The sequence below is a fragment of the Lactuca serriola genome, chromosome 6 (assembly GCF_051521515.1).
Source record: "Lactuca serriola cultivar US96UC23 chromosome 6, Lser_US96UC23_V15, whole genome shotgun sequence".
NCBI classification, from domain to species: Eukaryota; Viridiplantae; Streptophyta; class Magnoliopsida; order Asterales; family Asteraceae; genus Lactuca; species Lactuca serriola.
The window spans coordinates 57,580,512-57,652,600 of NC_136413.1; the positions used below are offsets into that span (position 1 = coordinate 57,580,512).

General features: G+C 37.1%; 2 protein-coding genes and 1 pseudogene across 2 annotated transcripts in view; 1 reads left to right on the forward strand and 2 right to left on the reverse strand.

Annotated features, from left to right (window-relative positions):
* Positions 1 to 21,693: 21,693 nt before the first annotated feature.
* LOC145059791 (DNA polymerase epsilon catalytic subunit A-like) lies at positions 21,694 to 32,109 on the reverse strand (the record flags this gene model as incomplete). The annotated part of the gene is made up of 41 exons (XM_079007576.1): positions 21,694 to 21,989; positions 22,077 to 22,684; positions 22,770 to 22,876; positions 22,960 to 23,142; positions 23,229 to 23,402; positions 23,490 to 23,597; positions 23,718 to 23,784; positions 23,917 to 24,077; positions 24,161 to 24,209; positions 24,281 to 24,543; positions 24,624 to 24,683; positions 24,786 to 24,860; positions 25,015 to 25,098; positions 25,188 to 25,422; positions 25,508 to 25,572; positions 25,675 to 25,858; positions 25,941 to 26,131; positions 26,226 to 26,300; positions 26,392 to 26,589; positions 26,664 to 27,194; positions 27,310 to 27,452; positions 27,542 to 27,596; positions 27,773 to 27,973; positions 28,158 to 28,253; positions 28,367 to 28,510; positions 28,590 to 28,670; positions 28,769 to 28,856; positions 28,951 to 29,127; positions 29,215 to 29,400; positions 29,488 to 29,582; positions 29,674 to 29,812; positions 29,894 to 30,012; positions 30,115 to 30,219; positions 30,314 to 30,427; positions 30,528 to 30,704; positions 30,816 to 30,980; positions 31,087 to 31,170; positions 31,260 to 31,382; positions 31,471 to 31,605; positions 31,693 to 31,779; positions 31,888 to 32,109. Coding segments are annotated over 40 exons (5,913 nt in total), but the record flags the coding sequence as incomplete, so codon positions are not given.
* Positions 32,110 to 44,539: 12,430 nt separating this feature from the next.
* On the reverse strand, positions 44,540 to 48,304 carry LOC145059792 (uncharacterized; annotated as a pseudogene).
* A 23,071-nt stretch (positions 48,305 to 71,375) lies between these two features.
* LOC145058555 (large ribosomal subunit protein P2B-like) overlaps positions 71,376 to 72,089 on the forward strand; it is a 1,272-nt gene continuing 558 nt past the window's right edge. The window contains exons 1-2 of the mRNA XM_079006447.1: positions 71,376 to 71,512; positions 71,791 to 71,879. Of these exons, the coding sequence (XP_078862573.1) occupies positions 71,792 to 71,879 (88 nt within the window). The 5' untranslated portion in view covers positions 71,376 to 71,512; position 71,791. The remainder of the gene's footprint in view (positions 71,513 to 71,790; positions 71,880 to 72,089) is intronic.

The window sequence follows — 72,089 nt, forward strand, 5'->3', positions numbered from 1 at the left end:
AATCAAAATTACACGATAATCATTTAAAAATCCAAATAAAATATCGATTAAGTTGTTTTTTTTCAAGTTGATTTTACGTTGTTATTATTTATAACAATTTTAATTTATTTTATAACTCAACATGTGATTCTTGACTCGGTTTGTCTGATAATGGTGGGATTGATGAATTTTTAAAAAATATATTAGGATCATGGTGGTGTTGTCCAAAAAAATAAGAATTAATCCAATAAAAATGAATTAAAAATTTAACTAAAAGAAACAAAAATCCAATAAAGTAATATTTATTAATATATAAATATTATATATTTATAAATAATATTTTTTTAATATATAATAATCCAATAAAAAGAATTAATCCATTAAAAAGAAATTTAAAAAAATAATTATTTAAAAGAAATTAATAATCCAATAAAATAATATTAATTAATAGATAAATATTATATATTAAAAATAATATTTATTAATATATAATAATCCAATAAAAAAGAAATTAAAAAATTATTTAAAAGAAATTAATATTCCAAGAAAGAAAGAAACAAAGTTTGGAGCACAATTGTCTTCCCAGCCTATTATGCCAAAAATATGGTTTTTGAGCTTTTTGTGAAAGACATATCTTACCGAGAAAGATCTATTTTTTGTGCATATCAAACAGTCTTTCTGGTTCATTCAGCCAGAAAGATCTATATGAACCTGAAAAAATGTCTATCAAACGGGACATAAACCAAAGTTTTTTTTTACATATTATTTGGTTTTGGATCTTTCTAGTTTGTGTATATAATTCACAAAATTTTTGTGTAAACGAACTTATCCGTTTTGAGCCATATTCAAGTTGAAATTCATAACTCTAATTTTACCCGTTTAATTTTTATGTCGTGTCGTATCAATCTGTTTAATTAAATGAATTAAAAAATCTTACCCCAAACTCTTCTATTTTGTGTGAACGCTACCTCTAAAATACATTATTATTATTAATAATAATAATAATAATAATAATAATAATAATAATAATAATAGGAAAAAATAAAGTCAATCAATATTGGATCGGTCCATTACTCATGAAGCCCAAAAAACAAAGAATAGAAATGATATATATGTAGAAGCCCAAGATACAAAGAAAAGAATCGATAATATATTCATTCATACCTGATAATATATTCATTCATACCTAATAAAAGAAGGCCTAATGTCAAAAAAAATCCATAAAAAAGACTTGTTCATTCATAAACATGTTTATATAAGTATATACATATATTTTTAGAAGTGTAAATATGTATTTATATTTCTAAAAACTATATCTATAAAACACATATTCATAATTCTAAAAATATTATTTATCTTTTTAAATGGTATAACCATGCAAAAACACACACACAAACAAACAAACAAATACACACACACACACACACATATATATATATATATATATATATATATATATATATAACATTAAAAAAATATAAATAAAATATTTAATTAAATATTTTTTCGTATATAAATACGATTTTTCTGCATGAATATGTATATTATGAAAAAAAATATATTTAGGGTAAAAGTGTAAAAAAAATTATAAAGTTAAGGGTAAAAACGCAAAAAAAAAATGGTAAACTTAAGGTTTTTTTTTTGCGAATTTAATATAATGGTAACCTGAAAAACCTGTTATCACCGGTAAAATGGTGAAACTGAACATTTATTCGAAAATATTTAGGTAAAAACGGACACAAATTTCAATTTTTGGCAAAATCGACAAAATCCTAAAAACTTGATGGTTTTTATGACAATAACCCTTAAAAAAGTCATTATTAATATATTATGATTATGACATGTGGGATCTTTCCGACCCATAATTTTATCGATTTTACCCTTCTATTCTTTTAAATTCACAGAGCATAAAAACCCGGATGATTCGTCTTTCTTAATATATCGTCTTTCCTTTTGGTGTTAATAAAAAAATAAGCTATAACCACCATATACAAGTATATTAACCTATAATATTTTCAATGCATTCCATCGTCAACATATTTCCATATATTTATAATTACTTTAAGCTTTAACTTTTAAAAATAATGATTTTTATATTATTTGATATGGAATACTTCTAATATTAATCAAACAAATTTTGAAGCAAGTAAAAAAATCTAAATTAATTTGATTACGATTACACAATATAATGCATTATATTACATTTATTCTCCTATAAAATAACAAATTTTGAGCAGCTTTTTACAACCAACATATATTCATGAAACGATATGGGTCTCCGATCTATTCAACTCTTAAATAATTTGATCAACTTTTAGAGCTCGAAATGTTGATCGGTCATGTGATTCAAGCAATTAATTGCATGTTGACATGTTTTATGGTGTACTTGAAGTCATTTACTGTAAGTTGTGATAAATAATGATAGGTGACTTCCCTGTACCGTCAAGACGAAAGGAGTAAGGCTTAAAATGGTAAGAGGACTTGAGAATATAAAAGATCGTGTGATTGTTAAAGATGAACTCATTATGACTAATGTTGTTATGAACTTGTTTTCTTTAATTTGCTTTATTTAAGAGTTTCGACACATATGTATCTCACTAGGTTTCTCAGCCTAACATAGTATTTTGATGTATGTTTCTGGTGTATGTTAGTAGGGATGCTCTAGAGTTGCCGTGTAGTTTTTAGCATTTATCCATTATGTGTGATTGGCTTAGTCGGGTAAGCTTTTACTTATGAGTTGGTATACATGAGTTGACATCCTGTAAGTTTTTAATTATAAACATTAAAAAAACAAATGCTTTAAAATTTGGGAATTATCGACTTTAAATAAGCGATTTGTTTAAATTTGATTTTAAATGATTTTGAAAATAACCAAAAAAACGATGAATGCCATAATATAAGGGAGTGTCCCTTTGAGATTTTTTTTTAATAGAGATCTTGAGATTTTTTTATTCATATATGATTACTCGACAACCATATGTGGAATATCTAAGGGAAATAGACATATTTGAATAATAATATATCATTCAATCAAAACATGATAGAGATATAAATATATATAAATCATATATGATTACTCCTTTTCTTTTGTGATTATCGAGTAATTGACTGTAGATGGCCTTTTGTATCTCTTTTTTTTCTTTAGAAATCCCATTGCTGAAGACCCCAATTTGATTGTTATTTATATGTGACTAAATATCAAGAGTTAATTGCTATTTTAGGTGGCGATGTATTTAGGTTTGGAGCCCGTCATGGCATTCATATGGGCTTGATTTTGTCTCATCTCGTCCTGATTTCCAAATTCAACTAGTAGGCTGCAATTTGAAGATGTTCTGGTCCATGCTTTTGTCATACTTCCAACACCTCCTCATCTAAAGCTCTTTTTACCAACGCGTAACACCTCAGATTTTAAACCAAAATTTTCATTTTTAAATTACCAAAATAATGTTCATAAAGCAAGTCATCAGAAACATAAGTGTCAGATACAAATCATCATCACAAAATATTAAGGTGACAAATCTTCCAATGAGTGTGTACAATCAGACATTCGCCTTCTCGCGATCCTCACAAGTACCTAAAACACATATATCAACAACCGTAACCAACGGCAAGCCACGAACCTTTAATGGCACAGGGGGAATGATAGCCCTAAAGAAATGGATTGAAAAGGTGGAATTGACGTTCGAGATATGTGAATGCCCCGAAGAGGTGAAAGTGAAGTTTACAACATGCACATTTGTCGATCAAGCTCTCACCTGGTGGAATGGACATGTGGAGGTCATGACTTTTCCCGTAGACAATGTCATGCCGTGGGCGGAATTGAAAGAAATGTTGATGGCAGAGTACTGCCCACATGGCGAAATTCAAAAAATGGAGCAAGATTAGGAATCTCACCGTCCGAAACTCTGACATCGATGCTTACATATCAAGGTTTAGCGAACTGTCTCTATTGTGCCCTGGCATGATTACTTCGGAAGGAAAGAAAATCGAACGATTCATCTGGGGGCTAACCTCCCCAGTTCAAGGAAATGTGATAAATGCAAATCCCAAAACCTTTGACGGTGCCAAGAGGTTGGCCAAGAAGTTGTACGACCATAACAACAAGAAGGGCGAGAAGTCAGGGGAAACTGAAGGCAAGAAGGAGAGTGACAACAAGAAAGGAAATAATAACAAGAGAAAGGGACGACAGGGCTCAAAGTCATCAAAGAAACAACAAACAACGACATTTCATGCAGTAACCACCCAAGTTCCCTCCACACCACATGCTCCAGTTTCATCCACTCCAAGTGCCCCTAAGCAGTATTTTGAGAACCTCCCAGAGTGCAACAAGTGCAATCTCCATCACAATGGCAAATGCAGGGAGATGCATTGTACTAGTTGTAATCGAAAAAGTCACATGACAAAATACTGCAGGACCTATCCTCCCCAGAACCAACAGCAGGGAAACAACAACAACAACAACCGCAACTACAACACCAACAACAATGGCAACAACGCTGGGGCAAGCCACACATGTTATGTATATGGAAAGACTAGGCATTTCCGTCGAAGCTGTCCCAATGCCAACAACCATGGGAATGAAGGAGCAGGGAGAGTGCTGACCATGGGTCAAGGAGAAGCGGTTCAGGATCCCGCTGTTGTCACTTGTACGTTTCTCCTAAACCACACATATACATGCCTCATGTTTGATACTGGAGCAGAGCGAAGCTTTGTGAGTAATAAATTCAAACACTTGCTAAAACAACAACCCTAGAAGCTTAATGAAACCTTTACAATGGAAATGACTGACGGGAAAACAGAATCAACTGAGGAAATCTACGTATGATGTACCCTGACCTTAAATCATCACGTCTTTCAAATACTTTCAAATAAACTTGATGTCTGTAACTATTAGGAGTTTTGATGTGATTATCGGCATGGACTAGTTGAGCCCCCACCATGCTGAAATTATGTGTCATGAAAAGGTCGCTCGCCTTCACCTCCCTAATCACAAAACCCTAATTATATACGGAGACAAGCCCAGTATGAACCTTCGTCTAATATCGTGTATTAAGGCACAAAAGTATCTACAAAAGAAGGAGTTGGCATTTCTGGCTCACATAGTGGATAAGTCAAAGGAAGAGGTCAACATTCGAGACATCCTAGTGGCTTGCGATTTCCCGGATGTTTTTCCTGAAGATCTCCCGGGGATACCCCCAGAAAGGCAAGTCGAGTTCCGAATTGACCTTGTGTCGGGAGCTACACCCATTGCCAAATCACTCTATAGGTTGGCTCCTGCGAAGATGCAAGAACTGTCCAGCCAACTCAATAAACTCTTGAACAAAGGATTCATCCGACCCAACTTCTCACCTTGGGGGGCTCCGGTCCTCTTTGTTAAGAAAAAGGGCGGATCCTTTAGGATGTGTATTGACTACAGTGAATTGAATAAGCTCACTATCAAAAATCGTTATCCACTCCCACGAATCGACGATCTATTCGACCAACTTCAAGGAGCAAGTTACTTCTCTAAGATAGATCTGCAATCCGGATACCACCAACTCAAAGTACGGGAAGAGGATATCCCCAAAACCGCTTTCCGAACTCGCTATGGACATTATGAATTTGTTCTAATGCCCTTCGGTCTAACGAATGCCCCTGTCGCATTCATGGACCTGATGAATCGGATCTACCGACCATTCCTCGACAACTTTGTCATCGTTTTCATCGACGATGTCCTAGTCTATTCTCGAGGCAAAGAGGAGCATAGCCGACATCTCCGACAAATCTTGGAAACCCTACGAACCGAAAAGGTTATACGCAAAACTCTCTAAGTGTGAGTTTTGGCTCCATAGCGTGAACATTTTAGGTCATGTTGTCAGTCAAGAAGGGATACATGTGGACTCTTATAAGGTCAAAGCCATTGAAGGATGGGCAATTCCGATGACACCCACTAAAATACGTCAGTTTCTAGGTCTCGCAGGCTATTACAGGAGATTCATTCAGAACTTCTCCAAAATAGCCAAGCCGTTTACCATACTTACACAGAAGGGCATACCCTTTGAATGGACAGAGAAGCAAGAAGTTGTCTTCCGAACTCTGAAGCGAGCTCTATGTAGTGCACCAGTACTATCATTACCAGAGGGAACAGAGGACTTCGTGGTTTACTGTGACGATTCAAATCAAGGGTTAGGTCGTGTACTCATGCACCAGTACTATCATTACCCTTTGACCATGAAGTTTGTGTCCTTTTGGTCCCATTAGTTTGGTATTTTGAGTATGAGCTACTCCAATCCATTTAAGATTTCCTTTCAGACATTTTGAGGTGTTTATAAACAAAAAAATACAGGCTTGATCATTTCTTCCCTTCATACATGAGTTAAAAGGTCATAATGGGTTAATTGGTTAAGGTTTTTAATGCTAATTACTTATTGGCCATGCAAGACCATAAAGTTGGAAACTTTACGGTCAAATACGACATTTGGGGCTTGGATCTAGTTTTGGACGTAAGGACTTGATGTATTAAGATCTTAATGAGGGAAGGGGTTGACTAGGTGTGTACGTTGGATATACCAAATGGTACGTTACACGTACGCGGTCAAAGCCCCGATTTTTTGGGTCAAGCAGAGTACACCCCATATACAGATGAGTACGCTCAGCGTACTCTGTTAGGTTAACTAGGATGGTTTGTTGACTTTGACCTCGACTAAGTTTGACCTAAGGGTATTGTAGGTAATTTTGAGTGGTATTTGAGATCGGTCATTATTTGGTGTTTAGGTGACTAGTTGAGTTGTCATTCGGAGTTGTGTTATGTCAAATATCTTTTTAGATCGAGAGGTGAGTTTTCCTTACTGTACTCGTGGGTCGAAGGCACCAATGTCAGCCCGCTAAATTATTTATACTGGTTAGGATAATGTTATGTTGCTATATGGCTTATTAGTAGATATGTATTTGTTGGTTTTGTGTATATGTTAATATGTTACATATGTCGACATATCTTTGTTGGGTTGAGGCGATCCTACTTTGTGTAGAAGGCCAAGACACCCGGGGTGGTCCGGATAGGCTGTAAGCCCTATGAGGTGGTCCAGTCATGCCGAAGGCCTGGAGAGCGGTTTGGATAGGCTGTAGGCCCTGTAAGGCGGTACAGTCATGCCGAAGGCTCATATAGTGGTCCAAATATGTTGTAGGTCCTATGAGGTTGTAACGCCCAGTTCTTGGTATGTATTTTAATAAAGAATTATTCATTTTGCAAAGGGACTCAACGAATGAATGGACGCGGGACTTAAAGTCTACTCGACGAGTAGGGCTGCTAGAGTGAAACCCTAATTTTCAGGGTTTGCACCCTATTTAAAGACCTTACCCCCTCCCCCCAATTGTGGCCTCCCTCATCGCCTCCCATAGTCCCAAAACCCTTAATTCGTGATCTTGAGCTTTTTGAGTGCGTGTGAGTGAAAAAGAAGTGATTTCTTGGTGTTTTCTTGAATGAGGGAAAGCTAGAAGCGCTTGGTTGAAGGAATGAGCTTTAGATCCAGAAGAAGATGTGACATCCCCAAAATCTCGGCCAGAAAAGACCGATTTTCATTTATGCTTTTAAAATAATTTCAGAGTAAATCCTTTTGATTTGAAAGAGTTGCGGAATTTGTTCCCAAAAACAAAACATGATAAAACAATGTTTACCAAAGCATTTCATAAAAGAAATGTATTTTCATTATATAATCAAAACTCGGGGTGTCATGTTCCGATACAGACGAATAAGCATAAACGATAACATTACAAGTCATTCAACAAATATATACATATACAGAATTGTAAACAAAACAACTTGATGGTTCGTCCATCTTATGCCCTCGCGCCACTTCCTGTAATACAAATAAAACTGAGTGGGTCAGACTTGGGAGCCTGGTGAGCATATAGGGCTTTCAACCCACAATAAATAATTATATTTAATTTCCACCAACCAACAATAACCCAATTACCCATTCCCGTTATTCTCACTTTATGTCCCTAAAATAAATAAGACAAGGGACCTAGTCTAAGAATATTTCATCGGGGCGACAACACATGCTTCGGGGGTTCCTCAGCAATATAAGTCAAATAAGGCAACCATGAGGGATGGAGTACAGCGAATGAACACCCGAGTTCATTAACACCTACAGGTGGCGACCCTGCTAATGTTTCCACAAGACTATCTAGAAAAGTCCGTGGTCGTCATCTAAACTCCGCTATATGACTAAATCAAACAACAACGAGGCCTCTCATCTGTTTATTACACACCAACTATCTACCAATGTTCTACCCAACATATTAGTAGATAAAATATACATTTTTATACATAGTTTAAAAACCTGTATAGCATGCTTTAATCAATACATATTCCACATAACAGATGAGGCACACACACATAACACGTATTTCATAGAGAATATAATCAGATCTATAAGATAGAAGAAAGTGAATACACATTCACACATATAAACAACAATATACTTAATACACTCAAACCATACTTGTATTATTATTGTGTTTATGAAAGGTAGTATACACTCATCTAATCAGAAGATGATTGGACAGCACTACGACTTGCAGAAGTAGTAATCCTCAGCAGATCTGGAAGATCTTCAAAAAAAATCGAACTTCTCGCGGACAGAGCTTCGGCTCGGGAATCGCACTTCTCGGGATCTTCGGGATCTCGGGACTTGCTTCGGGGCTCGAGAATATTACCGGGGCTTCGGGGTACTTCTAGCACGCAAATCGAGGTAAAACGGGAGAGAGAAGAGAGAAAAATAGCAAATGAGCCGGCTGCCCTCGCATCCTATTTATAGGAGGCTGGAGCCTCGGAGTACGCGGGGCGTACTGCTCCGAAATCGTCACTGCTAACGTATCCGAAGTGCTCGAGTGCGAGTGTTGACATTCCTCGGTGTACGCGGGGCGTACTTCGGATGAGTCCGATGACTCCTCTTCGGATAATGCCGGATTTTCCAATTAAATTTAAATACAAAATATTTAATAAAATTCGGAAATTCATATCTCCTTCATACGAACTCCGTTTTCGACGTTCTTTATATCAACGCGAAGGTGAGACTATGCTCTACAACTTTCGTTTAGAATCCGTCGGCTAATTTTAACTTTATTTTTATTATTTATTTTTAATAGGTCGGGACAGAAAAACTTCGTTATAAATTCATAACTTCTTCGTTTGACGTCCGTTCTCGCCTAACTTTTTATCGCTTCGATACCAACAACGAGACCTTCGATCCTCGTTTAGATTGCTTCGGCTAAAAACCGCTCGATCTCAAATCGAGTATTTCAGGCTGCATACCGCTAAGCCGAAACTTCGATAAATCATAACTTCCTCATACGAAGTCAGATTTGGGCGTTCTATATAAATTCGGAAACCTCGTTTCAACTACTACAACATTATCCAAAGATATCAAGTTTATTTTACACTTTAATTTTGACGCTTATTTTTATTCTTAATTAATCAAACCACATAATTAAACAATTAAGCACAAAACACATAATACTCAAATAATACACTCTTATTATTTCAAAACGAGTTACAAAGGTTAACCTAGACTATTACATTGCTAAAAATGGCAAGCCCGGAAACACATGCGTTACAGAAGAACTCCATTTCCAGCTCATTTGAGGTATAAAGTCTATACCTTGTCTATTCATCTACTAGATCCCTTCATGGAGTAGTTTAGGGCTTTAAGGAACCATTTTTGGAAGCATTCATGGATGAAGCATGTTTGGGGTCAAGACTTAAGATCTATAGTCTTTGAGGGACTCCATGGCATAAAGGTGCCAACTTTATGGCCATGGGAGTCCCATGCATCATATGAACCACTTTTTAGGGCTATTTGAGCTAAATAGCCCATGTATGAACGTAAATTTTGTAACTTTACGTGTTATATCGACCCTAGGTGGCCAGATCTATGTTTTGGATGCATCAAGCCCGACTAAAATCGGTTGTATGGAATTAGACTTTGGGGGACTCGACGATTCGTTCTTAGGACTCCTCGAGTTGGGTCGTGGTTACCCAAAACTTTATATTATTAAGCAAACTCGTCGAGTTTAGAAGATGACTCAGCGAGTTGGATGTGTTTATGGACTTGATGATCAAAGAACTCGATGAGTCCAAGGATGAACTCGGCAAGTTGAGAGAAAAATGTCCCAACTGATATGAAGAGGAAATCGACGAGTTCAAGGATGAACTTGACACGTTTTGAGTGAAATATCTCGACTCTGTATGAAGGAGAACTCGACGAGTCCAAGGAAGGACTCGACGAGTTCAAACGGAAAGTCCCGATGTAACATCCGAATTTCCAGGTATTATATTTTATCATTTATTTTTGGAGTTAATAGAGGGACTCGACGAGTTGACGCCTAGACTCGTCGAGTAGGATCGCGATTCGCTAACTGGTTAATGAAGGGACTCGACGAGTTGGTAAGGGTGGACTCGACGAGTCCGTGCTGACGACTAAAGCCCTAAATCCCCGGGCATTTGCCCTATTTAAAGGACCTTATAGCCCTCATTTGCGGCTACCAGTCCAGAGAGAGATACCCTATTGATCTTAAGCGAGTTGTGAGAGAGTTTGAGCCTCTTTGATCATTTTTTGTGTGATTTTCCAAAGGAGAAAGTGTTTCCAGCAAGGGGAGGTCAAGAGGATTGCATTTCAGTGGGTTTTCAACCTGGATCTTCAGTTTTGAGGTAGCTATTCGATCCTATTCTTCTATTTTGATTAAGGGCATTGAATCTAGGGTTTTCTATACCCTTTTATGGCTTGTTTAGTTGAGTATAGTGTCCCATTGGGTGCCAAACTCTAGATCTGGACCTTTTGAGGTCCAAAGAGCCTGAACCATTATGCTTTTTGTGGTTTAATGGAGGAAATGGACATAGGTTTCCATGTTAGAAGGGATTTCACCAAAATAAGCCTTGTGTGCAATGCATGTGTAGCAAGATTCGACCTTTACGTGGTTATTGGTCATAGGGAAGTCAGATCTATGGATTAGAGAAGCAGATCTGTCCTCATGAGGTCAGATGAGTGTTGTCATGGGAGCAACTCGTCGAGTTCATAAGTGGACTCGACGAGTCGAGTCGGGGTTACCCCGCGATTCATTGCTGAGTAGCCCGACAAGTGGAGAGGGAACTCATCATGCCAAGTGAGGCTTAGAAGGATTTAGAGGACCAGTGTGGACTCGCCGAGTCGCCCGAGTGCACTCGACGAGTCTGGTCAAAGTTTGACCGTTGACTTCATTGACTTTTAGGGATTAGTCAATGCTTGGACTCTTGAGCCATTATAGGGGTAGAATGGTCTTTTACCCTTCTTAGAGAACTTAGAGGGGAATTAGTCTAGCCTTTGAAAGTCATAATGATTAGAGTAATTATTTATGTGATTAGGCGGAGACTAGTTTAATATTTCCGAGTTCGAGATTCTTCGAGATTTCCTGAGGTGAGTCTTCTCACCATACTTTACATTGAGTGATAATTAGAGTTATGTGATAGAGTATCTTGTATGCTATTTATGTGATGTGTTGCACCACATTATTTCTATGTGAATTATGTTGTGTGTATATCAGAGTTAGGACCGGAAGGTCCACAAAGTTAGGACCAGAGGGTCCACGAAGTTAGGGCCAGAGGGCCCACAGAGTTATAGGCTCGAGTGGCTATTATGTGTTATATGTGGTATTTTGGGGAACTCACTAAGCATTTATGCTTACAGTGTTGTGTTATGTGTTTCAGGTACCAATGAGGATCGCGGGAAGGCGCCGACATGATCAGTACACACATGAGGAGTCTTTTTTTAACATTATGATCTTGGGTTGTGTTTCTATGGATTGATATGTGATACAATGAGATTTTTATAGTATTTATGAATGAAAATATGTTTTTGAAAATGTGAAAAATTGTTTGAAAAATTACGGTGTTACACCCGATTATGTCATGAGGAGAAACTCGACGAGTTAGAGGGTAACTCGATGAGTTGGATCGCAAGTTAGAGATTCTATGAATCATGGAACTCGGCGAGTTGATGGACCAACTCAGCGAGTTGAGTCAACCGGAATGTTGACTTGGACAAGAAGGTTGACTTTGACCAGAGTGTTGACCTTTGACTTGACCATTTACTAGAGTTGACCCTTAAAGGGGCTATAAGTTTGAAAGAGTAATTAAAAGAGATGTTATTTGTAGGAGTTTGAGGAGATTTGATGCGAGCACCGATGACAGTTCAACTACTTTGCGCATTGAGGTGAGTTACCTTCTAGTAGAAGTGGGTCTAAGGCACCAAGGTCGGCCCACTAGTAAGAGTTATAGTAGAGATGTTTGTCTTTGTGATAATTATCTGGTATGTCGCTATCTATTATGTTTATGTGCTAGTATTCTTTGATGTTATGTGATATGAGGGGTAGGATAGACCCCAATACCGGTCGATAGGGCCGAAGGGGTATGCCAGCACCCGGATAAGCTAGGCAGTATATGATTATATGTTTATGCACTAGGATGCTATGTGGTAGAGTAGGGGGTGAAATAGTCCCCGATACCGGTCGAAAGGACCGAAGGGGTAGGCCAACACCCTGATATGCTAGGCAGTATATGATGGGTTTTATACAAACAATCCTATGTGTGCATGCAACCCTAATTGGGATCTATGTTTTCATTATTAAATACACAACATTATGAACACAAGAATAAAACCCTAATGTGCAATGCTATTTTCGAAATTCACATATAAAGTTAGATCACATACCTCTTGTTGTTATATTGTAATAACAACTTAGATCTCCAAACCCTAAGTCTTGAAAGCAAGCACCACAAGTGTAATGCCTCTAATGGCTCACAAACACCACAAGCAAATGGAGAAGCTATAGAGAGAGAGGAGGAGGAGGTAGAAATCGGCCTTGCGATCTATTAGAAGCAAGTGGCCGATTTCTTAAGGCCAAGGGGTCTTTATATAGGGTTGTGATTAGGGTTTCAGTCCTTATCTTTATCCAGTTGCTTGCCCACCAAGCAATCATAAGATAAGCCTTGAATAATCCATATCCTTTTATCTCTTGGACGATTTCAAGGATATCTTATCCCTTGATTTCCTCCAACCCATAATAAGGATAACCATTGCCCTAATTTGTAACTATCACATAATTACAATTCAGCCCCTTTAGTTTAATTAATTACACTTGATCACAAAATTAATTCCTAATTAATTATTGACCAATATTAATTAAACAAATATGATTTTTCCTTTAATATATTATTCTTATAACATATTAATAAATCATAATAACCTCTCTCTTTATTTATTTCTCCAGTCAAGTTGATTTGGTGAAGGCAACCCAAAAGGACCATGCACAATCGGGTCAAGTACTTGACAAATATGGTTACGGACTTAGACACTAATCCAACAGTCTCCCACTTGGATAAGTCTAGTAACCACAAATGTAACATACAACTCGATTAGCAATCGTAGCTCTCAAAGACGCTGCTGAACTCTGATCTTATCAGTAACCTGTCATTTAGATAAGGGATCGTACAGTCCTCTGTTTGGATATTGTGCTAACAATTTTATGGAACTAATTGTCCAGCAGTTGGTTTCTCGATCTCATATTTATTCGACATATAACTTGATTGAACACATCAATTCAGTCCTGACCGGGACCGACACATAAGTCAAATCAAATCATCGAGCGGCCGTGATATCGCTTTTATCCTCTTAGGATAGAGGTAACAAATAAACTTCGACTTATATGCATTTACTTATTCACCAATCAATTATACACAACAATGTGTTTTATGACATCAATTTACTGATGGGGTTTCACATTATCAATGCACAACCAATTAGCAAATAATAAACCATATATCTAGGTTTTAAGACCATATGATATTATCATCTTGCGATCACCTTTGTCACATTCCATAAAGTGATTCCAGCAAGTGCGGGTTTATTCCAATGCTCAAAACCTTTTCATAAGCACTCATGAACGTTGTAGCAAACATTTTCCATGTCTAATACCATTTAGACAATCTATACACAAATTCATGACAATCTTCATTCATACCTACTTCCAACATATGAATGATTGTGGACTGTTTGAATAATTCGATTATTCTTAATAAACTCAATTATTCTGAAAGTCAAAACATGCAAAGTGAAACAATAGTTAAACAATTAACATAAGACAGTAACTTTACTTATAAATAATACTCCTTTATTTAATCATCAAATGTCAATTACATTTATCTATTACATGTTTCTAAAATTATCTAATCTAAACTAATATCATCCTTCAGCCCAATGCTCCTAGCATGCTGCAAGTGCTTAACCCTACTCAGTCCTTTCGTAAGCGGATCTGTTGGGTTATCTTCTGATGATATCCTCTTAACCACGTGGTGTCCTTCTTCTACTCGATGTCTAATAAAGTGATACTTTCTGTCGATATGTCGAGATCTACCATGATCCCTCGGTTCCTTAGTCAAGGCAACTGCTCCTTCATTATCATAGAAAATTTTCATAGGCTCCTTTATGGAAGGCACAACTCCAAGGTCACCAATGAAGTTCTTCAACCATATCGCCTCCTTCGACGCTTCGCTTGCTGTAATGTACTCTGATTCTCACGTTAAATCAGCTACAGTTTCCTGCTTGGAACTTTTCCAAGTCACTGCTCCACCATTTAGAGTAAAGACCCAGCCCGACTGCGAACGGTAGTTGTCTCTGTCGGTTTGGAAGCTGGCGTCACTATACCCTCGTACCTTTAAGTCATCACTCCCTCCGAGGACTAAGAACCATTCCTTGGTCCTCCGAAGGTACTTAAGTATATTCTTGACCACAATCCAATGCGCTTTTCCCAGGTTCCCTTGATATCTACTGACCATGCTCAAAGCAAATGACACATCAGGACGAGTACAAGTCATAGCATACACGATTGAGCCAACTGTGGAAGCGTAAGGTAATCGACTCATCTCTACTATCTCGGCTTCGGTACTCGGACTTTGAGTGTTACTCAACTTGGCCTTACTCTGTATCGGTAGTTCTCCCTTCTTCGAATTTTCCATACTAAAACGTTTTAGTACCTCATCCAAGTAAGTATTCTGACTAAGTCCTATTAGTCTCTTACTTCGTTCTCTCACTATCCTTATTCCCAAAATATAGGAAGCCTCTCCGAGGTCCTTCATAGCAAAGCACTTCCCGAGCCAGGACTTAATCTCATGCAAAGTCGGGATGTCGTTTCCTATAAGCAGTATGTCATCGACATACAAAACGAGGAAGCTAACTATACTCCCACTGGCCTTGACATATACACATGATTCATCTTCGCTTCGTACAAATCCAAACTCTTTGAATTTCTCATCAAAGCAAAGATTCCATCTGCGAGATGCTTGCTTAAGTCCATAAATGGACTTCTCAAGCTTGCACACTCTATTGGGATGCTTTTGATCGACAAAACCCTCTGGCTGAGCCATGTAAACATCCTCTGCCAACTTCCCATTGAGGAAAGCGGTCCTGACATCCATTTGCCATATCTCATAATCATGAAATGCAACAATGGCCAGCATCACCCTAATAGACTTTATTTTCGCAACTGGTGAGAAGGTCTCATCATAGTCAACTCCGGGAGTTTGAGTAAAGCCCTTCGCCACCAATCGCGCCTTATATGTGTGTACATTCCCATCCACGTCAGTATTCTTCTTGAAGATCCATTTGCACCCAACCGTCTTACGTCCGGGCACATTGTCAACCAAATTCCAGACTTGGTTGTCATACATGGACTGAATCTCGCTGTCCATCGCCTCTTTCCATTTCGCAAACTCTGGGCCTGCCATGGCTTCCTTATAGGTATTAGGTTCATCTAGATTTATTAGTGTACCATCACTAATATACGTGTCCTCTTCGGTAGTAATATGAAAACCATAAAACTGGGGTTAAACTCTAACTCTTTCGAAACATCTAAGAGGTAAGGACTCGTCAATTGGTTCAACCGGAGTTTCCTCCTCGGGTTGATTGCCAGCGGTAGAGGTTCCTTCATCACTCGATTCTTGAATCTCTTCAAGATCGATTTGCCTCCCACTGTCTCCTTGGCTTATGAGTTCTCGCTCTCGGAAAACCCCTCTCCTCGCAACGAAGACAACATTGTCATTCGGTCTATAGAAGAGATATCCAAAGGATCTCTGCGGGTAGCCGATGAAAATACATCGCTCACTATGAGGTTCTAACTTGTCATGAGTTCTCGTCTTACGAAAACCTCACAGCCCCAAACCTTGATATGTGCCAGCGAGGGAGCCTTCCCTGTCCACATTTCGTGAGGTGTTTTGGCAACCTTCTTTGTAGGGACTCGGTTAAGGACATGGGCGGCAGTCTCTAAGGCATACCCCAAGAATGAGATAGGTAGTGAAGCACGACTCATCATAGAACGGACCATGTCTAACAAGGTTCGATTACGCCTTTCTGCCACACCATTTAACTGCGGTGTCCTAAGTGGCATCAATTGCGAAACTATTCCGCATTCCTTGAGATATTCGTGGAATTCAAGACTAAGGTACTCTCCTCCTCGATCGAATCGAAGCATCTTGATTTTCCTGCCCAATTGATTCTCCACTTCATGCTTGAACTCTTTGAACTTTTCAAACGTTTCTGACTTGTGCTTGATTAAGTAAATATACCTATATCTACTATAATCATCGGTAAAAGTCACATAGAAGTGGTTTCCATCCTTTGTGGTGGATTTAAAGGGCCCACATACATCGGTATGTATGAGATCCAATAAACCCTCACCCCTCGCACAAGTGCCAGTGAAGGGTGACTTGGTCATCTTTCTAAGCAAACAAGATTCACACGTGTCATCTTCCCTAAGGTCGAATGACTCCAACACTCCATCCTTTTGGAGCTGGGCTATGCGCTTCTTGTTAACATGTCCAAGACGACAATGCCACAAGGATGCTTTATCCATACTATTGGAAGAATCCATACACAACACATCATTTCCTAGGTTATCTACAACCATAACAGTTTCATAAATTCCATTACAAGGTATTGCTTCAAAGTATAAGACACCATTTAGATAAGCATAAATAGAACCATTCTCATTATTAAACGAATATCTAAACCCTTGTCTAAATAAACCATGAAATGAAATAATGTTTCTTGCCATATCTGGCGAGTAGCAAAAATTACTCAAATCTAAATTTAATCCATTACTAAGCACTAAAGAATACACTCCAATCTTGGTGACAGCTGACGTTCTTATGTTCCCTATGATTAGATTTATTCTTCCATGCTCCACATCCTTATTTCTTCATAGTCTCTGCAAATCAGAACAAATGTGGTAACCACATCCTGTGTCAAGAACCCACGAAATAGCATGAAATGAATCATTAGATTTAATTGTGTATATACCTACATAAGATGGCTTGATCTTTCCATCCTTGATGGCTTGCAAATATTCTGGGCAGCTTCTCTTCCAATGCCCTATTTTATGGCAATAGTGGCACTCTGCCTCCTTTGGGTTATAGTTGGGCTTAGCAGGGCCATCTTTGGTTCCACTAGAAGAGGATCCATCTTGAGACTTTCCCTTGTTGTGGCTCTTTAACGGAGCATTCCTCTTCTTCCCCCTTCTTTGTCCAATTGCCAAAACAGGAGTAGCGGGTGGTGCGGGAGTAGGTGCAACAGACTTTTCCTTGAGGTTGCTCTCAACAGTCCTTAGGAGTCCTTGGAGTTTGCTTAGGGTGACCTCTTCCTTGTTCATGTGGTAGGTCATCCTAAATTGGTTGTAGCATGAGGGCAAGGAGTGAAGAACAATGTCGATAGCCAAATCCTCCCCAAAGTTAACATTTAACTTGCGAAGACAATCAACATATCTTTGCATCTTTTGTAAGTGTACGTTTAACGATTCTCCACTTCCCATCTTAGCAGTGATCATGTTGGTGATGATCTCATAACGCTCTTGCCTCGCGCTTTGGTGGTACCTCTCCATCAAGTCTTTATGCATTTCATACGGATACATGTCCTCATAGAACTTTTGGAATTCTTGGTTCATAGTGGCTATCATGATGCAATGTACTTTCGTTGTATCACGTTCGTGGGTCTCAAAGACAGCCATTTCACCGGGAGTGGCGACTTCTGGATTGATCTCCTCGAGCTTTTCATTGAGGACATACTCTTTGTCCTCATAGCGTGCAATTGTGTGAATGTATCTTATCCATTCGCTAAAGTTCGTTCCATCGAAAGTCACCTTTGGCAAAAACTCATTAACGTGAATGAGTTAGCAGCAGCATTGTTCGCGTTCAACATCTACAAATAGAAAGGACAAGGTTGATTAGAACTGAATCCCTAATTAAACACGCAAAATGAAAAATTAGGGCTAGGACCCAACAACATTATTCACATATTAGAAAAGGGATGCCGTAATCTAACACGCAAATAATTTGGAGGTAAGTGAATGACGATTCACTAATTCTTCACCATGAAAAACATAACATTAAGTTTTAAATGCATTGAGAATTCCTAAATTTTCTTGGAGATTCATTGAACTTTTCAATTGCATGTTTAAATCTCGATATGCCCATCTCGTTTGTGACTGGGATGCCAAGGATCACAAAGTGGGTGTGAATAACCATGCAAATCTACATGGTGCCTTCATTGTTACAATCACCCATTCGATGTGCCGGTAAACCACACACGCTCCATCGAACTATGACAAACAATGAATCACCCTTTGCCACCTTTGCTTAGAACCAATTAGTGTGCCGGTAAACCACACATGCTCCACTAACTTCTTAGCAAGGGTGAAAAGTGTAATTTCATGGGATTGCATCAATTCACTTTTCCTAAAGTAACTAGGATTGAGAATTTGTAAAATTGTTTAGTTACTTTATATAAGTTCATTATACTTATTAATGAAGAGAGGATTGCCCTATCCTACCCGTTCAGCTAACGACCCTCCACCAGTCAAGCAGGCGGTGGGTGTAAGTGTACACCCATTAAGCGCCATTTTATAGGCAGCAACCTTATACTCACCTTATAGACCGGCTTCGTGAATGAGGCATACTAATGGTAAGACTAGCATTTTAATTATACATATATATTTATTAAGCTTGTAATAATATAATAGTATAGGGTGTATTTTAAACATTTCAAAATACTAGGGTTTTAATCTTCAATTTAAAATTTTTGAAATTTAATACCATTTAAATTAAAATTTTAAATATTAAAACTCTTGATTTAATAATTACCATAAATTAAACAATTAATGTAAATTATTAAATCACAAGGGATTATTTAGATCATGAGGATAATTACCATTTATACATTTAAAATATCCTAATCCCTTGAATCCCTCTCTAAATCTCGAAAATAAGGGATGGGATAATTCAAGATCTTTAATTACCATATTTAACAATTAAAAGATAATTACAAGATATGGGATTATCCAAATCCCTAAAATTTAGGATCTTATCTTGGGGAAGGAGGCTAATCTCGAAAACTAAGGGTTTGCAAACCCTAGATTTCGAAATCTTGGACTAATGGAAAGGATTCATAAAACATTTTCATGATATTTTCGCAAATTAGGGTTAGGAAACCATAATCTCGAAATCTATAGCCTCCTAGGGTTTATTGGCTATAAACCCTAATATGTCAAGTTCATACAATTGAATAAACTAATTGAAAACAAGTTAACCAATGACTCTGATACCACTGATGGGTTTTATACAAACAATCCTATGTGTGCATGCAACCCTAATTAGGATCTATGTTTTCACTATTAAATACACAACATTATGAGCACAAGAATAAAACCCTAATGTGCAATGCTATTTTTGAAATTCACATATAAGGTTAGATCACATACCTCTTGTTGTTATATTGCTATAACAACTTAGATCTCCAAACCCTAAGTCTTGAAAGCAAGCAACACAAGTGTAATGCCTCTAATGGCTCACAAACACCACAAGCAAATGGAGAAGCTATAGAGAGAGAGAGAGAGAGGAGGAGGAGGAGGTAGAAATCGGCCTTGGGATCTCTTAGAAGCAAGTGGCCGATTTCTTAAGGCCAAGGGGTCTTTATATAGGGTTGTGATTAGGGTTTTAGTCCTTATCTTTATCCAATTGCTTGCCCACCAAGCAATCATAAGATAAGCCTTGAATAATCCATATCCTTTTATCTCTTGGACGATTTCAAGGATATCTTATCCCTTGATTTTGTCCAACCCATAATAAGGATAACCATTGCCCTAATCTGTAACTATCACATAATTACAATTCAGCCCCTTTAGTTTAATTAATTACACTTGATCACAAAATTAATTCCTAATTAATTATTGACCAATATTAATTAAACAAATATGATTTCTCCTTTAATATATTATTCTTATAACATATTAATAAATCATAATAACCTCTCTCTTTATTTATTTCTCCAGTCAAGTTGTTTTGGTGAAGGCAACCTAAAAGGACCATGCACAATCGGGTCAAGTACTTGACAAATATGGTTACGGACTTAGACATTAATTCAACAATATATGATTATATGTTTATGCACTAGGATGCTATGTGGTAGAGTAGGGGGTGAAATAGTCCCTGATACCGGTCGAAAGAACCGAAGGGGTAGGCCAACACCCTAATATGCTACGCAAGGTACCGGTCGAAAGGACCGAAAGGGTATGCTAACACCCTGATATGCTAGGCTAGGTACCGATCGATAGGACCAAAGGGGTAGGCCAACACCCTGATATGCTAGGCTAGGTACCGGTCAATAGGACCGAAGGGGTAGCCCAACACCCTGATATGCTAGGCAGTTACCGGTTGAAAGAGATCGAAGGGGTAGTCCAATATCCTAATATGTTAGACAATATGTATGTTATGTGGTATGATGGGGGGGATTTATTAAGCTTTGTGCTTACGGTTTTTAGTTTTTGTTTCAGGTCCTTTTTCTTCGAAGGGAAACGAGCCGATGCGGTAGTGGCGCATCACACACATAATTTTTCGCACATGAGATTCTTGAGATCTATACTCTGACATTGTTACTATTTTATGATATGGTTTTGAGACATGTGATCTTTGGTTGTTATGAAATGAATTAAATCGATAATGTTTTCTTATAAATTGTTTTATAAATCGCTATATCAAAAATGAAATTTTGGTCTTGAATTTTGAGATGTTACAGAGACAGTCCAGTCAGGTTGAAGATTCATATTTACATGCTTTGTTTGTCTTGTTGTGTGTTGGTACTTTGGGGAACCCACTAAGTTTTGTCTTATAGTTGTAGTTTATTATTTCAGGTACTTTTGAGGATCGTGAGAAAGCGAAAACCTGATCGTGCACATGTTTTTATTTTCATGATATGGATTTTTAGGACACTCTGATATGTCTTTACTTTTGAAACAATGACTCTTTCTGTAAACAATAATGGTTAATGATTGATTTTAAAATTTTAAAAATTTAACGATTTTTGGAATGTAACATATACATCCAAGTATGTAGAAAAGTCAAGACCATAAAGCGGAAGTGTAAGGTTTTTCTGACAAACATAGAGGAAAGCATTAAACAATTAAACACATCAAGCACACATCCTCTTAGGTGGCTACGGTTCTAAGTGCAAGCATGCACATACTTGTGTAAGCTTTACTCAATCATATAACTAGTTAGTTACAACTTGCTAAAACAAAAACATACATAAATAACAACAAACTTTTATTACATTATAACCATCATACTTGCCCATTGCGAGAAGGCGGGAAACCCTATACTTATATTTCAATCGTGTAAACACATCTTATTAAAATTCAAAAGTGAGTAATTTACAGAAATAATCCCTATGATTTGGTCAAATTCACAATTTCAATCCAACTTTTAAAAAGTTGATATAAATCTTGAAGTCTTGGTCCCATGGTCCAATGACTTGTTTACCCTCTCCAATATTGTTTTTTGGTTATCTTTTACTCATTTACAATTTTTACTAATATAAAACACCAATCCCACTAGCCTTCCGTTTCTTCTCCTTCTTCGGCAAGACTGTTGTCTCCTTCCATTTCCCTTTCTTCTTCTACAAATAAAAACAAGTATCATCTTTCATGTGTTTGTGTGCAAGTGAACGTCAAAGGAAAATAAAAGAAGCTTAACACATGCATACATGTTCGTATTCAGCTGGCATCAAAACCGAGGGAAAAAAAAAGTTAAACACATAGTCGCCATCAGAAAAAAACCAGTCAGCTTCTCTCTCCTCTCCTCGCCAATGAGAGAGAGAGAGAGAGAGAGAGAGATGGCTGTACTCTTTTAAGAGATGTAGTCCTCACCACATCACATGCAAACATTTCCTAAATTCGGCATTGTCAAAATATGGTTTAATTCTTGTTCTTGTTGAAGCCCAACAACTAAACCTGTTTTAGCTCCAAAATCCATGACACGCATTCGACAAGCAGCTCAAACTTTTGGTGTATGCCAATGTTGAAGAAGACTTCCATCTTCTCCATGAAAACAGTGACTTCCTCTTTGAGACAAAAGGAGCCCGCACACCCACAATATTCTGCCAGGTGTGCAGCTTTGATTTGCTTGCATTTTAAACAAACCAAGTCTTGAAGATGATAAAGTCGTTCTCTCTGTCGAACTATCTGAAGAAGAGCATTTTCCATGACTTCACGGTTGTAGGGTTGACCACACTGTGGGACCCCACATCTCCATTCTTGAGTTAGCAAGCCTCTGTCACGACACAAGTCTAGGTCTCTACAGTCGTTGCAGTAGCTGTAAATATTATATTTGTGGGCCCATGTCAGAAATATGATTAGAGTTTAGAAATTTTGTATACTATTTTTATTTTTATTTTTACCTGCAAATGACATTTGGCAAGGTGAAGGAAAAGGAACAGTCTTGAAACTGTGCCTCTGGAGCAAACTCCCTTACACGTACATATCTCAACAGATTCTTCCTCATTATCTGCATTTTTTATTTCAATAACAAAAAAATCAAAATCAAAAAACATAAAGTAAATAAATAAAGACAAAAGAATTAGTTATTACCAGAATATCATGTTGCACATTCTGGTCAAGGACAAGAACAGCACAGACATGCTTAATAAACTCAAGTGCAGGATCTCCTTTATAAACATTGTCTTCATCTTCTTTAGATTTCCCTTTCCCTTTCGTGTGAAGAACAAGATCACGAACTATTTTCAATAGTCTATCTGTGAAGTAAGAATTAACCTGTAACAAAAAAAAAAATGATTTCACAATTAAACCAAAACAAAATATTTCTAAATAAATAATTGATCATAATTTGTAATTCGAACCTGGTCCCTAAGATGTTCAGTGACACATGACTCGAATGATTCAGCAGCAGCAGCTGTGATGGATGGAGTGCATAAGTCATCATCATTTCTTGAAGTTGCTCTTTTCATGGCTTCATCTTGTGTAAACTTCCATGGGAGGTGCATGAACTCAGTGACTATTAAAATGAAATGATCCTGTAAAATAAAAAAGAATCTAACTGGTATCAAATGAAAGTTATGTATAATAATACATGGAAGGGGTAAAATCGTAAATTAAATGACCTGAGTCTCCTTGGGGAGGTTTTCTGCTATATTCCAGCTGGAGACTAATTCCACTTGGGGATCACCATTTTTCTCATCTAATTTAGCCTGAATTCCACCATAGTTATACTGTCATTAAAAAAAAGCATCAGATGCAAACCTTGGTTAAAATAACTATAAACAGATATGAAATTAATAATATGAGATAAAGACATGATAAACAGTCTAAATAAATACAAATTAACTTACTTGATCCATGAAGAGCAATGAGTGCCAAAACTGCATGGGTTCAAGCTCAATCCACTCAAATAAGTCTCTAAAAACAAGAAACTTATAAATTAGAGAAGAAACAAAATACTCAAACCACTTAAACTAAACTTGGAATTTCTTTTAGATAATTAGAGATCTGCTTTTAGAATTTGGAATAAACTGTGATAGCAAGACTAACCTTGTTTGTAGAGCTTTGAGTAAACTATCACAGTAAGCTTGGGCTGCAGATAAGTCTGACTTTCCAGTGTCAAGTATGACTTTTGAGAAATTAGCAAATATAATATTGGCGCCCAATTTTCTAAATTCATATAGCAGTAGTGCAAACACCTTTTGCATCACCTGTATGTTCATAATCAATAATCATACCCTTGTCAAATATAGAATATTTTGTTTCAGACTAATTAGGTAAATAATTTAATTACCTTGTGAAGCATTCGATGAATAGCTGGATCATGGAGTTTTGACCTTGGACTAGGATTGTAAATCAAAAAATAAAGTCAAAATACAAAATACAAGCATTTAAAAAAATAATAAAAAAGTACCTGCAGAGCCATCTGTATAAATGTTGCAACATCGCATCAGCAAATATATTTCCTGATGAAACAGCATCAGCAAGGCATCTTTGAATCAATTGTTTGAGGACACGAAATGCAGATGAACATGAAGTGGCCTCATCTAACCCTAATTGTTCATTGGGAAGATGTGATCCAGAGGTCAAATCATGGTCAAACACAAATAAGGTACCTCCCTCCATTTCATTTATTTGGTTGCTTTTTAACAGAGCATTTACAGCCAGGTGATGAATCTGTATCCATTAGAAATATGAATTACAACATTTGGAGTTTAGTAGTTTAAATTAAGGGTGAAAAACAGGAAATTGCATACCTTTAGCTCAACTGTGACTTTCCGATAAGCACCAGGGTAAGTCAGAACAGGTTGAATAACCTGTTTTTAGAAAATAAGTTAATTAGATCATTAAAAACCATAACAAAAAATTGGAACATCAAGTAAATCCAGTTAATAGTTTATGTAATTCTTGATACAGACCTCATCGGTGAAACAAGTTTCTTCTTCATAATCCCCTCCAAGATCTGGAATTCCATTATCCGATACCCAAAGTATCTGCATATGTTACAAAGAAAATGTAAGCACTAAGCAGGTTGTTATTATCAGTAAAAAGAATGTGCATTTCTATTACAGATAAAGAAATGAAAGTGAATTGCTATTATAGTAGATTGTCTAAATTGGTAATATATATTAGTAAACCAAAGACAACCTGTTGGTGATCACGTAAAGCTCTTGCAAAGAAGATATCTGCTGTGTGTATAAGCCAATCCAGTTCAAAGTTGCCTAATGGAATCTGTCCGAAATTGAAAAATTATATAAACTTATAATTAAATGAGAAAAAAGGAAATGAAAATTAAATCAGATATATATAAATAATGTTACATGGGAATATCTGGAAAGAGAGATTCTTTCATTCAGCCAGCGAGGTGATGCAGCACAACGTTGCATCCCAATTTTTGAAGCAAAAGATTGCCAGGAAAGAGTGGGATAGTGAGAATCGCGAGCATTTGAAGGAATGGAAACACATGGAAAATCATCCAAAGCTCTTATATTCAACTTCATTAACTTAACATCTGGGCATTCGATTACACCAATTGCAGGTCCATGAAGCTCATCTCTGTAAAAAAAGTTAAAAGTTTATGTTACTCTTTCTTTATTTATGTTTAGTATAATTTTTATAATCTCAAAAGACGATGTAATACCTAAATTCACTTATTGTTCTTTGTAACAACTTTTCAGCGTCTTTGGGGCTTCCAACATATTCCACCTGAATTGGAATTGTTCCATATGGGTCATTTAAGAATAAAAATTACTTCAAGAAAAAAAAAACATTTTTACATTTTTGTATATTAACAAAGTCAAACCCCACCTTAAAGCTGGAAGCATCTCTAGACATGGAAGATTTAACTGATAAAGCTTGGCAAGCTTCACGAAACTGTTTCTCTAAAATATATGGCGATAAATCTTTATTCTGAAAAGGGTTCACCAATACCACATGGATGGTTGAAGATGAAGGAAAATATACAAGATAAATTCCCTTTACTTCAGATATGCTGAAATTTTAAAAAGAAAATACAAACATGTTTTTTAGTTTTTACGCTTTTGTATAGTAACTGGAAGAAGAATGCAACTTACCTATGATATAAATAGAAGAAAGGAATAGATGATTCCAAGTATGAGCATTCTGTAGTGGTTTTCATATGCAACTCACTCAGATTCCAACCTTCTTTCACATTTCGTTTTTTAGCTGATTTATCCACTTCGCAAACACATCCGATTTGGAGAATTAAACTGAAATCCAGACCGATTTTTGTTTCGTAAATTCCCTGAAAAAGTATATCCGATAGATTCAGCTTGAAATGTAATTAAATAATGCGATAAAAGAAACATTTTTTTATGAATCTCTAAAAATAAACTGACCTCCACTTCAGGATCTGCTAGGTGAGCAGCAAGTTTCCTGCTTTCTCCCCTAAACTGATCTTCATCAACAATGATCTAAAAAATGTATTTATGGTTTAGAATTTAGACTAGTAAACTAATTCTATAAAAAAAAAATTGTTTCTAAATGTAATTACAATGGACCTACCTCAATGAGGTTATGAGAATGGTGTCCATGAGGGAGAATTTTGTTGACACGTCTTCCAGGAAAGTCATCAGTTACAGGAGCTTTAGAATTAAGGTAAAATACTCTTGGAACTTTTATAGGGATCTTATGCATCATTCCATCCACAACAACCCAACCAAAAAACTGTCCAAGTTCAGAACTTGTAACAAGTTGAATTATCTGGTAAAAAAGACATGAGTTGAGGGGTATAATAGTCAAAATGCATAAGAATAACTGAATAAGATATACATTACCTGCCAGTGGCTACGTGTAAGGGCTAGTTCGTGTCTTTCAAAGTACGAATTTACCCCTGTTCTACCCTGAGCTTGTCTTTTATCTGACACGCCACTATGGATCTCAGCAACTCCATTCCTTTGGGTATTTTTGTCCAAATTGTCTAACTTCTGTTTCTTTCTTTTTTCACGAACTTGTTTCCACTTTCTTTTTCTTTGATCAAGCCATCCTGGATAATCCAGATGTCTGTTTATATTATCCTCCAAATCTGGATTCATGCTTTGACCATGGTCAACTTTTTCCTTGGAAGAACTTGTTTTACCATTAGTTTCATAAGAACAAACAATAGATCTAGGGGTATAATTGGAAGATTTTCTATTGCTTCCGAAATCTTCCACATCCACAATTTTATGTTCGTGTACATGATCTTTTCCATTTGCATCATTTACTTTTTTAAAAGGTAATTTTGTTTGCCTCATTTTGTCATCTCTCTCAGAAATCTTCTTGTGCAACCATGCAGGATGAGCTACTCCTGGAACAGGATTTGAAACCTGAAATAAATTATTATATTCCACTGTGAATAGAAAACTATAAAAGTATTTCGCTATTGGTCTCTAGTTGTAGAGAATAAAAATCTAGAAAAAAGGATCATAAAAAACATTGCACCTTCTGCAATGCTGCAGGAATTGTAATGATTTTTTGAATAGCAAATCTGAGACGTTTTTTGTAATATTCCCAGTCAATAATGGATCGAATGCCAATATCTGATGAGGTCTTGCACCATTTTTTCACATAGAACTTCATAATTTCTGCAAACAAACATGTAATAATTGTTTGTAACTTTGTATATTTTACAAATTTTTTCAGGTTTTATAAGAATAAATGTCTAGAGTTTCACCTGGATCAGCTTCAAATATTGCAACAGGAACTGCTCGTTCACTCACGTCTTTCCCCTGTTTAATATTATATCAGTAGTGGATTTTTAAAGCAATATAATAATAAGAAAAGAAAATCAACTTTACACAATGCTAAAACCTCTAAACATTATTTATGAAATAAACTTTAACCATGAATACACAAATGAAGATACTTAAAGGTAAGTTTTTGAAAGATAAAATTACACAATTACCCTTGGTTCACATGCAACGACATATTGACAAAGAAGCCCTTTGTCTTTAACCATGGTATCACCAAGAAAATCAGCCAAACGTTTTGCTGTGGTTACAGCACATGATTTCTGCACTCCATAGTCTGCTAAAGACTTGCTCATTGTGCTTGATTCTGATATGTAATCAAGCAATTCACTATCTGCAATATCATTCCCTTGATTCTGAAAATATTTACTAATCAGTCACAATATCCAAAAAAAACATATTCTTGTTTTCTTTTTTTGGTTAACAAACAAAAATGAAAGAGATAACAAAACTGTAGTAGAAAATTTAATACAAAAGAGATTAAGGAAACATTAAAAATGGAAAAAAAAAAAAATGAAGTTTGGCTTACAATTTACATACATCAAGAAGATCAAGCCAGCGATTTGCAACAGAAGCAACTATTGAATAACATTCCTCTAAAGTTGACCCATGAAGAAATTTGTCAAATAGCTCAGCCTGAAAACAGATATACATCAACATGTATAAGAAAAATACATAAAAGTAAATGGTCAAAGATAATTGAAAAAAAAAATTAAGTCAAACAGGTTTGTTAGAGAAGGAGAGTATACTTGGAAAACTTTAATGAGTTTTAGTTCACCCCTTCTCTTTATCTCAAAACCTTTAAGCTCAGCAAGGGTACCATCGTCATTAAAAACAGCATACCTTTTTTTAATCAATTTATCCTCTTCTTTAGAAGCAGGAAGAATCATTGCCTACATTCACAATAAATATAATGATTAATAACTAATAACTGAAAAAATATGAGGTCACTTTTGGGATTTAACTAATTACCTTATATGGTCCATCCACTTCAAATTCAATTGAACATTCACTGTGTGTTGTGTATGTTCTGTTGATAGGATCTTTGAGAGTCTAATGAAAAAATAGAAATAAGATGTTTGTAGTTTGTACAATATATATTTCTAACAAGCTATACAAAATATAAAAAGAGGATTTATATTTTATCCAACCTGGTATTGGTCATTTGTGTTGTTTCTTGCCACGTCAACGTTGAGCATAACACATGGATATGAGATTGTAAACTTCTTCTTTGAGTCTCTGTGATCAAATTTTCACAAAAGGGCATAACTGTCAACATCAAATCATGATGATCATTTTCCAAATGAATAACTAGGCAGGAAAAAGAGGGTACCTAAATTTGAAGGTAAAGTTTTCCGGAAATGACCCTGGCAAAGCACACCATATACCATCTGTGTCTAATTCTAGTGGTTTTCCAATTTTTTCAACAAGTTTATTGGCTTTTTTTATTATTTTTGCACCAGTGTATGTAACAACTCCAGCCATTTCCATTGAATACCATCTTGCACCTCTGTAACAATATCATTTTATTTTTATATTAAATAATAAAATACAAAATCCATATGTACAAGATGAAACTTAGTGTAAAAAAACATACTTGCGCATGACATATCCATAGAAGGAATTCAGAATACATTTATGGGCCAGCTGTAGTGAATCATAAAGAACCACCATATCCTGTGCTTCCTGAATCTTAATAGGATTTCCATTAGCTTTTGCTTCTGACAACTTCCCTTTCCATTCTTTATTCAGCCCTTTGTATTCATATCTTCTATCACGAAAACTATAAAGCACAAAAATAACATGTTATAAAAACAAATACAGACAATTATATTATCAGTCTAATTTGCAAAATTGGTTAAATGCTTGCCTTCTGACAGTATCAACATAAAATGCATTTTCACGCATGCAAATCCCTGCGTTGCTTCTTTCAGTAACTGGCTTATCAAGCACCCGTTTATACGCCTGTAACATTACAATATGTTATTATAAATGCTGACATGTCATGTCATGTCACATAAAATTTAAAGTTTATAATGTGGAAAATTATATATACCTTTTGGCAGTATTTCTTTAAACGATCTTTCAGCTTCAGTTGTTGGTCCACTTTAGGCAGCTCAAGGAACGACTTTGATTTGAATCCATCAACAGCAACAACCTCAGATTCAATTTGCCTCTTCAAATGATAGTAATCACTAATACCCAAATTTTAAAATCAATAAAGAGCTGTTGGTAAATTATGTTACAATAGAGGGGTAAATCCGTAAATAAGGTACCTTCTCTTTGCTGTGTATGTCTCCCCACGCCATTTCCATTCAAGTTTCCTAAGACAAGTTTTCCCAGGGCGATTGAAATCACATGCGGTGCACACTTCCTCTGTAACTATTGATGGTGGCTGACATGGCAGGTTGTTATTATTTATAAAAAAAAATGAAGTATGGGTAAGAAAATTATCTGTTTTTTTAATTTCTAAAAAAATGGTTAACATGCAATATACCTGAAGTCTGTTTGTTAATATAATGTTGGGATACATTGCAGCAACATCTAGATGATAAATAAGGGGGCATTCTTCTCGTATAGGTTTATCTCTTAATGATATAAGCTGCACAAATAAATACTTACAATGAATGTTCCCATAGAGACTTTGATTGACCAATAAAATACAAAAGAAATTGTCAATTAACTATCAACACAACCTTTTCCATAATAGCATCCTTTACTTCTTCGTAATTTGAGACAGTTTCAATGTCCATTTTACCCTCCACTGTAATAGCATATTGAAGATCCCGATCTAGGTTTTCGATAAGTTGCTGTGGAAAAAAGATATACATTTTAATTTTTTTAGTTGTCAACCAAAGTGATTAATAACTGTAAAAAAAATAAAAATACAACAAATGAGTTGTAAATTACAGTGAAAGCAGATGGATCAAGTTTGAAAGAAGTTGGAAGGTCTGATCTGAAAACACCAGTTTCCAAACACTCCACATGGCCACCAATGTATGTCTCACTCTCTAAAAGGCGCCCATTATGAAACTTTTCTGCTTCAGATTGGTGCTTGTTTGGACATACAACATTTGCCACGTATGCCTGCATGTACATTAACACCAAAATTATGTATAAAAAAAGTGTTCTTTGATGTATAGAGCTCATATAAGGTGATATTTACCCTTATATGTAATATGTCTATAAACCACATACCTCAACCATGAGAAGCATTTCACAGAGGGTCCCACTTCCTTTACGCAAGACTTCATCAGGAGGCATTGGTATTATAGTTGCAAGGGAGAAAATGAAGGGGTGAACATATGTCATATACAAGTAGTAAGTTGACACAGCATCAGATACTGAATATGAAGCCATCATCTGAAATAAACCAAGTTTTTATTTTTCCAAAAATGGAACATATAAGAAATTGTTCTAGAAAACTTAAAATGTACAATAAAATAAGATTATTTCTACAAATGTATACCTGTGGTTTTTCCATTGCAAAACGAACCATATCTTCAGGATTTACTTCCAACGGATCATAGCCCAATTTGGCTTTAGTGACAGCCTGAAATCATAGTAGAGGATAAATTCAGTTGTAAATTTGAGCAATATTTGAATATTGAAATGAATTATAATAACGATAATAATAATTACCTTCAAACCATGGCTTCCTTGAGGTAGATAACTATCACGTTTGACCCATGCAAAACAATCCAGATGACATGCAAATTTAGCGCGACATTCACCTTGCACTGTGTCACATTGAAACCCTAGCTCCTTCACCCCCCAAAAAAATTGAGCAATAAATAATAATAACAATCATTATTCTAGTATATTATAACGTAAAAATTTAACATTGGCATACATCCTTCATTATCAAGCCATGATGAGCTGCCCTTCTTTCCATGAATGGCCAATCAAACATGTCACCATTGTATGTGACATAAATACCAGGTTTCACCTCTTTCATATGAGCAAACCATAATTTGATAAGTTCTTCCTGTAAAAAGAAATTAAATTGTTGAATCAAAGCATGCATATTAGATACCATATAAATAAATTTTGAAGGGATATTAAGAAATCACACCTCATTCTTCACGTTTGTCACTTTAAAGTATCCTTCAAATTCAGCTTTTGGAGTATATTCCAAATCTTCTACATCTTCACCAACACACTGAAAATAATTGCAAAAGAAACCAACTTAGACCAACTTAAACTAAGTCAAATTGCAATGATCATACTTATTTGAATTTAAAGATAATGATGCATTTAATGTATCTACCTCTCTGTTAATAATAAGATATCCTCGCCCATCAACCATGTATGAGATCATCATAACTGAATCATACTCAGCATCTGGAAACTTTAGTGGAAGCTTTGTGGTCTCTATGTCAAATGCACAAACATGAACTTCAGCACGCTGCAGAAGATCATGCCTCCTTTCTAACTTAACTCCATCACTCGACACACTAACATCATACCACAATCCACATCTTACATCTGAAAATTATGATTGGAGTAAAATAAAGTGAGAAATATACATTTTAATAAGTGAAATGATATACAAGAACTTTATTAAAAAAACAAATTATCACCTTTATCAATGGCAAAACGGATATGGTAAGGAACATCATACTCCCGTAGATCGGAAATACAATATACAAAATCTTGGATTTGCTCTTTTCTGTGAAGTCAAGAACAGAAATCAGGTTAAAGGTTTTGAAATTGCTACAAGCTCCTTTCTAAAGAAGTACTTATAAAAACTTTCAAGATTCAATCAGGAAATGCATACTGTTTGCCTGCTATTATGGACTCATATGCCTCTGAAGCATTAGACTTTTTTTGATTTCTTTCAACCACGTGCATCAGGTCACGCTTTACTTCCATCAATTGTTGTACAGTGTCAAATGATATCTTTAAGTAAGTTTTCCTCAATCCAGAAAGATGGTTTTTCTGTAAGTAGCATCGAAGAAATCATTGGTATAGCTTTTGCAATATGATTATAGTTTGACATGTTAAACCTGATCATTTGTAAAGCATAATATAATGGCTTACAAGATCAAGGTCCTCCTTCTCCACTATTTGGATATCAGCAATTTTCCCTTCATATCTTCTTCTTAAATATGCATCAACATCCCTTTCCATCTTATCCTATAAGTTTAGAATACTCAAATTAAATGGTGTAACAACATGGCTGGCTTAGTGATCTACTAGAATCATTTCCATATAGGCATACCTTCGAAGCAGCATAAAAATAAGGTCTGAACTTGTCTTTGGCTTTAAAAGTCGAACCATCCTGTTATCCAAATCAAGTGGAGATTAGATATCACTTCGATGAGACAAGGGTTAAAATCAATTATAGAAAAATCACCTGACAAACGAAATAAAGATCGACACAGCTATACACTTTGTGAGTGTATTGGTCCTCCCACGATGACTACAGAAAAATGAAATCGAGTCAATGAGTTCCAACCATGCTTCAATTCGAAAACTGGTTTCATGGAAACAGAACTGTATGAACTTACGGAAGCAAATGTGAGTAGCCAGCCGAGGCGTTTTTCTCCTTCAGTGAATAGATCAAAGCCGAGCTTGGTCTCAAGCTTTTCTTCGGCTGAGAGAATAAGTTTCTGTTTCTTGGAAATCATTATGTCTTTGCGATCTACTCTTCTTCTTCGGTTATCGCCGACCATTTTTGGAAAAATGTAACAGAGATCTGGATTGATGACGCCGAGGATAGATGACAAGAACCCTTGGTAAAGGGGGATTTGGGCCGGGGGTTAGAAAATCCCGGGAGAATCGGAGAAGGGGATACGTATGTTTTCCCGCTATTTTGTCAAATACATTATGAAGTTGCATTTTTTAAATTTAAACTTGTAGCGTGTTATATACTTTTTAGATAAATTTACACAAATAGTACATGTGATTTATGGTTTCAATTTTTTGGGTAAATTACACCAATCGTCCCTCGTGGATATGTCAGAAAGCGTGTTTAGTCCCTATTATCAAAATTGAACTCGGACCGTCCCTCGAGTTGTTTTTTCTTGAACGCTTAGTCCCTCCGTATATAAAAAGACCATTTTGCCCTTATTTATTTATTTTTTGATTTTTTTTCTATTTATTTGTTGTTTATTAATTATTTATTAATTTGTTTATTATAAAAAATAAAGAAATACTCTTACAACTCTTTCTCTTCTCTATTACTCTTTTAGGAACCTCCCAGTAACCAACATTCATCGCCATTGGGAACCACCGTTCACCGCCATTGGAGACCACCATCCAACGTCGATTACCACCGGTTCTCTCCATATCTCTCTCTCTGACCTTTCTCACTCGTCATTATCCCCTCTCAAAACCTCTGGTACCTTCACCTATGACCGACAATACCTCCTGAACAACCATCATTTGACTACCACTAAAAAACACCATTCACCACCACCTAACAAAACCAAAACAAACCTGTGATCAACACCAAAAAGACAATGGAGCTCGATCTGAGACCCTAGGCTGTTTTTGAAAACCTAAGCGGCGTTTGTTCGAAACTTAGGCAATAGGGATCTGGAGAGACGAAGATGTTCCTGAGACGGTGAAGGTTCAAAACAACTCACCTCTGAGACAAACGGTGTACATCACACTTCCAGATTTGTGAGCTTTGACGAACTACCATCTCCGTCTCCAGATTTCAGCTCCAGTGAACCACTGATAAACCCCAATCTAGCACCACCATTTTCGAAATGATGGCTAACAAACCCGATTCTATGAACGTTCATCGGCAGATCTTAGTGATTCATAGACGTTTTTCCACAGATAAACTATCTGATTATCACCGTAAATTGGTTCTACAGAGGCAACAATTAAAAGGTTTAACTGATAATGTTAATCCGTTCATTTTTTTTATTGTTGATTGCGATGATATCAAGGTTTACATAGAGTCGATTAGGATTAGGTTGATGTATTATAACGATTTAAGGAGGAATCTGATGAAGGATGATGTTCCTAGGGTTCTTGGTATCTTGAAGGTAAAAGAAGTAGTGGAATGTAATGGAACTGAGAGAGAAAAAAGAAATAAGAGTAAATTAAAAGTGAATTATAATTAACAAGGGATTGGAATTACTTTTTTTATTTTTTATTTCTTTTAAATACAAAATCAATTATAATTAAAATAAAAATAAGACAAAAGGGCATAATAGTCATTTTATGTCGCATAAGGGATGAAACGTGCAAATTAAAACTAACGAGGGATGAAACGTGCAAGTTTTAACCAAAAGATGGACGGTCCAAGTTAAATTTTAAAAATAGGGACTAAACACGCTTTTTGGCATGTGCACGAGGGAGATTGGTGTAATTTACTCCAATTTTTTTGTGATCGATCATAATGACATTCTACCTTTTTTAATTTATTTTGTCTTTTTCTTAACTAACTAAAGAAAGAAAAACATAAAGGACCCCACCACCCCTCCCCTTTGCCCCCTCGTCTTCTTCCCAACAGACCTCAACATCTACTCTCTCCCCTATAAAAATACAAATTGAACCCCTATTTCTTTCTAAAGCTCATCATAAAACACCAAGGCAATCGATATGCATGCATTTGTTGGTGATAATGACATTAAAAGCAATCGGTTTACTTTCCGGTATGTATTTTCCATCTTTTCAATTACCTAAGCAATTCATCAATTATAATGACAATGTTCCACTATGTTCTATCTTTTTTGTTTCTTAAGTGACATTATACACTATTTTTTAAAAGCATATATCTCTTATGTACTATAAACTCATGAAAACCCAATAGCCAATGAAAAACTCATATTGTGAAGCATAAACCCAATAGTTAATGAAAAACTCATATTTAATAGACGAGTCACTTACTCACCATTTCATGTGATCTCTCCATAATAGAGGATGATTATGCAATGCTTTAATGTCGACTTAAACTCTTTAATTACATGTTTGGTGAAGATTTCAATATCATTTTGGGCATTAAAGTTTTAACACGTGTGAGATTTAACAAATCAAGCAATATGTAGAAAGATGCAATCTTGGTGTATCAACCCATTATTGTTGTTCTTTGGTGTTACCTTAGGTGTTGTTCTAGTTGTATGGATATTTGTAGGATTGCAGCGAAGTAGAACAAGCAACGGAAAATAATAATAACAACGATTTTTTCACAAAATCGAAAAGAGATTTCAATTAAGTGTTTCCAATAAGAAAACTTTATCACAAAGGAAAAGATGCACAAAGGGTCTATCAAGGCTTTTAATAAGATGAAAACATATACATGATTATATACTATACTAGGCGAATGCCCGCGCGTTGCGCAAAAGCATCTATATAGCTGAAATATTTACCAATATATGTTTTTTTAAATATAACAATAATGTGGTTATTAAATTTGATATAATAATTTGTATACTCAGTTGATATAATATATTGATTAATTTGAATTATATGATAATATATACATCTATTAAAACCGCATAATCTCAATCTTTGGAATGACCTCTACCCGTGGGTTATTCATGAATAAAATTAAATATAATATATGGTTTAATGTTATTTATATTTTTTGTTATTGTAAATTATTTTTTTTAAATTTATTTGCTTAACGTTTTAATTTCTATCATTGTAATTATTTAAAACATCAAACAAAATTTTTTTATTTTAAAGCTAACAATATAATCATTTATATAATGTTATTTTTAACTATTGTTATTGTAAGTTATTTTAAGCTACTTATTTGAAAACTTTTAACGATTATACGAATATCTTTAGGAAATATTTTAGTTAAATTGATACTACAATTTATTTTATGTATTTAGCACTATAATTTTTCGTTTTTAACTATTCACAAAATATTCTTTGAGTTGTAAGTAGAACTGAAATTTACATTGAAGTTGACTTTGTAATGGTATATTTAAATTAACCATTTAAGTATTTTGTCCAAATTGTTTAAAAGTTGTAGCTTTAAATTTAGAATGGTTTACATACAACAACGTATTAAATCTAATAAATTAAGTATAATATATTAAAAGTTAAAGACAAAACTTTCTAAGTGGAAGTAAAAATATTATTTTAATATTGAAATTTAGTTTATTTATGATTACACTTTATGTTTGATACCAACTTATAATCATTATTAGAAAGATACTAAAATTTATCACTTTTAGCTATTTACAAAATATTCTTTAGGTTACTTAAGTTTAACTAAAATTTATATTTAAGTTGATCTTGTAAGGTTATATTTAAAATAACAATTTAAGTGTTTTACACAAATTCTTCAAAATTTGTAGCTTTAAAATGATAATGGTTTACATACAACAACATATTAAACCTAATTAATTAAGTATAATATGTTAAATGTTAAAAACATAACTTTATAAGTAGAAGAAAATATATATTCTTTTAATATTGAAATTTAGTTTAGATATGATTACACTTTAGGTTTCATATTTATTTAAGCTTATTAACCAACTTATAATCATTATTAGAAATAAATTGAAAAGTCATGGGAGTTTCAAATGAATGTGGTTAAAGGAAAAAATGAATGGGAGTTTCAAATGCATGAGATTCAAGAAAAAATACTAGCTTTATAAGTATATAATGATATGATTCTATTCCAAAACAATCCATACAAATCGTGGATTGAATATGTACAATACAAATAAAAGATTTTATCACAAATATAACATATATATAACCTTAAAGAAAAAGAAAAACTTCACGCTGCAGTGAGAGACTGGGACAACGCTAGTACTCTATTGATAAAATATCATCGTGAAACTTGTTTGACCTATAAGATTATAAGCTTTGACCTTACAATCTCCCCTAATCAGATGACGCCAAAACCTAATCGAGTTGAAAAATCATAAAGACATACCTTATCGGCTTCAACAATAATCTTTGACTTGATCCACTGGAAATTATCGCATGCAATATCTTCTCTTCTTTTATCTAGCTCAAAATAGATTAACCACTGGTAGCTATCAACTTCAAATTTACCCTTTCACTATAGCCTCAAATGAAACAAATGTTTGGTGGGAGTCTTGAACAACTCATCAGATCTTTGAAAGCACGTTCGATCATTTTCATCGAGATAAAATATTCCATGTTCAATAGGCCTAACAATCAGGTTGGGTTCGGGTTGACGGGTCAGAAAATATAAACTCGACCCAACCCATATAATGTATGGGTTGGTAGGTTAGTAGGTCACAGATTGGCGGGTTGAAATCTCAACCCAACCCAACCCATATAACTTGTTTAAGTATATGGGTTCGTTGGTCCACAAGTTAGTGGGTCGAACCCAACCCGCATAACATGTTTAATAAATAAGCAACACTTTTTCAAAAAATGAGTTTTCTCAACATAAAGTCATATAGTGATTAAAGTCATTAACATAAAATAAAATTAAAAAAAAAAAAAAAAAGGTTTTCAACATAAAGTCATAAAGTCATTAACATCCAAATAAAATCGAAAATTTAAAACATTCATACAAAGTGCAATTGTTCAAAAAATATCCAAAACCAATTCGATAATTTATTCATGCTATAATTCACATTTCTTACTCCAACAACGACTTCTTCATGATGAACTTCAAACAGAAACAATATGCAAAATTAAATTTATGAACTTTTGAAAGCTACATAAATAATTTTATGTCTTCTATTATTTATACTAAAAAGAACTCACCAACTCACAACTTAAAGTATGTTGAAATTTATAGCCTTCGTATTGTTTTTGTTGATGTTCAAATTCTTTATATTTTAAGTTAGGTTGTCAATAGCCACATTCAAATCAACAACATAAAGAATAGAAAAATAATAATAATTAATACAAAATTTTAGTTAATACAAAAAAAACAAAAATTCTTAAATATTAATTCAAATTCTTTGTTCGTGACTTGTGAGTATCTAAAAAATGACGACATGTGTGTTGTCTTTATTGATTAGGGCATCATAAAAAGCTTACCACATACAAATACGAATGAATACAATATTCAACACGATATAACATTTTCATATATCGAATTCTTGTGTTGAATTATTTCAACACGGTATTCATATATGTCCAAGACTAAGTTTCATTAAACCTTTCAATCTAAAACTTTTAGATTTAAAATGGAATATGAATGCCCTCTCCCTTAAGCCTTACTATAGCGAAACAATTTCCAAATTTTGCAACTTGCAAATTTGTAAACTTTGTTTCCTACAAATAGCATTGCCAGCTTGCAACACTTAGTATAACAATTATGCTCCCACTTACATAACAATTATGCTCCCACTAGCTTTGACATGTACCCAGAAATCAACTGGTCCTCTAGAAATCAATATTATTGACTTTTTTACTAAAATGCAAATTTCTGATATGTGTTGCTTCTATAAGTCTAGACTTCTCAAGCTTATACACCTTTCATTAGATAGTATATGTGTATGTTTAAATCCTTTCAGAACTTATAGCCATATGTGCCGAAAGTTCAAACAATTCCTTGCTATTTCTCACAATTCGAACTATGAAAAGGGATGTCGTAATCATATTGCGAATTTGAGAATGCAATTATCATAAACCACTAACCATAATGATATTTATCACATCTTTAAAATCTACTAGCGAAATTGATTCCTCATAATCATTTTCATGAATTAGAGCGAAACCTTTTGTCATCTAGATTTTATGATGTATGTGTTCCCATCCATGTGAATCTATCATTTCCAACCGACAATCATAAGACAAGGTTTATGACAAAGTCAAATTCTAATTTACCTTTCATGTACTGAATTTTACTTGTTATTAATTTCTTGCCTTCTGGTAACACAAGGACCTACCAGCGCTTCCATGTTGTTTAAGCAACTCACCCCCATTGATCAATGTACTATCATTGACCAACGTGCTCTGCCTTTTGTAGACAATGAGTACCATATAACTCATAAGTATTGCTACTTCAATTGGAAGATGCACAAAAATAAGAATGTGTCAACTTAACATGATAGGTTATCAACCCCAGATCGTGTGCTAGTGATAACTAAAAGGTTTATTCTTGATTGACTCCTCAAAACTCTTCAAGATCAATAAGACTCCTACTAACTTCTCGACATATAAGTTTTTCTCTCAAGGAACAATCCTTGACGAGCAAAAAACATATTCAAAAGTTAGTATAAAATTCCGACAAGAAAACACTTCATGGAATTAGTCTTAGTTCATCATTTGTTTTAACCAAAACATCATAATTTCCAATTTCAAATGTGCTAGAGTAAGAAAATATTATTACTCCACATCTCATGAGGTGTTATAAACCTACTTAGTACGAAACAAGCTTCAAGACACGATTTGTAGTTACTAGAGTATGAATCTAAAATTTAATTAGATACAAAGTATAACTCGTCTTTTGATTGAACCATTTCAACAATATATGATTCCTCTTCTTAGTCAAACAATTGCACTAAGACGTTCTTCAAGGATCAATTGAGACATGATTCTACAATCATTTAAGATGATCACAAAACACGATACTAAAGTACTCTCATTTCCTTCCATATTGGAGAAACTTTTATCTTTTTGCCTAATAGATTCTTCATATTTGTTCTGCTACTTTTTGAAACTTTTCAATGCATCAGAATTGTGCTTAATCTTATAAACACAACCATGTTTACCAAAACATTAGTGAATCATGACGAATAAAGTTATCATCCTTTGTGGTGGATCTGAATAGACCATTTCAACACGTGCTAGATCCATTAGTCCTTCACTTTGACTCACATAAACATGTGATCAATGAATTAGTCATAATCCTCCAAAGATCAAGATTCTCATACATCATACACACTACTAGAAAAACAGCCTTTTACGACGCGCAAATGCGCGTCAAGGAAGGCCCTGTCATAAAGAGAGACGACGCGCATTTACGACGCTCATTTACGACGCGCGTTTACGACACACAATGCGTATCAAGGAAGGCCCTGTCATAAAGGAAGACGACACCCATTCGCGTGTTGTAACCTTACGACACGCGTGATAATGACACACAATGCGTATCATTAAAACCCCTGTCAAGAAAGGCCATGTCATAAATGAAGATGACACACATTTTTGCGTATCGTAAATTTAAATGTTTAAAAAAAATATTTATATATTTATTAATTTTTAAATTAAATTTGCATTTACTGTCTCATAATAGAAATAAAATACCATATAAAAAATACAATCCATTTCATAAAATTTAATGTCATATAATTCTATTTCTTACAATATATAATGTTACAATAAAAAAATAAAGAAAGTAAATTGCTATTTTGAACATGTGAAGCATTATAACAACCTGCTTTGTGACAATTCTTTTGACCTGTCTACCAAGAATTGCACGTGACTTGATGCCTCTTTCAGATTGTAGTGCTTTGTCATCAGCAGCCTCCTGACCCAAATAAAAATTATATAAAAAAAATGCAATTCGGAAAAGATGACATCAGCGAGTGAGGTTTTATTATGTTATAAAAAAATGGAAGTAAAAAAAAAATTGTAAGCATGGTGACATATTTAACATAAAATGTTAATTTAGTGACTTAATAGGCAATGAAAATAGTTTTTTAGCCAAATTAATGAAAATGAGACATTTGGTTGCTATACTAGAGCATTGTACTTTCAAATAAATGAAAGCACATTGCTATTTCTTGCATATTACCTACAATATAACAGTGAGTAGGATGCTATACTTACATTGTCATGGACCAACACTTCAATTCCTTCATCATTTATCTCCTTCATTGCAAAGAATTAGCCACCAATAATATTTCAAGCAAATTTGGGTTTCAGGACATGATCAATTATGGTTGTGATAGTTTGAATGAATTTATATGAAAAGGATTCAGTAGTTACGTACCTAGAGTGTATATGTATAAATCAGCAATTATGTTTACCTAAATAACTGGAATACAAAGGACGTCACCTCGCAAAGTCATGATAAGAGAACTAACAACCATCGTTTCTACTACAAACCTCAATAGCATCCCAAAGGCAGTTAGAGTCATGCCATAATTAATTATCTTGGGTTGTAATGCTCCTGAAAAAGATCAAGTAAAGTTTGTAAAATAGTTCATATAGATTACTTAAAAGGGTAAAAATGGAATTAATTTATTTATATTATAAAAAATTAATAATCACCTTATGTAAAGCTTCAACTAAAGTTGTTTTATATAAAGCTTCAACTTTGTAAAATAGTTCATATAAAGTTGTTGTATATAAGATCCATCACGACCCTGTGCAAGCCCTTTCTCTATAGCTAATTTAGCATATCTTAAAAGTATAGGAATTGTTAAAAAAGAATAAATAAAAAATAAGCATTTTTTATTAAAATTTGTAATGTTTTTTGTGAACAGGATAGACAATAAACAATTAAATCTGAAACAACAACTTTTCGAACTTCTTCATGAAAGTATCATCTTGATCACCCATCTCCTATCATAAATAAAAAAAGCGTTATTGAAAGATGGAGAAGATAAATAAAAACATTAGTTATTTTCTCCCAATAGAAGGGAAGAGGCTAAGTAAGAGCTACCATCCAAAATGTTACCTATGGCTCCAAGCTTGCTCGCTTTTTGGTGAATATGAAAGAACAAAACTTGAAAGTGAAAGCTCATCTTAACCATATTTTTAAACTTGGGAGTTGGTATTTTTTAATTAAATAAAATTTATATGTTTAATACAAACAAAGTGTGTTCAAGCCCATAAAAAACATGCGCCCATCTAAAAATTCCATACAATCTCTAAAAAATCTCAGATTCTTTAGTGTGTATGGACTATGGACAATAACATGGTATAAAATTGCGTCATGGCCTTATAATTCAAGAGGTTACTCATAGCTATAATGGGTAAAAAAAATTAAAGTAAAACGCCCTAAAAAATATTTTGAAAATACAAAGCAGAATGCTATAAGGAAATAAATGGAAACTACAATGCTATTTCTTGCATAATTGCATTTGCACTTTTATAATATGCTATCAAATGCCTGAGCCTGAGTAGAGTAATTTTAGGTGCAGAGTGTGGTGTAGCAAGTTTTGAAGGGTACCTTTTTGACGATAACGCCCTTGCATTGTCGTTCGCCCCTAAAGATGAACATGAAGCACAAACTGAGTTTACTCTTGTCAGAGGCTGCAATTTCTGCTGTCATGAGTTTGTATTAAGTTTTAAAGGGTACCCTGAGGCATACAATCTCCTCCATCAGACCATCTCTTCTCCATGCTAAAAAAGAGATAATTCCAGTGCACACAAAAGCTACATGAGTTTGTATTAAGATCATTGATTATAATGTTATATAACTTTTATAACCTGCTTGCAAGTGTAAAATTTCATCCGTGATTATAGAAGTTGATAGAATTATAAGGCATGGAGGGAAACTGATTGTTGGTGACGAATACAGTACAATAAGGGAAGTTGAAAACCTGTTGAAGCCACTACATTGCAATGTAAATTTGTATGTTTTTATAAGAATTAAGAAGAATTACTCGGTGCCCAGAAGTCAACTTGGAGGCCCAACACATGTGCATTGGCTTCATGATCTTATTCATTCAGAGACTAGATATATCCCAATGTTTTGTTTGTTTAATGCAATTTCCTTTCTGTAAAGTATAAAAACATAAGAAAAGCTATCTTTCAGGGATATAAGAAAGAAGAGAAAATGATGTTATGAATCAGAGAAACAGAAAAAAACCTGCTGTTCCATGCAGTTCCAAAATCACAACTCAGCAGCAAAAGTGCTCTGCTATGCTTCATTAGTTCGTTTTGAAGACCAGTTAGGGGAGATGAAGTGGCTAAGATATTATCCACTTTCTTTGAATGTAAACCAATCAACATCTTATATTGTTGCTGTGAAGACATAAATGCATGTTTAGCAACAATGTATAATGGGTGGATTGAATCAGTTGAGATGCCCAGTTTGTGATCTTTACTCCAGAAATCCATATCCATATCAGAAGTATTAGCTTGTGAAATGTCACTCATGGCAGCAAATTGGGATGGATGAACAAACCCCACTTCATCACTGTTTGCAGATGAAAAGTAGAAGATAAAGATACGATATTTTAATCATAAGATTTGGTATAGTAGTAGTGCATGGAAAACATACATTAAAGGATCCAATTCAAGAATGGACTCTAATTGATATAGAAGAAAAGAAGAGTCTGAGTAGCTGGATGGAATTGCTTCGGTCATGAATTGAAGGACTAACAGCTTGGCTCTAATATTAGGCACCCAGGGGCATTTTTGTCCACAAAAAAAGTCTTATGATTTGAAGGACTAACAGCAATAGCCTCTAATCGAGCATTCAATGAGCTTTGACTTTTCTTCTCATCTTCCGATGGAAAGCTGATAGCTTTATAACATTCTAACATTTCTGCAAGGTTTGCCAACATATATAAAACATAATTTTAATCGAAATTAATGTTTAATTATAAAACCAAAATTAAGGTGCTAAAATATTTATTCTTACCTTGCTCATTATCCATGTCAAAGAAAGCTTGAAGCTTCAACGTCCTTTTGTAGTACATCATTTCTCTAACTGAACTGGTGGATAAAGGAAAATGTGGTGTTTTACCTAGTGTGCCTATCAGATCCCACCACAACAGCTCAGCCAAGTTAATAGTTGTCCCCGACTACCACCTCTTGGATAAAACTGAAATAACACAACAAAATCTCCATAACACAAAAAGCCAAAAGAAAGCTCTGCATTTAAGCAGTACAGACACCAACATCTAAATCTGTAAAAACCAACCGCTTGGGAAAAAAATTTAAAAAAAAAAAAAGAGGAGACAACTTTTAATATAAAAAGAAAAGAAAAACTTGTGAACACGCAAGCAAAAACTGATAAGCGTGACTACCTTAAATCCCTAATAAACAAGAAAAAAGACACGAGGTTACAAGCTGAGTGTAAATTTAAGAATTTACCCCTTCTGGATATATCACTTGGCTTTTTTCATGAGTGTTTTGGTTCTATATTCACTGTCATCATGAATAAAGCTCCACCAAATATAAGAAACATGAACCACAATGGCATGTGAAATAGCATGGGCATCCAAAAAACCATTGTAGGGTGGAAAATCATAAATTTGAAATAAAATAATTAATCCTTCACCAATTTTCACAACCCAAATCTTCCATTTAGATGGATGATTCGAAATTCCAACCCATACCCCCAAATTAGTACCTTTGCTACTCCCATTTTAGCAGAAGCCTTCATATTTAAATCTGTATATAAAAGGTTTAAAAAGTCAAAAAGCTTAAAAAGGTCTTTTCCTTTTTGTATTATGAGGGGAAATGAACGCTTACCATAGTCAAATTGGTAGCATTTTAAATAAAGAATGTGGATAGTTACAAAGGCGATTAAAGAAGCTACAACCATGATACGTGTAACTTAACTTTTTATACTGAAAGCTTTTAGTGTTGATACTATGAGAGAAAATCCAATAACTACTGCTGTAGATGAGTAATCTAGCTTCTATGTCATTTCCACATCCCTGAAGGGTAAAATGGTCATTCATCATTTCAACAAGAAAACTTACGTTGTTTCTTTTTGATTTAATCTGGACTGATATAAAGGAGTGTTTCTTTTTAAGTTAATGATAACAGAGGCATATTAATCTCATTTGTAAATAGAAGAGTAAGATGGTAATTTACTCAAATTCAGACAGTCCAGAAAAGAAACATTAGTGTTTCTTTTTAATACTAACAGAGGCAGCGTAATATGTTAAGTGGGAAAGATGGTGTTTTATTGTTTCTAAATAGAAGGGTAAAGTGGTCATTACTTAGATTCAGACAGTTCAACAGCAATATTAAGAGAAGAGAGTGCCACAGACACAACTTCCTGAAATCTAGATTCAAGAATCAAGAATGAATAATTATCAAAGAGTTGATGTAATGTAGAAGAATTTGATGCACCTCAATCCTAAAGGCATGTCTGAGTGGCCATTTTCCACGACATTTGACAGTTGTATCGCCAGTTGTCTCTCTTTCTTCTTCCATAAGAAGCATACATTGGAATCTGCAGCCACTGAGACAATCCCATTTTATCCATTTTATGTATAGTGGCTCTTGTAGATACCATGAATCCTCACCAATCAGACATATAACTTGAATGCTAATCCATATATTATTTTAGTTATATTTAACGAATTTATTTTTTATAAAATAAGAATCTGAACATAAAAGTTGTTTAAAATCCAAGTAAATCATCATAACTATGATATTTTTATTACTTTTATTTAAAAAAAATGTCATTAAAAATTACACAGATAGAAATGTAGTATTTTTGCAATTTTGCATTCCATTCCATGATTAACTTAATCAAAGGTAAGGTATGAGCATAGTTCCACCACCAACTGTAAATTGATAAAATAAATATGAATAAAGCTTTCAAACCTTCAATTGAGCTGTTCACACATAAAAATGTTTTTATAGTATTTTGAACCCAAACCTTAGTTGAATTGTACTTACATGGTACTGGTTAAGAAGATGGATCAGCTTTTTGACCACAAAAATGCAGGGGATGTAGCTGAGAAGGTAAGCCCGAGTAGCAGTTCAGATAACACAAGCAAGACTACTACAAAAACAGTAAATTGTAACATAGATAGGTCAAAATTGAACTTCTGAAACGTTTCATCCTGCAAACTATATCATAGATAGGTCAAAATCTTACCTACATCAACTTTAAGGTTGCCTTGTTAGAGAGAACGACTAGAATAGATTTCCCTTTTTAACCATAAAACGTTTTATCCGCATTGTCAATAATCACATCTGAACAGGTGATTCTTCAGAGGTTAATTCATGTCTCACAATAACACATAAAAGAACAATACATGAAATCTACCTCAATGTTATTGCTATTGTACATTACACTTCAGATTTAATAAAAACATGTGTAGTTCCTTGCTCAAAATATATAAGATAGCATTAAAACACAAGAGTCACTCATTGAGGCATTTTATCAAATAGTTGGTGTTCACCACAAAGTATCCCTAAACAGGCGGTGATTAATTATTCAAAGATTACCAGGTTGTTGTCTTATATAGTAACAAAGCAACCAAAAATAACAAGTAGTAGCCCAAGTTGTAGGAGCGTAGAGAAATAAAACATCTATTGTGTTTAGAAGATTCAAAAGATTTACAAACAGCGTAATTCAGAAAAAAAAAAGTATTTACTGATGACTATACTAAGATTTGATTACTCACCTGTATCTATAAATGCCTGATGGTTCCATCATTGGCAGTGGGTAACAAGTTCACGAAATCAACCACTTTGTAGTCATGAAACCTTGTGGTGAGATTCTTGAGGGTTTAAACGACCGTTGTAGGCTCAAGAGTAACCAAGTCGCAGGGTCGTGTTGCCATACCGGGAATCCGTAGCCAAGCTGGGTGAAGGAGTAAGACGATTTAATAAGATAATTCTAAAATAGGAGATAGAAACCTAAATTGCCTTTTAGGTTTTGAAAACGTGAATTCAAGGAGAGGAGGAAACCGTGTTGGGCTTAGAATCCCTAATTCTGCATAATAGAGCCCTCGATCGTAATGATTTTGTAATGTCTATTTTTGGGAGCAAAAAAGCCTCAATCTCAACAATCTCATTCCGCCTTAAGATTTGATGAAGGTGAAAGCTAAACTCTATCATCTCCATTCCATACGATTTCAACCCTTTGTAATAGCCTCTTCAGTTGTTCTATTATGTCTCGTACCCGTCGATCACCACCAAAAACCCTATCACGTACTAAGTCGATAGAAAAATGAGAGAATCGGAATTTTAGGAGAAAATAAAAGACCTCCCGCTACCTACTAAGAATAAAGACGCACGTTAGGGTTCTTCGTTGTGTGTTGTTTTGATTTATCTATGGGAAATCAGAAACAAACGAGAATCAAGCTTTGCATTCCACACTTCATAGCGATAACTCATGGAATTCATAGAGCTTCGTTAAGCCAAACCATGGAAAAGAGAAAAGTAGAAACGAAGGAAGATGAGAACAAAGCGGGGTTTTCTAATTTTTGGGGACTTCGTTCCCGCTTAGCTATTAAAGGTCGGAAAACGCGCGTTCCATTAAAACTTATAAAGCGACATCCTTAGACGATACGCATTTTACTATAGGTGCCCTCCGTGTTTTTTTCTTTTTTTATTTAGACACTAATTTAAGGGCACGCAATAATGCGTGACATCAATCCTTAAATTTTTTGAAGAGATGACACTTTTTTAATGTCACACGCTTTTACGTAACATAAATCAAGGAGTGTCGTGGTTTGCGCGTCGTAAAAGGGTCTTTTTCTTGTAGTGACAATTCAAATTGTATGACTCCAAGTTTCTATCCAATTAAAACTTGGGTGATGAGATTGTTGGATTAGTGTCTAAGTCCTTCACTTTGACTCACATAAACATCCATTTTATCCAATTAGTCAATGTGCGATTTCATTTCCAGAACATGTGCACATACAAATTTCCATCTTGATATTTACATGCCAATAGGGCTTGAGTAGTTTCATATCTTTCAACTTGAGACGTGGGGAGAATAAATAAAGGATGAGGATGAAGAGTTGGAGAGTTGGAGAAGCATGATATCCATTTCCACCATTTCTCGAAGAAGGGAACATACTTTCACCTTGATCAGAATATGGAAGATCATCTTCAGAAAGAAGAGGAAAACCACTTCCCAAAGAACGAGGAATACTATTGTTGTCTGAACTTGACATCTATAATAGGAGAAAATAGAATTCAAGTTAGTTGATTTTAATCCTTAATTATTAACCCATAATTTTTAATTAAGGCTAGGATGCATATTTTCAATTCGAACTTTCAAGAGGGATGTCGTAATCAAATTTGAATCTATTATAGGTATGTAAAACATTTACCAATTTCAATCTCATGAAACTCCTAGATCATTTGAGATTCATTGAATCTAATCAATGGCATGTTTAATCTCAATTATGCTGATAATTACCAAAAATAAGATAACCCTATCAACATCTAGCAATTTTCGAAAATATAGACTGGGGTGGTGTGTGTGTGTGTGTGTGTGAGAGAGAGAGAGAGAGAGAGAGAAACCCTCCAATATCAAAACTTGTAGGGCAAGGCTAAGGGTTTCAACCCTTTTCCTAAAATTCAAAACATAGTTCATAAGCAACCATAATTTCAAAAAAAACCTAGTCCATTAGGGTCTGGTTGCCATAAACCCTAATTTGATCAATTTGACCATTGTAGTCAATTCAATAAAAACAAACCTAGCTCTGATACCACTTATGAGTTTTGAGCATAACAAACAAAAACCTATGTGTGCATGCAACCCTAATTGAAGATCTACATTTTCTCTAATTGAACACACAACATCTGAACATCAATTGGGAAACCTTAGGAATCCTATACTATTTTCAAAATTAGCATCTAGTGTTAGAAACATACATTTGATTGTTATTGATGAATAACAAGAAACCCTTGTGTTGTTGAAGCTTAGAGAGCAAACACCATAAATGTCGTGCCTCTAATGGTTCACACCCAAACCCTAGTGACCAAGGAGCTTGAAGAAAGAGAGAGGAAAGAGGTAGAATTTCGGCCCTAGCTTCTCTAAGAATGCTTGGACGAAAATATGAGGCTTAGGGATCTTTATATAGTGTGCCCAGAAACATTAGATAAGTCCCAAAACAATAAAATAACATTATATTACTTTTGGTATTTATCTGATTTCCTAATTATCCTCCGAGAATAATTTTGGATATTCTAGATATTCTGGATCCTCTATAACCATAGAAGAATGTCCAAGGCTCTACGATGGTTCTAGAAAGCCTATTATTCAACTATTAAACAATTACACTTCAACCCCTGTACTTTTAATTAATCAAATTAATCCCAAAATTAATTCCAGTTAACTTCTAATTAATTCTTAATTATATATTACTATTTCTAATTAATATATTATTATGATAATATATTAACAGATCATTTATTTGATTTCTAATTAATTTATTAACCAAGTATAAATTAATAAACAATCTCTCTCTCTCTCTCTCAAAGTTATCCTATTCAATTGCTAAGTTTGAGGGCAACCCAAAAGGATTGTGTTACTATAAATTCAAGTATATACCAATTATAGTTATGGGATTAAACACCTAATCCCACAGGCTTCCTAGATTCTCCAAGACGCTTCCCGGTTCGAGTATGGATCATGTGCTTTCAGTAGTATGGGACCAATACTACCTTCCATACTTATCCATGATTTCATTGAGAATCCTCCCGAATCCTCTAAGTTACCTTCTCAAATCCATACACCAACACTCGCTAACCAACTAAAAAAAAACCTACTAAAGCAATCCTTAGGCTTTCATAGGTTCCTGACCTCACTCTGCTATCAACTGCTGAAGAACTCCCCATAATGCCAGTCACCCACCTCATGAATACAATCACATGCAACAAAGCTTAGATTGTAACGCCCCAGTTCTCGAATACCAATTTATGGTTTTGAAGTCTCATGAATTCAAGATATACTCGACGAGTTGGTTGCCTGACTCGTCAATTAGCAGCGGGTTTGGGCCACGTGTTTAAGTGACCAACTCGCCGAGTCGGAAGAGTGACTCGACGAGTTGGAGCTGGAGGGTGAAACCCTAATTTCCGGGGTTTGGCACCTTATTTAGGGGATCATTAGCCTCCCTTAGTTCCTTTGCAGCCTATTGAGAGGCCAGGAACCCTAATTCGTGTGTGTGCTCCATATTAGTGTAAATTTCAAGCTTGGAAAGAAGACCTTGATGCAAGAAGCTTGAAGATCAACAAGTTGGAGGCAAGAATGTTTGTGGGTCTGAAGCCTATCTCAGCTAGCTTCATTTGAGGTATCAATTCATGGTCTTGGCCTTATTCCTTTCTAGATCTCTTTGGATGAAGTTAGGGCTTCTTGGCTTGGTTATGAAGCTATTCTTGGGTATGAGCTCAGATCTGAAGTTGTAACTTTAGATCTGAACTCTCTTTGATTTATAAGTCCATAAAGATATCAGCTTTGGCAAGCATGAACCCCTCCTTAAGTGTAAAACCCCATTTCAAGCTTGGTTTTTGCATTTTGAGTCATTAGAGCCTTACGTGCACGTAAAGTTTGCAACTTTACGTGATAAGCATGCCTTGGGAGCTTGGATATGTAGTATGGAGCCTTGGTATGGCTTAAAAAGCATTTGTATGGATGAAGGACTGAAGGGACTCGGCGAGTCGCATGGTAGACTCGGTGAGTCATAAGAAGATGGTCATGAACTCGACGGGTTGGATGAACAACTCGCCGAGTCTGATGAAGATTGTCTTGGACTCGGCGAGGTGGCAAGTTATGCAAGGAACTCGACGGGTAGCTGAGAGTACTCGAGGAGTTGAGGTCAACATGGATTGTTAACCTTGACAGTTGACTTTGACCTCGAACCAAGGATTGACCAGTTTGACTTTTGAGAGTAACTGGTAAGCGGATATTTATGAATTGGATCATTGATGGTTATAGGTGTTGGAGTTTGGGGCAGTGTTTCGGGAGCGTGATTTCGTGGTTCCGTCCGGCGTTGCAAGGTGAGTTATCCTCACTATACTCAAGGGTCTAAGGCACCAAGGCCGACCCTTTGATTTGTTATTTGAGATAGTTACTATTGTGATATGTTAGCTCGGCATCCTGGTAGATAGGATGGTTATATGCTAGTATGATCTATTAGATCGGTATCCTGGTAGATCGGATGTGGTTAAGCTTAGTGACCTATAATTGGTCCGACTATCTGCATGCTAGTTGTTATGTCAGTTAGGTAGATCTGTAGAACCACCTGTAGTATGATGTGATTATCTATATGCGTATTAGTTATGTTATATGTCGACATATTATATGGGATAGGTTGAGATGAAACTGCTCCGTACGGTAACCAACAAACCCGGGAGCATTCCAGATACAAGCTAAGGGAGACTCGTACTGTGGGCTTGGGAGCAATCCAGATACGAGTTGAGAGAGACTCGAACTGTGGGCTCGATGGCAATCCAGATGTGAGATGTGGGTCGGGAAGGCAATACAGACTCACATTATGGGCCAAGGGGTAATCGAATCTGTAAATTTGTGGACCCAGTACATGCTGATTACTTTTATATGTGTTACGTTATGTTGGCATTCCAACCCAATGGTTGAGGGCCAGGGGTATTCCAACCCGATGGTTGATTGGACCCATAGTATATTGTTCATTGCTCTATGTGTATGGTTGTGTGTATGGGTATTTTGAGGGTAACTCACTAAGCTTTTGGGCTTACAGTTTCAGTTTATTGTTTCAGGTTCAACGGACGATCGCGGGTAGGCGAAGGCGTGACCGTACACTTCCTCGATTGATGACTATGATTCCTGGGAACTCTGATGTTTAAACTATTTTGAAAACAAATTGTAATAATTGAATGGTTTTAAATGATTTAAAAAGTTTTAAATCAGCTCGAATTTTATGGGTGTTAGATAGATAATCCTTTGAGTAACAGAATCATCCCTACAACGGTTGGACTCAGACAAGAACTGCGCAATATGGTCAAATCCATTACTTTGAGATTATTCAACCTTTGTTACATGTGACATGACATATTCACTTAGTAGCTAACTCCCATCACCTAAGTGTTTCATAAAGCACAAAGCAAGCAACGTTCATGCAGTAGCACTCCAATCCATAGAATAATCATGAGCATCCAATGCCACATACTAGCACCCATACTAGGAGCTTGTCAAACATGTGTTTCAAGGCAAGGCATTAATGATGATGTAATAGTCTAGATTAACCTTTGTAAACCGTTGTGAAATAATAAAAATGTATTATTTTGAGTGTTATGTGTTCTATTTCTATGCTTGATTGTGTGACTTACATGAATTATGAACACGAATAAGAATAATAATAAAATATTAGATAATCCTCATATCTATGAACGAAGTTGTAGTGGTCGTGGCAGGGTTTCTGAATATATAAGGAATGCCGAAATCCGAGTTATAATGAAGAAGTTATGACATGTCGAAGTTTCGTATCAGAACCGATACGACACTACGTGACGTAAATAGTGAGTTTACGATAGAGCGATGATGGAACATCAGCCTCCGGCGAGTCTTCTGGTCTTCTGCTGCGGCGGAGATCTGACATCACAATCAGAGAGACGCGTTAGAGCCGCCCCAGGGACTGTGCCCCGGGAGCGGGCTCCGACGGTCAAGTTAGATCAGCTAGAAGATCTGTGATGGTCCTCCATAGCTGGAGAGAACCATCTTGGTGCTAGTGGTGTGGTGGCTGGCGGCGGCTGTTAGGTGCAATTTGTGCACCTTTTTGCGCACCTTTTAGTCCCATTTCATGCATCTATTTAACACAATTGTTCTTCCTTTTTCTTGCATTTTATCATATTCATGTTAGTCTCTAGAACAACCTTATTTGCACACTTTTATGTCTTTTTCAGGTAAACCGGAGGTTAGAACACGCTTTGGGAAGTGTCGGGAAGCATTGGTGAAGATTTCGGGATGATCGGGCGAAGAACGAAAAAGTTGGAAAAATCAAGTTTGGAATTGGAGTCAGAGAGGTACACGAGGCATGTTGAATTTACACTGAAAAGTGGGCATGGGGCGTGTTTGACCAAAATGGGAGCTGTTGACCATGCTGAACACGGGGCGTGTCAGTTTAGTGCAAATCAACACGGGGCGTGTTGCTGAACACGACCCGTGTCAGTTTAGCCTATTTTAACACGGGCCGTGTTCGACCCAAAAACCAACTTTTGGCAGTTTTTCCTATCTTTCATATTACGGGTTAAGAGCCATTTTTACACACACACAACATATCAGAGCACCATTGGAGAGGAGAATTCGAAGGTTTTTTTCAAGGGTTTTCCCGTCAATCATTTGGAAACATTAATTCTTGTTTTTGTAAGTTGTAATTACACTTAATTTCATATTTTAGACTTGTGATCTTGTTCTAGTCATGTGTGGCTAGAACCCTAGTTTCTCCAATTTCATGTTTTGACTTCTTGGTAGTGACTTCAATTATATGACATGATGTTTGTTCTTAATTTCTATCTAATGAATTTGATTTTGCTTCAATCGAATGTTTGATTCTAATTGTGATTCTTATTGGCCATTTAAATTAGGGTTAGGTCATTCAAGTTATCTCTTTTACAAAATCCGTAATTGTTTTGTGAAATTGAACAAGTAACAAGCATTAAATTGATCTATATTGAATGAATTTAGTGTAAATATTATTCATACACTTTTACACTCCCGAGCTTATGAGGAGTATTGGGTGTTGTTAGGAACATTCACATAAAGCTTCATGCAATCTTATAATCTAATTCTAAGAGCTTGTTTAGATTAGGTTAGTAAGGTTAGGGTTAATCAAAGAGATTTTTTTGGTTAATTAATGTGGTGAATGGGAAGTGTTAGAGCTTGTTAACACTTTCAAGTACCAACTTAGATAGAATTAAACAAATATCATGTTATCTTGGAATCACATTGCTAAGTTGTCATACATGAGGTTGGAGTCCTTACCTTTTCTGGATTTAATTCACTCTTTTAGTTGATTACTTGTGTTTGTAAGTGTTTGTTTTAATTATTTTATTCTAAACCCCCCTCTTTACTGTTGGCGACCATAGTACCTTGCGCAAAGAGGTATAGACTAATTATCTCGTGTCTCTGTGGATCGACCCTGCTTGCCTTGTACTACCTTTTAGTGCAATATAGTGGGATTCTTTTGGAGTATATCGTACCCCATTATTTGTTGGGTCTGACACCCCTAACAGTGGCGGGTGGCGGCTGAGCCACCCGGCCGGAGTATAGTGGCGGCTGAACCATGGGGAAGTCTAGTGGTGGCTGAACCACTTGGGGGAGAGTCTAGGGAAAGGGTCATCCTCCATGGAGGAGGTACTATTCATTATATAGGGGACAATTAGGTCAGGCCTTGGGCCAAGCCCCATTCAGGACCAACTAGCAAGGAGTTGGGCAAGGCCGCCCGGAGGCGTCGGGCGGGGCTGGCGGGCGCGCACCAGGAGAGGATGGCAAGGGAGTGCCAGGCGAGGGAGCGCCTAGCCGAGCCGGCAGGAGAGTCCCCAGCAGGGCTGGCAAGGGAGTCCCCAGCAAAGGCTGGCAAGGGAGCGCCAGGCAAGGCTGGCAGGAGCGCGCCAGGCCAGGCTGGCGCGCTAGAGCAGTCTGGGTCACGCCAGTAGACCATATCCCATCAAGTCCCCCCGGTCGGATGGTATTGGTACGCGGCCAATGACATCGGACTAGACTTAGTCATATAAACCAACAGGAGAGTCCCCAACGAGGCTGGCAAGGGAGTCCCCGACAAGGTTGGCAGGAGAATGCCAGGAAAGGCTAGCGGGAGCGCGCCAGGCTAGGTTGGCACGCTAGAGCAGTCTGGGTCGTGCTAGTGGACCATATCTCATCAAGTCCCCCCAGTCTGATGGTATTGGTATGCGGCCAATGACATCGGACTAGACTTAGTCAAATAAACTATGCGCCGCCAAGTCCCCCTAGTCTGATGCGATTGGGTTGCTGACAATCGGATCGGACTAGATAAAGCACCAATACAATAAACAATAAAGAGAATGACCGAACCTCTCCCATGGGAGCCGTGGGGTTATGCGATGAGCCAAACGATGCTTGATCTGACTTGATACTCCTTCATTGAGAGGAGTGCGAGCCGATTTGTGCGATGCAACGTAGCTGTTGCTGCGATCATGAGGTCCGAGGCTGCTAAAGGGTGTCACGCGACACTGATGTCAGTGGAATGTCGGATCGGGGTAGCTAAGAAGCGTAAGCTTGCCATTCATTCCCTGAGACTGTTATCTGACGTGATTGTTAAGGTAGCCAGGTGAGATGGGATGTCACCAGTAACCATCTACATAGTCTGCACTACGGCGTACCAGCCCTATTCCCCCCCCTTTCTTAGAGAAGGCGAGGAATAGACTCCGAGAGCTAGGCGACTAGGTTGCTAGCGAGGGTCACGTAGTAAGACTGTTGTCGATAGCCAGGCAATAGAATTTTTGAAGAACATGTAGTGAGGCTATAGGTAGGAAACATGCAGTGAGACTGTTGATGAGAGCCAGGCAGCAAAGATGTTGCGGGGTACGCGACGAGGCTGCAGGTAGGGTTACACAGCAGGACTGTTTCTGAGAGCCAGGAAACAGAGGTGCCGTGGGGTCGTAGGTAGTAGGGCCGCTGTCGGGATGACCTTCTTGCTGGGAGTATCCTCACTATAGCAGGTTGTAATGCGGATAACACTTCACCGATCGTCCGAGCACCACGGAGCCGTGATGACTGCGAGATAGGAAATGCCAAGATCATGTTGTGGAAGAAGCTTGTGATGCGCGAATTAGGAGAATAGCTTGGGCTTGGCAGCCAATGATCATGGAGGTGTTACGCGGGAGAGCATCGCACGGAATGGATCAGGCTTAGCTGCTAGTGATCGTATATACATCACGCGAGAGAGCATCGCATGGAACAGATCGGGCTTGGCTGCCGACGATCGTAGATAAATCACATAGAAGAGCATCATGTGGAATGGTCGGGGCATGTTGCTATAATGGAGTCGGGATGAGAAGCCAGGCGACTTGATGCGAGGGTGCTGAACCTCGTACGCGGAGCGTGCCACTATAATGGAGTTGGGCTGAGAAGCCAGGCGACTCGAGGCGAGGGTGCTGAACCTCGCATGCGTAGCTTGCCGCTATAATGGGGTCGGGCTGAGAAGCCAGGAGACTCGAGGCGAGGGTGTTGAAGCTCGCATGCGGAGCTTGCCGCTATAATGGGGTTGGGATGAGAAGCCAGGTGACTCGAGGCGAGGGTGCTGAACCTCGCATGATTGGGCGTAGCACCCCACGATCTATGCGTCTAGCTCGCGTGATCACTCTGGTTTGAAGTGAAATGGTACCTGATGCTTTGCTGCATCGCTAGTTGTACTAATCTGATGCCTCGCTGTCTTGACTATTTGTGGAGAGCCATGTGGCGATGCTACTTAGAGCTTGATAGTATAGCTACCCTCAAGTGGTGCGTAGCGAGACCACCGTCAAGAACTGGTCAGCAGGGCCGCTAAGGTCCGGGGAGCGAGTTGCTAGCGATAGGTGGGTAACACGACCACTGAAAGCTGGGCAACGAGACTACCGAGGGTTGAACCACGAGGATGCTCTTTCGATCCGGAATACCAACGTCACCTCAGGGATGCACCATCATGCATAGTGTCAGTTCTGCATGTACTTTAACTCTTCCCCTTGGGAATAAAAATCACTTCTACATAGTGTCGTACCAACCCTATTCCCCCCCCCCCCTCTTTCTTAGGGGAGGCGAGAAATGGGAACAATGGATGCATAGTTGCAAGAAATTGGGCGGCACAGCTACTGAGAAAAGCTAAGTGACCCAAGTACTATCAAAAACTGGTTAGCGCGGCTGTCGAGAGCTAGGCAGCGCGACTGCTAGTCCCACAACGTAACTACTGATGGCTAGGCCTTGTAGCTAGGGGCGAGCATTTGGACCGGTGGACTGGACTAGACCGTTTTTTTGGACCCCCGGGCCGGTTCTCGGTTCTAAGATTTCTCTCCGGTCTGGTCCGGTTTTTTTCCCGGTTCGGTCCGGTTTTTACCGGGTTTAGAACCGGTTGGACATGATTAAGAATTTTGTGACGTTTTTTAAACACCTATAACTCATTCGTTTTAAGTCGGATTGACCTGCGGTTTTGTCTAACATTTAGTTTACAGTTTGTAGATGAAATTAGACTATAATTTTGTTTATTTTGGTATTATATTCACCACGTTACAATCCTTCAAAGTAGAGCTATCAAAGCTGAAAAAATTCAGCTTTTCATCAACATTTTGTAATCTGTGACATTTTTTAAACAACCATAACTCATTCGTTTTAAGTCGGATTGACCGGTGATTTTTTCCAACATTTAGTTTATATTTTGTATATGAGTTTAGACTATAATTTTGTTTATTTTGGTATTATATTCACTGAGTTACAATCCTTCAAAGTAGAGTTATCAAAGCTGAAAAAATTCAGCTTTTCAGCAAGATTTTGTAATCTGTGACGTTTTTTAAACACCCATAACTCATTCGTTTTAAGTCGGATTGACCTATGGTTTTTTCCAACATTTAGTTTATAGTTTGTAGATGAATTTAGACTATAATTTTGTTTATTTTGGTATTATATTCACTGAGTTACAATCCTTCAAATTAGAACTATCAAAGCTGAAATATTTCAGCTTTTTAGTATTATTTTATACTATAATTCCGAGTCCGCGTTTAGCACATGTGGTAGAGTTGTAAGTGAGTATAAGACTAGTTTATCGACATTGATAGTTGAAGCTTTGTTATGCACCCAAGATTGGGTGATAAAATCTACAAATTCGATAGTTGACAACGTTGATGACATCTTGAACGATGATGATATAACTTTGGGTAAAAAATTTACAATCTTTATTCTTTTTATACAATTATTACTTTTTATTAAATACGAACAACATTTTCATTTGTGTTTATGTAGAGATTGCACGAGATTTAAATATGTCACATATGGATGACAATGATAAGGGGAAGAGACCAATGGAAGATTAGATTATGAGTTTATGAAGTTTATTAGTTTGATTGATTTTAAAGTTTAAACTATGATTTTTGTTGCAACGGTAATACTTTTGTATGTTTGTCTTAAAATTGTTTAACTTTTGTTGGTGAACATGATTTATATGTTAGTTGCTTTTATTTGGAAAATTAATTTTTGCAAATTGCAAGTTATAATATTATACATCAATTTAGATTAATTAGGCATGAAACGGAAACGTATTAATTTTGCAAGTTATAATATTATACATCAATGTAGATTACTTATTATACTCTATGCAATTAAAGTTGCACCGGTCCAAACGGGTCCAAAAACCGGAAAACCCGGACCTGGACCCAGACACGGACACGGACACGACTCATCCGGTCCGGTCCATGGTCCACAAAATTTTCCCTAACCGGTCCGATCCAAGAGCCGGTCCAAATGCTCACCCCTACTTGTAGCTGCTGAGCTGGGCCACATCGCTACTGAGAGTCAGTATGTGCAACTGTTGAGGGCTAAGCAGCGAGGCTAGCGAGTGCCGGTCAACATGAGTGGTGAGAGCTGATTAGCGAGATTTCCCGGGATTGGTCAACACGGCTGCTGATAGCCGCGCAGCGCAGTTGCTGAGGATTATGTCGGAATGCGTCACGAGTAGTAGTAGTAGCGTACTACTCTTCTCCCTCCCCCCCCCTTTTTTTTAAGTTCCGAGTTGATTGGACCGTGTTGCGTCTTTTAAATTTTGTTGGAGCGTCAAGTGGTTAATTGGCTAATTTATTTTTGTAAGAAACGAATCCATTTTAATTGTTGTAGATAGCCCAATACCAATATATGAGGAGTCCAAATTGAATGTCCTAGCCCAAATATGCAATATAGCCCATTTGCAAATAAACAGCCCATATTGCAATCCCTTCCTCTTTTTTTCTTTTTTTGTACGTGTGAACTTGCATTCGGGTATCAAGTGTGTATGGGCCCACTTGCTTTAATCGGGTTTGACTTTTTGACAGAAGTCTTGCAGCCGCCCCATCTAATCTGATCGATGAATCTAATCATCCCAATTGGCGAAGGAGGTGCCCAAAAGGTGAGGAAGAACAGTTGTGGCCGACGGTAGGAGATCCTTCGGTTCTCGGAGGAGGAGTCACGGCAGCTGTTATGAAGTGAGCGGAGATGATCGAGGATCACTGCTTGGTGACTTGAGGCAGCCAACTGAAGGTGAAGTAGTAGTGGAGCCGAAAATGGGATCCTTCAATCGATACCAATGGTGGTCTAATAGTCGGAGCTGCTGTCATTGTGAGCCGACGAGTGATCAACGGTACCTGGCTCCGGCTGCCTTCAGCAGGTCGAGAAAATGAAGGGACAGTGATGTTGGGGGTGCGCCGTCAATCGCCATCTGGAGGGCTAGGGTTCGCAAGTGGAAGGGACCGGCTGAGCGGCGATGGTTGATCCGGGGTGGCTTTGGTTTCAATCGACAAGAGTAATCGAGAAACAAGTTTTGGTGTTTGGCATCGGAGCTGGAGACGAAGGCCGACGTCGGGGATTCTTTTGGTTAGTTGGGGGCGATCGGAATTGTGGTCCCTCCGGTGGTGCTATTGTTTTGTGCCGCCTGTACTGAAGGTGAGTGCCCAGGAGACGATGGTGTAGCCTTGGCTGTTGCTAGCGAGGATACGAAGGTTGCGATTGGCATTGGAGTTCGTCACCGGGGATTGAGCCTGAAGTATCCAATGGTGACCGGTAGTGTAGTTCCGGCTGGCATTGAAAGGTCGAGAAAGCAAGGACGAAGATTCTTCCGGTTGCTACTTTTGTTTCCGACGGTCGATAGGCTATCAATGGTAATGGTGTTTGGTGACCATGTGGACCCACCCTTTGACTTTTCTGCCAGCTCCTTTGACTGCGTGGGGCCCATACGCATCTGAAGAATAGCGAGGCCAGCTGTAGTTTTTTTTTCTTTGCTTTAAGAATTGACCAAGGTGGTCCCGCTGAAGGTGCTCGGAGGTGGCTCGCCTTTTCTGGATGGGGAGATAGACCGGGTGGGGTCCAACTATTGGTCGTTTGACTTTATTTGACAGCTTTTAAACAGGTGGGACCCGACTCTTGTCTTGTGGGTGCAAACATATGGGTGCATAAACCATCTTTCCCCCTCTTTTTTTTCTGTACGCAAGAATTGGACCAGGTGGGTCCCACTGAAAATGTTGTTGTCTGTTTGTGGTGTGGTGTGCACTGTATACACCATCTTTTCGTCCCTTTTTTTTTTCTTGAGAGTGGAGTAAATATGATTTTTGATATCTTTTGTGTGTTGTAAATATTAGCTGTACACATGTTTTTTTTATTTCTTTTACAGATATGAGTTCTTCTTATAGAACTCCTCTCCACCCTTTTTTTTTACTGATGGGATGACTGTAACTACATTGATGGTAAATATAGTTCCTAAGGTAAAATACCACATAGTTGTGTTTACAACTTAAACACACTTGTTCCCACAAATTATTACCGAGATGAATTTTAATATGAAGTGAAATGGATGCTAAAAACTCATACTCAGATGGAAGATACATAGAGTGAAAGTGGGTTAAGACCCCTCAAAACTTCTACTCCGTTCTCCTTCTCTCTTCTTTTCTTTTAAAAAAAAAGGTTTTGTAAAATGTACAAGCAGCATAGCTGTGTGTATAAACAACTTTTCAGATGATGAAACAGGTTCAATCTAAAGAACGATTTTCTGATAATGTGTGTGCTAAAATGAAATAAAAAACTCATAAAAATTATTTTCTTTCTCCTTTGCTTATCAAACCACCCAGCTTAGATGAAAACACATCTGATAAGGTATTTGCAAACTTGGAGAATCCTTGAAAGAGAAAATGATGCTAAAACAGATCTGAAAAGATCTTGGCAAAATCAAATGGATCTTAAATAGATCTTGGCAAAGGTCAAACGGATCTGATGAGGTTTTCTTCTCATAAAACCTTCCCCACTCTTCAGCTTGCTCAACAAGTCTGAAAATCTTTTGCTCCATCTCTAAGCTTCTAGTGGAAGCACCAAATAAACAACTTGAATGAAGTTGTACATGAGAAATCAGGAACCAAAACCGGTTTTCTCGAAAATGGGCAAGCAAAAGAAGTAAAAACTTGTAAAATATTGTTTGTTCTTGAACTTGGTGAATAAAATTCGAAAATATGAACAAAGATGGGGAAAAACTCATAGAAATCTCTTTTCTCCCCAACTTTTTGAATAATCCAACAAAGATGGATCTGATAAAATCTTTAAGCTTGAGAATTGCTCAAACAAACTAAAACAAGGCATATTTAGCTATCTGAGCAAGAACAAGGTAGATCTAACGATCTGAGAAAAAAAAACTCAACAGATCTAAAGATCTGAGCAAAAAACTAAACAGATCTGAAAGATCTTGGCGAAACCAAATCGATCTGAACAGATCTTGGTAGAAACCAAATGGGTCTGAACCAAATGGTGGGTAGAAATGAATAGATCTGAATAAATCTTAGAGGAAAACACATCAGATCTGAACAAATCAGGTCAAAATCGAGTTGGAGGCCAACGGAGGCTTTTGCTACTTGCTCGAATCCGGGATGGTGCCAAATGATGGAACATCAGCCTCCGGCGAGTCTTATGGTCTTCTGCTGCGACAGAGAACTGACATCACAATCAGAGAGACGCGTTAGAGCCGCCCCAGGGACTGTGCCCCGGGAACGGGCTCCGACGGTCAAGTTAGATTAGCTAGAAGATCTGAGATGGTCCTCCATAGCTGGAGAGAACCATCTTGGTGCTAGTGGTGTGGTAGCTGACGGCGGCGGGTGGCGGCTGAGCCACCCGGCCGGAGTATAGTGGCGGCTAAGCCATGGGGAAGTCTAGTGGTGGCTGAACCACTTGAGGGAAAGTCTAGGGAAAGGGTCCTCCTCCATGGAGGAGGTACTATTCATTATATAGGGGACAATTAGGTCAGGCCTTGGGCCAAGCCCCATTCAAGACCAACTAGCAAGTGTAACAGCCCGGAATTGCAGGTATTGTTATATTTATGATTTTGGGTGTTTTAAGAGGGGACTCGGCGAGTTGGAGCCTAGACTTGCCGAGTAGGATCGCGGATCTGGTCGCGGGTTCGCGACTGGACTCGAAGAGTCCGGATATGGACTCGGCGAGTCTGCGCTGTTTAGCGAAAACCCTAACCGTTCAGGTTTGGGACGTATATGAGGGACTTATTGGCTGTCATTGTCCACCCTAGTCCTCTGAGAGAAACCCTAAATCGATTGTGAGTGCCTGGAGCAAGGTTGAAGACCATTGTTGATTTTGGAAGTGTTGCTTTGCAAGGAAGAAGAAGCTTTGGTCAAGGGAACAACAAGGGAAGCCACGTTCTGTAGATTGGGGACACAGAGAGCACATTATTCAGGTAATATTTCGAGTTACTTTCCTCTATGTTGATGTGTATATGGATTTAGGGTTTATTGAACCCTTTTGTGGCTAGATTGAGTATTGCATTAGTCCCCCAAACGATTGGAACTCTGTATTGGGACCTTTGGAGGTCCAGAATGTCCCATGCCTGAGCATTTCGGGAATCAGTGGAGGTTTTGGATTGGAATCCTTATGCCTTAGGTCAAAATGTAAATTATGAATCATGGGGTGTATTATGAGCACCGAAATGGGGACCTTACATGATGAATGAGTCTAGGAAGACCAGACCTAGGAAGGGTCGGAGCAGTTCTGACCTTAGAAAGCAGTTTGAGCGGTTGCATGGCATGGACTCGCCGAGTCCGATGAACAGACTCGGCGAGTAGCTTGGAGATTAACTGGGACTCGTCGAGCTGTTCTTCAGACTCGGCGAGTTGAGTCGGGGTGGCCCCGCGATTCTTCCAGGAGAAACTCGTCGAGTCAAGGAGGATACTCGACGAGTAGAAAGGGAATCTTAGAGAACTGGCGAGGACGTCTAGACTCGCCAAGTCGCCTTAGCACTCGCCGAGTCAGGTCAGGTTGACCGTTGACCGTTGACCAGGGTTGACCTATGTTTGACCTCTTAGAGATAGTCAAACTTAGAAGATAAAAGTGATAATAAGAGATGTATGATATTATAGGAAGATTATAGCTCGGCGGATCGAGTACGAGTGACTTCGGGATTTGCTAGCTTTCGACATTCACGAGGTGAGTCTTCTCACTATACTGTACCCGGAAGGGTTTGACTGTGTGACCGGAAGGTCAGATATGATATGTGATATGTGTGTTTTATGTGCTATGTATGATATATTTGATATGGGCCGGAAGGCATTATGTTATGGGCCGGAAGGCGAATATGTTATGGGCCGGAATGCGTTGTGTTATGGATCGGAAGGTCGGCGTGGGTAGGACCGGAAGGTTTACCCAGCAGGGACGGAAGTCCCCTGAGACACATGGACCGGAAGGTCAGGGCCTGGAAAGACGTATGTGCGTAAGTTGTATATTGGGGAACTCACTAAGCATTTATGCTTACAGCTGTTATGTATGTGTTTCAGGTACTAGCGAGGACCGTGGGAAGGCGCCGGCGTGATCTGTATACACTAAAAGATGTTTTATGATCTTGGGATTTAGATGATTTGTATTTTGACATGACACTTGAAATGTTTATGCCTTGTTTTGAAATAAAAATACTATATTTTGAAATGAAAAATTTGTTTGAAAATATACGTTGTTACAGCAAGGAGTTGGGCAAGGCCGCCCGGAGGCGCCGGGCGGGGCTGGCGGGCGCGCACCAGGAGAGGATGGCAAGGGAGTGCCAGGCGAGGGAGCGCCTGGCCGAGCCGGCAGCAGAGTCCCCAGCAGGGCTGGCAAGGGAGTCCCCAGCAAGGCTGGCAAGGGAGCGTCAGGCAAGGCTGGCACGCTAGAGCAGTCTGGGTCACGCCAGTGGACCATATCCCATCAAGCGATATTTAGCCTTAGTGATCTAAACAAAAGTCGTAGAATAAGTTAAACCGAGAGCGTGCATAAAAAGAACGTCTAAATCTGACTTTGTATGAGGAAGTTATGATTTTTCGTAGTTTCGACTTAGCGATATGCAACCCAAAGTTCGAATATGAGATCGAGTGATTTCTAGGCGAAACAATCTAAACGAGAATCAAAGATCTCGTCAATAGTAATGCAACGGTAAAAAGACAGACGAAAACTGACGTCAGATGAAGAAGTTATGAATTTCTAACGGAGTTTTCCTATCCCGACCTACTAAAAATAATATAATAAACTTTAAATTCAAAATTAGTCGACGGAGTCTAAACGAGAGTTGCAGAGCATAATCTCACCTACGCGTGCATATAAAGAACGTCGAAAACGGAGCTCTTATGCGAGATATATGAATTTCTGAAGTTTGGAACGTAAACTTCGAGGCCTGTGTCAGAGCTCACGACGTGAGGGACGCCTTCATGAGCAAGTGGCCTAATGAGGAACACAGTGTGTGACATCCCCAAAATCTCGGCCAGAAAAGACCGATTTTCATTTATGCTTTTAAAATAATTTCAGAGTAAATCCTTTTGATTGGAAAGAGTTGCGAAATTTGTTCCCAAAAACAAAACGTGATAAAACAATGTTTACCAAAGCATTTCATAAAAGAAATGTATTTTCGTTATATAATCAAAACTCGGGATGTCATGTTCCGATACAGAGCATAAAGCATAAACGATAACATTACAAGTCATTCAACAAATATATACATATACAGACTTGTAAGCAAAACAACTTGATGGTTCATCCATCTTATGCTCTTGCGCCACTTCCTGTAATACAAATAAAACTGAGTGGGTCAGGCTTGGGAGCCTGGTGAGCATATAGGGTTTTCAACCCACAATAAATAATTATATTTAATTCCACCAACCAACAATAACACAATTACCCATTCCCGTTATTCTTACTTTACATCCCTAAGACAACTAACATAAGGGACCTAGTCTAAGACTATTTCATCGGGGCGACAACACATGCTTCGGGGGTTCCTCAGCAATATAAGTCAAATAAGGCAACCATGAGGGGGATGGAGTACAACGAATGAACACCCAAGTTCATTAACACCTATAGGTGGCGAGCCTGTTAGTGTTCTACATGACTGTCTAGAAAAGTCTGTGGTCGTCATCTAAACTCCACTAGATGACTGAATCAAAACAACAACGAGGCCTCTCATCTGTTTATTACACACCAACTATCTACTCATGTTCTACCCAACATATTAGTAGATAAAAATATACATTTTTATACATAGTTTAAAAACCTGTATAGCATGCTTTAATCAATACATATTCCACATAACAGATGAGGCACACACATAACACGTATTTCATAGAGAATAAATCAGATATATGAGATAGAAGAGAGTGAATATACATTCACACATATAACAACAAAATATATACATATAGCACGTATTTTATATAAAATACTTCATAATATTATATTGGAAGAAAGTAACTACACACTCACTTGATCCGAAGATGATCGGACAGCACTACGGCTTACAGTAGTAGTAATCCTCAGCAGACCTGGAAGATCTTCACAAAAATCGAACTTCTCGCGGGCAGAGCTTCGGCTCGGAAACTCTTTTCTTCTCGGGATCTTCGGGTTTTGGAACTTGCTTCGGGTCTCGGGGTTGATATCGGGGCTTCGGGGGGTTAAAATAGGGCTTAGAGGGTGTATCGGGAGTGGGAGAGAAGGGATGGAGCAACCATAGTCGGCTGGCCCTTCAAATCTATTTATAGGGCAAATTTGGCCCTTGCCACGTCGTGGGATCCTTTTTCCACGTCGTGGGCTTGGTCGTCATTGCATACGTCATTGAAAGTTGCATCTGAGGGACTCCCGGAGGTGTCAGAAGACTTGCCACGTCGTGGAACTGCTTGCCACGTCGTGGTCTCTGACACAGCTTTGGGGTTCGCGCCCCGAACTTCAGAAATTCATAACTTTCACATACGAACTCCGTTTTCGACGTTCTTTATATCGACGCGAAGGTGAGATTATGGTCTACAACTCTCGTTTAGACTCCATTGGCTAATTTTGAATTGATTTTTAATATATTATAAGTATATTACTTATATAGTATTTTTAGTAGGCCGGGACAGGAAAACTTTGTTCGAAATTCATAACTCCTTCATCTGAACTCCTTTTTCGCCTATCTTTTCATCGTTTCACTAAAATTAACGAGATCTTCAATTCTCATTTAGATTGTTTCGGCTAAAAACCGCTCGATCTCAAATCGAGTATTCGGGCTGCATACTGCTAAGTCGAAACTTCGAAAAATCATAACTTCCTCATACGAAGTCAGATTTGGGCGTTCTTTTTATGCACACTCTCGGTTTAACGAACTCTATGACTTTCGTTTAGATTACTAAGGCTAAATATCGCTCTAACGTAAATTTCACTTTTTACGTCATTCAGCATTGCCGGTTCTGTCGCGAAACTTCGACATGTCATAACTTCTTCGTTGTGACTCGGATTTCGACATTCTTTATATATTCGGAAACCTCGTTTCAACCACTACAACATTATCCATAGATATAGGCTTTATCTAACATTTCATTTTGACGCTTATTTTTATTATTAATTAAATTAAGTCACACAATTAAGCACATAACACATAATACTTAAATATTTCATCATTAATACTTCAAAAAGAGTTACAAGGGTTAACCTAGACTATTACATCAATGATAATGCCTAGCCTGGAAACGCGGGCGTTACAATTCTCTCCACCTTAGAATGATTCCGTCCCCGGAATCACACATCAACAAACAAATGCGGATAGCGACTCAACATGTCACTCTCTGTTTCCCAAGTGAGATTTGGCCCATTCGAATGTTTCCAACGCACAAGCACTAATTCGACCATCTTGCGTCGAAGCTTCTTAGTCTTTCGGTCAACAATTGCCTCCGGTTCTTCAATTAACCTCTTGTTTTCATCAATTCTCAATTCAGAAATTGGAATTATATCGGGAACTTCTCCCGTGAACTTCCTTAAATAACACACATGAAAAGTGTTATGAATTCCATTCGGTTCTTCTGGTAATTCGAGCTTGTAAGCTTGGTTTCCAATCCACTGAAGAACTTTAAACGGTCCAATAAACCTTGGACTCAACTTTCCCCTTTTACCAAATCTTATAAGTCCCTTCCACGACGAGACTTTAAGCAAAACCGAATCTCCAACTTCAAATGTCATCGGTCTTCGCTTCCTGTCAGCATAGCTCTTTTGGTGATCTTGAGCTGCTAACATTCTTTCCCTGATCACTTTCAACTTCTCAGCAGTCTGATGGACCATATCGGGTCCCATAAACTGCTTTTCTCCGGCCTCAAGCCAACATGACGGCGTACGACACTTCTGTCCGTACAAAGCTTGATAAGGTGCCATCTTTATGCTCGAGTGTAAACTATTATTGTAGGAAAATTCTACCAAAGGTAAATGTTCATCCCAATTACCTAGGAATTCCAGGGTACATGCTCTCAGCATATCTTCAAGTATTTGTATTGTTCTTTCACTCTGACCATCAGTCTGCGGATGGTAAGCTGTACTTAAACACAACTTGGTACCCATTTCCTCTTGTAGACTTTTCCAAAACCTTGAGGTGAAACGGCTATCACGATCCGATACAATTGTTAACGGAACACCGTGAAGCCTCATAATTTCCTTCACGTAAGAATTCGTAAGCTTTTTCATAGACCATTTCTCATTGGCTGCTATGAAATGCGCACTCTTAGTGAATCGATCAACGACCACCCAAATCATGTCGTAACCATTCTTTGTTCGGGGTAGTTTAGTGACAAAATCCATAACAATGTCTTCACATTTACCCATAGGCACAGGTAAAGGCTCTAAACTCCCATATGGTTTCTGATGTTGTGTCTTGACTCTCGCACAAGTCACACACACTCGGCCACATACTTTGCAACATCAAGCTTCATCGTTGGCCACCAGTAGTAGGGTTTCAGGTCCCTATACATTATAGTGCTGCCAGGATAAATTGAGTACATGGTCTTGTGAGCTTCTTCCATCAGAAGATCTCTTATTCCTCCAGACTTAGGTACCAAAATTTGACCTTGGAACACCTTCAGTCCATGACCGTTTGTATCAAACACCAACGTTTTGCCCAAACGTTCCTCCCTTCGGTCATTCTTCTCAGAAGCTTCCTCTTGAGCTTTCTTTATACTTTCCATAATTGTCGAGACAACTTCTATTCTCAACGCTCTTGGCCTTTTTCTCTCAACATTGACTTTCCGACTGAGAGCATCAGCAACAACATTAGCTTTACCGGGATGGTAAAGTATCTCACAGTCGTAGTCCTTGAGTAACTCCAGCCAGCGTCGTTGCCTCATATTCAATTCTTTCTGATTAAAGAGATATTGGAGACTCTTATGATCAGTGAAAAGTTTACACTTCGTGCCATAGAGGTAATGCCTCCATATTTTCAGAGCGAAAACTACCGCTGCCAACTCCAAATCATGAGTCGGGTAATTTTTTTATTGCTCCTTCAGCTGTCGAGACGCATATGCTATCACCTTTTCTCTTTGGGTCAAAACACAACCCAATCCAACCCTAGAAGCATCGCTATAGACAGCGAAGTCTTCAATTCCATTAGGTATAGAAAGTATCGGTGTCTCGCATAGCTTCTTCTTTAGCTTCTCGAATACTTCTTTATGCTTGTCAGACCTGTGTATTAAATGTGTTAATTATAACAAAAGTTTAAATACGAATGTTTGAATTGTAAATTTATTTAAAATTGAAATTGAAGTTTGAAATTTGAAATTAATATAATTATTATGGTATGTTTAATTTATAGAAACTAAATTAATGATATATATTCAATAATGATAAATTAAGTAAATGACAAGTGGAAAATAAATATCTCAAAATTATGACAAAATGACATGTGGTATAATGCATGAGAGTATGACAAGTGGCAAAAAAAACCTTCATTTATTAGAGAGGATGTGACTTTTTGAATTTAGAAAAAGAAAAGGAAAAACAATATATAATTTTTGGTGTTTGGATAATAAGTGGGAGCTGATATTTTATTTATTAACTAACAAACTCAACAAAAATGAAGTTATATTGAATTTATGTCAAGGGACTTTTATGTGTTTAACTTGGGAATGGGAACAAGCAAAGCTCACACATACATACATCCCTTGTGTGTGTATCGATGATGAAGTGAAAACAAACAGAGAGCATCGATAGAGTTTGAGAAAAATATACACAAATATTTCAAAGAGATATTGAAAAAGTTGTTTAGGAATACGATATGGTATTTTGCCAAATTTAACGGTTTCAATTCCAAAATTTCAGGTTTCCGGTTCCATTTCCGGGTCTAATACACGAGTTTGGTTCCAATTTTTAATTTCAGGTTCCAACCGGTTCCATACCCATTTTACCCGGTCTAATACCCGAAACCGAATCGGAACCGGTTCCCGTATACCGGTCCGGTTATCGGGTCTTATAATTCGCCAATTCCGGTTTTCGGGTTTTCTGGGCCCGGGTCCAACGGTCCGGGTTTGGACCCACTTTCATCCCTAGGCCGTATACCACATTACACCTCACGTACTGCCCTTCACATCAGTACACCCCGCGTACTAGGGTTTCCTCTTAAACCCTAAAGCACTCCGAAGACCATAACTTATTTGTTATAAATTCGATTCCGACAATCCTTATATCCATGAAAAGGTAACAAGATGCTCTACGCTTTAATCAAATCATACCAGCCTTACAATTTCCCAAACAAACATCCAATTCCCATAAAAGTTCGAGCTGCCAAATTACCAAAATACCCTTTGGCTCCAAAACACAAACTGAACACCCGAATCATCCAAATTACATCACCCACCTCCAAATGAGTCTAAATCTGAATTCTTCAAGGGTCATAAGTCTGCTAATACCCACTCCTTGATTACCACTTCGACATAGAAAACGATTCGAAACAGGGCGTTACACAATATTGATGTAAATACTGTACTTCTACTTATGTTTTGATATTGTTTGTAATATCCTTTTTATGTATTTAACGAAACTTGAATTGGGAAAAAATGTTTATCCGCGAAGATTTAAACTTAAACTTTGAACTTGATATAAACTTGATTTAAAACAATTTTAAAATCACCCTATGCGAGGGATGTTACAATTGGTATCAGAGCATTAGTTTAAGTGGACTAAATATTTAGTTTAGAGCTTCGAATTAAAACTTTAGTGTTCAAGATGTATAGTTCTTAGATTTGAACTACAAGTGCTCTAAGTGGAATAATCTAAATAAGATGGGGAGTGGAATGTGATAGGAGACTTTGAGATAGGGACATCGATAGCCAACCCCGCCTTATCCCTGACATGTTTCCTTCCATACATTGAGGTTGTTATTTCCACATACATGACTTTAGATATGAGGGTGTGGATGATTAAGATCAAGTTTGATGAGTGGTGCCCTTTATATGTTTTTTTTTTTTTCCGATCTTATTGTTGACACACGTTTCATGTTGATATGTGTTTCCGCTGCTTACTTTGACTTGTTATTCCCTTGTTCCATTTTTTTTTCATGTTTTCAGATTTATGTCTTTATATTTGATTAATTCATATCTTGTCTTTAGAGTAAATTACACGAATGGTCCCTATGGTTTAGGGTAATTTGCACGTTTGGTCCCTAACTTATTTTTTTAACTCGGAAGGTCCCTACTGTTTGTTTTTGTTACACTCTTGGTCCCTGTCTTACCTAAAAAAACTATTTTGCCCTTGATTTTTTAAAATATTTAAATAAACACACCCCAACCCCAACCCTCATCACCTTACCTTACCTATCCTACCATTTTTTTTCTATTTAAATAATAGTTTTTTTAGGTAAGATAGGGACCAATCGCGTAACAAAAACAAAAAGTAGGGACCAAACGCGTAACAAAAACAAACAGTAAGGACTTTCCGAGTTAAAAAATAAGTTAGGGACCTAGCGCGCAAATTACCCCAAACCATAGGGACCATTCGTGTAATTTACTCCGTGTCTTAGGACTTATCCCCTTGCTTTTGTGTCATTTAAGGCTATTATGTGACACACTTGTTGTACCTCCAGCTGAGACACAAGTGTCAACATTTACATTCTTATCCTATTAAATGGATTTATAGAGTATATTGATGTTGTGATTTTTGTTGCATGATAAATCACAATGAGAAAAAACAAGAACCGAGGAAACATACATAAATTATGGAAAAGACAAGAGACATGAAATAAAACCAAAACAAAACCAATGGCCCAATCCTTCGATGAGCCCATTTTCTATACTTTAAGCGAAGCCCAACAAGGGATATCACAATTCACAGAAGTTATAAAGAGGTTAGGGTTCCAACTGACCGAAGAACCCTAACGCCCACAAGGAAGCAAAGAGATACTCAGCGGCTGTAACAGATATTGCAGGTATTCTACTTAGCAATCTAGGGTTTGTTTGGTCTACCTCTATTAGGAAACATCTTACATTCAGAAGTTCTGGAAAACAAATTTCAGTGATTCCTCAAAGGTTTTAGTTTGCCGACGAACTCGTTGTTCGTTCTTTGCATACTATTATAATCGTATGTTTGATCGGGAAAAACCCGAGTCGTGTAGGCGTTTTCAGTGCCAGTTGTGATTATTGTAAATGGTCGTCTTTCGATGATGGAATCCGATTGTGACTGTATTTGTTATGTTTTTGGATGCAGAATGAAGGTTGTCGCAGCGTATTTGTTGGCTCTTTTGGGAGGTAACACTACCCCATCAGCTGAAGATTTGAAGAAAATTCTCGGTTCAGGTATGCCTTCCAGTATTTAAGCTCGTTAATTTTTCATCCTATGATTCCTTTCTCTTGTAATTTCGTTTCTTTGTATGAAACTTGGTACATTAGATGTGGGTTTTCGTGAAAACTACATAACACAAATTGATCTATATCATTGACTAGTTTTGTGAGCGATGAAGAACGAGTTTTGCTACTCGCTAGTTAAATTTGTTAAAATTTTGATTT